The sequence below is a fragment of the Podarcis raffonei genome, chromosome 1, assembly GCF_027172205.1.
Source record: "Podarcis raffonei isolate rPodRaf1 chromosome 1, rPodRaf1.pri, whole genome shotgun sequence".
In the NCBI taxonomy this organism is placed as follows: domain Eukaryota; kingdom Metazoa; phylum Chordata; class Lepidosauria; order Squamata; family Lacertidae; genus Podarcis; species Podarcis raffonei.
The window spans coordinates 100,788,643-100,860,731 of NC_070602.1; the positions used below are offsets into that span (position 1 = coordinate 100,788,643).

At 42.5% G+C, this 72,089-nt stretch overlaps 1 long non-coding RNA gene across 1 annotated transcript; it reads left to right on the forward strand.

The window, feature by feature from the left end:
- The first annotated feature begins 38,251 nt into the window (after positions 1-38,251).
- Positions 38,252-43,506, forward strand: LOC128402897 (uncharacterized). The gene is made up of 2 exons (XR_008327801.1): positions 38,252-38,348; positions 43,284-43,506. It is a non-coding gene; the product is annotated as an uncharacterized LOC128402897 (long non-coding RNA).
- Positions 43,507-72,089: the final 28,583 nt, after the last annotated feature.

Below are 72,089 nucleotides of genomic sequence, written 5' to 3' on the forward strand. Positions count from 1 at the left end.
TATAAGTATGCACAGAATTAGGGCACTGTGTGGCTGATCCCCCTCCCCAAGTTACTAGCAAGTTAACTGAGAGGATATCAAGGTCACCTAGTCCAACTCCCAGCAGTGGAGGAATCTCAACAGACGGCCATACAACTTCTGTTTAAAAGTCTCCAATGAAGGAGAGCCCACCACCCTCTGAGGCAGCTGTGGTGTAGTGGTTAAGAGTGGTAGACTTGTAATCTGGGGAACTGGGTTCGCGTCTCCGCTCCTCCACATGCAGCTGCTGGGTGACCTTGGGCTAGTCACACTTCTCTGAAGTCTCTCAGCCCCACTCACCTCACAGAGTGTTTGTTGTGGGGGAGGAAGGGAAAGGAGAATGTTAGCTGCTTTGAGACTCCTTCTGTAGTGATAAAGCGGGATATCAAATCCAAACTCCTCCTCCTCCTCCTCCTCCTCCTCCTCCTCCTCTTCTCTTCTGCTGTTGAACAGCTCTTACTGTCAGAAAGTTCTTCCTAATGTTTAGCTGGAATCTCCTTCTAATTTGAATCCATTGGTTTGGGTCCTACTTAGTGGTCCAAATACTAGGTATTACTTTTTTTGTGGAGCGGAAGGATGCAGTAAATTCACAAAATATTCACTAGACTCATTTGTTCAAAGAATTATTTTATTTTATTTTATTGGCTTTGGCTTTGGCCTTGGTAAGGTCAATAGCCTGATGGCTAACCCAGCCCTGATCTCCACAGTTTAGAGTAGCTGAATTTGATAGAATACAACCACAAAGTTGTATGGGTCCTCCTTCCTCAGCTCTACATGTGGAAGTGCCTCATGCAATGTAAAGCCCTGGAAAACGGTGGTTGAGGGGAACCACACACTTTAGAGGTGCAGCTGAATGCACAGCCCTGCAGACCCTATTGCCACGTTTACCTTCTTCATGTGAGTAACCATAGCATGGTCTACTAATCACTACAACAGGCATGGCCAAACTTGGCCCTCCAGCTGTTTGGGGGACTACGATTCCCATTATCCCTGATCACTGGTCTTTTTAGCTAGGGATGATGGGAGCTGTAGTCCCAAAACAGCTGGAGGGCCAAGTTTGGCCATGCCTGCAAGACAACCATGCTTAGTCTTGTGGTGGAGGATGGGGGTGATTAAAAAATCAACCCTCCTGTCAGACTGGGAATATCCCCTCACTCATGCAGTTTAGGATATTCCACCATTCTTCAGCAGTTTCTTTTCTTTCAGCAAAGTAAGCGGTTCACGAATATATCAAACAAAGCTTTCATAATAAAGAAAATTGTAACACCATAACATACTATCTGAGCGAAACTAAAGCAACATCATGAGGCAAGAATGAGGCAAGGAAGACAACTGGTCTCTCTAACTGAACTGAACTGAACATAACTAAACACCTGAAGGGAGGGGCTGATTCCAGAGTCCAGCGCACCAGATGCCAGACATTCTACTATTCAAATTAGTGTTTTTCTAACATTTCTCACATTGGGTATGTGTTATGGGCCAGGAGTCATCTTCAGCTGTGGAACAGCAGCCTGAAGAGGGAGAAGGGGGAGTGACTCCACCTGCAGATGATCAGGCTTCAAGGACACAGAGGAGAAGGCACTGATGAGAACCAGTTGGCTTCAGCCTTCTTAAGCAGAGCTTCCAGCAGCAGTCAGATGCAGGTAACAATGCTCGTAAGATCCTGGCCCTACGTTGCTGCTTCTTGCTCATCTTGACCCCATGATCATCGGAACCCTGATGCCTGGACCATGTTTGCCTGACCCTAGGACCGGATGGACCTGACTTTGGATGCTGACTCTGAGACTCTTCTGGTTTGCTGGTTTGCTGGCTTCCCACGTCACTGAACTATGCATGTTGTTGCTCAGCAATGAGACTACAACAGTATGTAGATTCTGAGAGTTTGACAGCACAGTCCTATACATGTCTACTCAAAATTAAGTTCCACTATGTTAAATGAGGCCTAGTTCCATGGGTATTGCAGCTTCAGGGTGGTATTCAGCTACTGTGTCCCATCTGCAAGAATTTCTGCTTGCGCAATCAGACTTTCCTTTGTCCCCCCACTCCATGTGTGCCCGGTGCCATCCCCAAATTTGCACCAGATTGTTGGGGTTGTGCTGGAGACTCAATAGCAGATATAGGGACATGCGGGGAAAAGAGAGGTGGGAAGCATTCTGTTTGTGCAAGCAGAAATATTTGCCTCGACAGAACACTCACATAGTGCTGCATTGGATACAATGCTCAGAAATGTTCCCTGGTCCTATTCAGTTGAGAACATATAATTCAATGAGTCAATAAAGAAAAGGCTGTAGAATCTGACTGGGAAGGTCTGTCAGAGAGACAGTTGGAGGCATTGTAACATGAAAAACATCTAAGAACAAATATGTAGCTGTAAAGGCAGAATTAGAGATGGAACCAGTCACCCTAAAGATATAAATTGCCAGATTCATAAGCTCTGGAAACTTAGACGTAAATAGGCTCTTACTAAAGATAATCAATTTTTTCCCCAGCGTGCCTATTCCAGCATCTTTTACAAAGAGCAGCAAAAAGAAATCTTTTCAACATATTTTTTTATCACTGGTTCCTTGCCTAATTTGCAAAGTGTTGAAGATATTTGTGTGTGTGTGCTTTGAAAAGGTCATTGTACCATCTTGCCAACTCCTATTACATCATCTTCTAGTTTGGTCACACAGTTGAATTTGTGGTATCACATTAAATTTCACTACAGCAAACTGTGATATCATTAAGGGTTGAGATTTTTCCTATTTTCTGAAGCAGAAGGTAAAGCTGAGGTATTTGAGGGAGATTTCCTCTTCACACATCTGAAAGGCAGTTGTGAGGAAATATGGCAAATGATTGATCAGTTGGTTTACTCTTGTATACTGTAGGTATTTTGTTTCTTATAACTTTACTGTCAGTGTGAATTTCTCAGCCATGACAATTTCACTTGCTGAAATGTCAATGCTGTATCATCTATTTATTTATTCTTGTTCTTCAAGGTTAAGGATGTGGATATATATATCAATGCTTGGATATATTTATTAAAAGGTTAGAAAGTACACTGAACTGTTGACTAGTGTAGAATTTATTTTAGGAGAAAACATAAACACGAAGAAACCATAATCTTGGTGTAATGTAGGAATCTAATTAAGACTAATGAGGCAACATTAAATTTAATGTATGATGCATTTTATAAGCCTTACCATTAGAGCTACAGCAAGCTGTTCATCTGAGCAGCAAACTTTACTGAAAAAGCCCCTAAAGGCATTCTTAAACAACTTGGGCTCAGGACTGTCTTTGGCCCTTGTGCCATTTGCTGAATGGGAAAGAGGAATTGTGCAAAAACCTGTGATTCGTTTCAGTTGTCTCTAAGGCCCAATTTATTTATTACCAGAAATGCCTGGTTGCTACTTTCTCAGGGATGAGTCTATCCCATGTCACTCTGGGATGGAGTCCAGGCCAAAGTTAGAGGGACATGATTAAGAGGGATGGGCAGAGCATGTGGGAGGTTCCTATGTCAGTGGTACACATTTCTCTGAGGATCATAGCGTCAGAAGGGACCCAAGGGTCATCTAGCCCAACCCTCTCCAAAATGCAGGGATCTCAAATATCCATTACAGATGGCTGCCCAACCTCTGCTTTAAAAACTTCTAAGGAAGGAGAGTTCACAACTTCCTGAGGGAGACCGTTCCTCAGTCAAACAGCTCTTACTGTCAGAAAGTTTTTCTGCATGTTTAGTCAGAATCTCCTTTCTTGTAACTTGAAGCTATTGGTTTGGGTCCTACCTTCTAGAGTAGGAGAAGACAAGCTTGTTCCATCTTCTACGTAACAGCCCTTGTGATATTTGAAGATGTCAAATATCACATCTCCTCATCATATCTCCTCTTAGTCTCTTCTTTTCCAGGCTAAACATACCCAGCTCCTCCAGCTGTTCCTCATCAAGCTTGGTTTCCAGACCCATGGTTGTCCTCCTCTGCACACGTTCCAGCTTGTCAACACCCTTCTTAAATTGTGGCAGTGCTGATGCAAGAATTTCTGTGTGGACAGCCCTTTGCACCTAATTGATTCACATGTTCATATGTTACCAGAGTGATAACCATACTGCTTGGATAATGTTTGAATTAGCCGTCAATCTGTCAGTACAGGTGGGCAGAGTGAGGTGCAGTAGTGTTTGCTTAGGTGGCACAGATGGGGGGCCACCATTGCTATCTTAACCACAACACCATTAAGAGCCAGTGTGGTGTAGTGGTTAAGCGCGGTAGACTTGTAATCTGGTGAACCGGGTTCGCATCTCCGCTCCTCCACATGCAGCTGCTGCGTGACCTTGGGCTAGTCACACTTCTCTGAAGTCTCTCAGCCTCACTCACCTCACCGAGTGTTTGTTGTGGGGCAGGAAGGGAAAGGAGATTGTTAGCCACTTTGATACTTCTTCAGGTAGTGATAAAGCGGGATATCAAATCCAAACTCTTCTTCTTCTTCTTCTCTTTGCTTCCCAACAAAGCAGGTTGCTGTCACTTATCAAGAGGGAGAGAGGAGGCGTGGGGAGTATAAAGTGCTATGGTGCATAGCAGTGGGAGCATCAGATTTGGCTCTACAACCATGCACCACATCAAACTCCATGTCTTTCACCCCTCATCTCTTGGTAAGTCCCCGTGGCCTGTTGTGTTGGGAAGCCAGGAGGACAGCAATGCCCCATACAGGCTTATTAAACCATTGGGATGATTATAGCCCTCTTGGGACATGTTTCTCAGATGTAAATCCTACAGGATAAGTGGGGACAAATAACTCTGCCCTTTCTGTTGCTATCCCTGTGAGTTGAAGAAGGAAGCTCAAAGTCCAGTCCAGGCAGCATGGAATGGAGACAGCATATTTGTAGTGGTCATTTAGAAAAGGTTGTCTGCCTGCTGCTGGCCTCAACTCCGGAAAGAGAAGATCGAGGGACAGTTGTCCCAGAGGTCCAGTGGAAGGGTTGTCACTAACTTTCTCTCTCTGCCACTAACTGACATATGGCTGGGCTGCTCATGGATTCCCTTCGCATTGCACTAAAATAATTCCACAATCCCACAAAAATTCAAGGGCATGACCCATTCCTGTGGGTGCAGCTGTGTGAGTAGAAAGGGATTTGCATATTGGTCAATCAAGCTCTCTTTCCTCCTCCCCACCCCCGCTTCCACAGCTGCTCCTCAGATGCACACACATTACTTTGTGGACTTGCCATGACTTTTAATGGAGGGAAACATGCACCCTGCATATGTGTCCCAGCCAGTTACTTGATTCAATCCGCTCCCACATTTTCAACAACGTCAGTCCCAGAGGAATGGGTTGCCCTGACGTTGTGCGTCCAAAATGCAGATGCTGAACCATTTGGGAAGCAGCATTCCACCTCTGGGTAGTTTGTGATACTCATCTCTCTGACATTCACCAGTTTGGTAGAAAGGAAGATAGATTACGTGAGCACAGAAGTTTGTTGTCGCTTCTATTATGTTTTCTGTGGCTCCTTGTTTTCCAAGCATGTTGGATCTATTATTTCCACAGGAAGGAGCTAAAAGCAGTTTTTATTAATACTGCCTTGCCACTACTAATCACTTATCAAGCAGCATATGCCAGTGTCAGGCATATTCCCCCTTATCCCATTCCTGCTCTTAAATGCTAAGTAACATTTACTATCTGCATAATTTGTGAGACTTTGGGTAACTTTGCTAGTGGAATGAATTTCCCATGGGGACATAGGCTATGATCTCTAAGGTTGCTTCCAGGCAATCTGTTCATTGAGCATTCATTCCGATTTGCTTGTGAGGGGCATGCATGACATTGTGTCAAGCAACTGTTACCCCACACTTTCCTGTGTACTATCTGTATTATTATTATTATTATTATTATTATTATTATTATTATTATACACTGCCCATCTGTCTGGGTTTCCCCAGCCACTCGGGGTGTCTTCCAATAGAATATTAAAAATACAATAAAACATCAAACATTAAAAACTTCCCTAAACAGGGCTGCCTTCAGATGTCTTCTAAAGGTCAAGGTTGCTTATTTCCTTGATATCTGATGGGAGGGTGTTCCACAGGGCAGGCACCACTACCGAGAAGGCCCTCTGCCTGGTTCCCTGTAACCTCACTTCTCACAGTGAGGGAACCACCAGAAGGCCCTCGGCGCTGGTCCTCAGTGTCCGGACTCAATGATGGGGGTGGAGATGCTCCTTCAGGTATACTGGGCTATATCACTCTGCTTAACAGTAGCACTGGCCTTGTGATCCATTCACAAGACAAGGAGGATTGGACAGTACAGCTGTCTGTAGCCCAGTGCATCATGGTGCCTGCTCTATTTACTGTTACTCATACTCAGCACAAAATCATAAACCTCTAGGTCAGGGGTCAGCAAACTTACTGCGCCTTGGGCCGGTGTCTCCAGCGCCAATTGCGTGGCGGTCCGGAGCGTGGAGAGCGTGCCCATACACGTGCGCACATGCTATTTCTGGTGCACTTCCGGGTCGCAGGACCACCAGAAATAGCTTGTGCACATATGCATGGGCCTCCTCCAACCCGGATGTGCACCGGAAATAACGCTTGCGTATGCACACAAGCTATTTCCGGTGCTCCTCTGACCCAGAAGTGGGCAGCCGCACAGCGCAGTGCCGGTAAGAGTGGGCGACAGGGGCCTTATCCGGCCCGTGGGCTTTAGTTTGGGGACCCCTGCTCTAGGTCCTTGAATTACTAATTATTAAGAAGCTTATTCTTACTGTTAACATCCTTTCTCTTTCTTCTGCTCCCCATTATGGAGGAAATGAACTCGCATAGTCTGGCTGGGGGAGAGGGAAGCTCAAAGAGGTAAAGGTTCCATCAGAATACAACCTATGCTACCATCTTCATCTTTCATATCTCACTGTAAAAAAAGAAAACTGCCACAAAGGCACTTGGGAGCATTTTTCTAATGCCACTCCAAAGTTAAAAGATAATTTGACTTCAAGGGGTGGGGGGAATGCTGCCTTTTTCTTTCAAAAAAATTAATAGAATTAGTCATAAGGACTATTTTTAGCAAAAGTTCAACTTTATCCATGTATTTTAATGTGGGAAAAGTGTGTCCTTTTCCCTCTGTTAATGTTTGATACTTTCCAGCCCTCCTGCGAGTGTGTTTGAGTATCTTAGGGGGCTCTGGAGTGGAGGAGAACTTCCTCTTGGATCCTCTCTGTTTTCTTTCGTGAAAATGACATTCCTAAGCTGTTTCACTTTCTGACAGGAAATGGAAGCTTGCCAAAAATGATTAAAGTCCAAGAAAGCATAACAGTTCCAAAGCTGCAGCAGTTCTTTAGGAGTCCCGAGTTTGACATTATGTCAAACAAATGTGAAATATTGTTTATTAAATTTGAATAATACAGGGAAAGGGGGAAAATGGGCCTTGGCTTATCATGCAAAGGTTCATTATTAAGTCTGCAAAGGACTTCCTAGCTCTAATAAATTGAATTATATTCATAAATATACATGTAAACTAAGACCATGGTTTTGTATTGGTCTATATTGTAGTAGTCAGTTACTCACTTGCATTCTCATGTTCCCATGAAATGAGGCATATGCATGAAAGAGAATCCTTTCTGTGTGGCGTGGGGGTGCCAATCCTACTCCCCCCAAAAAACTTGCCATAATTGAAAAGACAGGGAATTAATGGTTTGGATATATGAGTTGCTATTCACACAAGGTTGCATTCTCAGGAGGCTATAAGTGGAGTCATAGTAAACTGTTATAACTTTGGATAATTCACAATAGTTTATGCAGCACAGTAAGTTTGTAGAGGACCTTACTGTTTTCATTCCATGCATCCTCAATGATCCTTGAGCCCTAGAGTATAGGGTGGTTTCTGAGAGAAGTGTGTGTGTGTGTGCGCACACACATGGGGAGAGAAAAACACATTGATTCAAGATGCCTGGCATCTGCAAGCCACATGATCCTGCACTGATTCCCATGCCAATCCCCAATGCTAGTCCAAAATGACAGACTAGGGGCTATCAGGATGTATGCTTGCATGACACTATCAAAATAAACAACTAGAACACAAAAGCCCTGCACTAGTTGATATTTATTGGAAATGTTCCTTTCCCACTACTTCGAGGTTCACCTGAGCTGCCATCTGGCCTCTGCATAATTTTTACTGAGGATCTAGTCCTAAGAGTGACTCCTCAGTATTGATGTGTAAAGGCCTTGCACATCGAACCCACTCTCTGTGACACTGCCCTGTCTCTCATTTGTAATACCGATGAGGCATCTGCTTATTGTACGAATTATATCTCCAGTATAAATGGACTGTTAATGATGAATCTTTTATCCGATGGTCATAGAACTGACGAGTTGGAAGGGACCCTGAGGATCATCTAGTCCAACCATATGGGGATTGAACCTGCAAACTAGGCATTATCAGCACCACACTCTAACCAACTGAGTGTCCAATCTGGGCCAACATTTCAGTCTGAGGCAGCTGCTTGTGTGCATGCTTGGTGCCCCCTACTCATGAATGCTCACGCATAGATAAGAAAGCAGATGTTTCTTATCATGTCTACAAATTGCTTTCCTGTGACACCCAACCTCTAACTGTTACCTAACACAAATAACTAGAAATACATATCTTGTATAAGTATTTGAATGTGTGGTGAGATCATGCTTACAGATGACATTTGGTGTGGTGAATGCACATCTGAGGCTGCCTTCAGTTCCTCATCTGTAAAAACAGCAGCAGCATATCACTCAATAATAAGTGCTTCTCTGAAGAGGAAGTTGCACTTTTTGAGGAAGCTAATATTTTATCTCTCCCTATGGCGTCATTTCCACTAAATGATGAAGGTAGATGGGAAAGGCCTAGACTGATTAAATCTTCCTCTTCAAACCTAAGTAGTTTCTGGACTGAATGGTAAGTCTGCAAGGCCTGTTGATGTAAACAAAGCCAAGATAATCAGATCTTGAGAGATAAGGCTGCAATTCTAACCATACTTACCTGGAAGTTGGAATTCCAGAAGTCTTATTTCTGAGTAGACCTGTCAGGATTGTGTTGTAATTATTTTTTAAAACTATAATCCAGATAAGATATTCTGAGAAATTTTAAAGCAGGGTTATCAAAATGCCAGTCATGTTTTGTGTTTTTCTCCAAATGAATGGATAATTTTTGTAGTAAAATGAACTAGTTGTTCAGTGTGGGAACACGTATATCCCAATGTGACAACAGTCTCCAAGGAAAAACACACAATAAAACTCTGGACAAAAATATGAAAAGTATTCATGCCCCCCCCCCCAGATTTCAGTCCAGGATTGTGGTGTTACCTATTCCAAGTAATATAGCACACACAAACACACTTAAAAAAAACAGTTTGCCAATGTCATTTGAGATTTGTGCGTGCATGTGTGTTTACAAAGTTTAATAGCAACCACTTGTACTGTCATTCAGGAAGGACAGCAATTCATGCTTACATTTTAGACAAGCTAAATTGATCGCACAAGTCAGTCAATGTCGCTCAGCGCTATTTGTCACTTCATAAGCAGCCACAATCTGTTACGCTACAAATGAAGGCGGATCAGTGAATAAATCACATCAAGCAGTGGGAGTAGATAGTATCCATTCATCCATAATTGGTGTCCTCTCATCACATTTACTCATTCTCCATAATTCCAATATGGATTGACACCGAAAGGAAAAAAACAAAAAACAAGGCTCCTTTGCTTCCGAGGATGTTAAAGTGTGTTTGTATCTCTCATATGAACTTCAACATCATACTTTGGTTCCACTTTAGGAGGTTCACACATTATACTAATGCAAACCTGAGTTTGTCGCCAATAATACATTTGTTGAGAACCTGCAGCCATTCCTGTTATGAGTAGAGCTCTATAATGCAAGCATTTGCAAACTTGAGATTGGGATATTTATACTGTACATTACACTTTATACATGCAGTATAAAACATTACCATAGTGTACATCTGAATGTAATGTATGAAGTAGGACCTTGTCTCTGATCTATTACTTCTATAGTTATACCCCAGTGTTCCCTTAGAAAACTCAAAATGGATCATGGGTGTTTCCCATTCAAGCATTGATCAGGCCCACATCCACTTAACTTCAATATGCCAGAGCATTGTACGCTCCCAGACTTCCTGTGGCCAGTGGAGTGGTCATTGCTCCTTCCCCCACCAAAGAACTGATGTGGATGAAATGGCCCTGTTGATCATTTTGTACAAGGGGATGGTGGAGTTTGAAGGGGGGTGGGGTGCATGAACAGAAAAATCACTGCACACCTTGCAGGGGCATTGCTGATTAGTTTTCCCAACATAGGGTAGACATGTGTTCTTCCATCTTCTGTTTGAAGGCTTGTCTGATCCGAGCCCAGTTTAAAGATGGATGGATGGAAGATGAAAAAGCAGCAGGGGGCTGGAAGTTGCCCATCAACTGTAAGCACCTAGTCACAGTCTTCCCCACTATGGTGAGGTGTATTTCTATGCCTAATTTGCGAACAGATCAATTAGCATATGTGAATTATATGTAAATCTCTGTCCTCCTTTGTCCTCTTTTTTTTGAGTCGGGGACATGTGTGACCACCTCTTCCTTGCCAAACCACAGGCTACAATACCAGTTCCCCAACAGTTTATCACATGGTAAAGGTGAAGGTAAAGGTAAAGGTACCCCTGACCGTTAGGTCCAGTCATGGACAACTCTGGGTTTGCGCGCTCATCTCGCTTTATAGGCCGAGGAAGCCAGCGTTTGTCCACAGACAGCTTCTGGGTCATGTGGCCAGCATGACTAAGCCACTTCTAGCGAACCAGAGCAACACACGGAAACGCTGTTTACCTTCCCGCAGGAGCGGTACCTTTTTATCTACTTGCACTTGACGTGCTTTTGAACTGCTAGGTGGGCAGGAGCTGGGACTGAACAACGGGAGCTCACCCTGTCTTGGGGATTCAAACTGCTGACCTTCCGATTGGCAAGCCCTAGGCTCTGTGGTTTAGACCACAGCGCCACCTGTGTCCCTAACACACAGCAGGAGGAGATAAAAAAAAGAGAGGAGTGCTTCCATTTGCAGGGGCTTCACTTCTAAATCCTTCCTGTTGGTGGAATATTCTATGCATGAAGTAACCCATTCTAATCCATACAATTAGGCACAGTGTTGATGAGGGGAGAAGATCTACATAGGGATAAATGCTTGGTAGCAGAAGATGCCAAATGTGTCAATGGGGAGAGTAATGTTTAGTAGAAAGCTCTCCTGAAGCAACTGATGAAAGATTGCCTTTGGTTTCAAGTGGTCAGGCATGCACTTTTTATGCTCTGCTGATAATTTTACCTGATGAGACAGGACAATTGTAAACAGAGTATATCCTGTGTGGTGTCATTCCCTCAATATTCATTGCACTCATCAATAAGTTTCAGAGGTTTCTGCTGATGCAGAAGCATCCCATTTTAACAAGGAATGCTCTAATCTTATAAAATGATTGCATGTCCATATACACTATAATGTATAAGCTCATTCTTTATAGAGAGATGGAAGATGATGCTATATATTTACATACATTTTGCAAGAGAATTGACAGTTTCCCAATAATGTAAAGGCTTTTCTACGTGGTAGATCATTAGGAAGGGGGCGAGAAACGAGTCACAATTTTCTCCACCTTTAAAGGTGTAAGACTTAATAGCTTACAGAAGACTTATAACGTTTGAGTTTAAAGGGGAAAGGATAACTTCTTTGCACTGCTTGTTGTTTGTGGAAATGACAGTTAAAATATATTCAGGATGCTTAAGGAATGCAGACTGCAGCAAAGTCAGACAAAGCTTAGACAAAAAGTGGGGAAACCTACTGTATAGATCTATATATTTCTCACCCAGTGATTTTCACTATGCCTGTTTAGGCAAATGCATCAATAATGCCATAGATGGCTGTTTGAGAATAGTCTCTCACTGTCCATTAAAATGAGTAACTGATTCTTTCTCCATTGACCAGCTTCTTTGTCCTTGACTCTGGTCACTTTCAGACTGTCACTATTTTCTGGTGGGATTCAATGGATATATAGGCAAATTCAGGTTGTGAAATTAAAGTTGATTTGGAGCTCCTAAGCAACAAACCCACTCCACCCCTTGCTGCCAAATTGGACTTTTTATGATAGGGAAAGTGATGAGAAAATGCACTGGAGATTGTCAGATGGCATTCTAACCTCCCCTTAAACAAATCAAAATGAATGCTCAGTATAGAGGTTGTCTGGAAGTGACCTGAGAATGTCTTTCTCTTGACTTCTGTCGATGTCTCTTTGGTCTCTCCTTTAAGTTTTGTTGTTCTCCTTTACCCAGCTATCCACTTCACTTTCCACTAGGTCATTTGTGTTTGTATTTCTCCCATTCTGGTTCTAGGGATCTAGCAAGATTTTGAGAATATCACTTTTTTAAAAAAAATGGATTGCATTGGATTATGGCGATAGCTGGAAAGCACATCTTTACAGATTGATAATACTATTATAAAACAGTTTGATGACATAGGTTGTGTGAAATAGCAGGAACAGTGCATTCCTAGACATGTCTACTCAGAAGTAAGCCCCACTGAGTTCAATGGAATTTACTTATAGTGTGTAGGATTGCAGTTTCAGTGTATATTCTCATGCAATAACCAGATTAAAACAACTTCCCTGTACCTACCGTAAATTATAAACCTAATTTTACCTATTCTCTTTTTACCAAAGTTCTGAACCATATCCACTGCTCTTAGAGAGGATGTGCCAAAGTACGCTAAAATATATGAGAACTTAAATTTCTCAGCACATAGACTGTTAGGCTAAATCCTGCGGTTCTAATTAATGTTTCTGGTATCGGAAAGAAAGCACAGCAACAGGCAATAAAAATATCTATAATATCTAAAGAGATGCACTATTTATTTATAATAGAAAGTATGAAACATTCCCTTCCTCTCCTTCTGCGAGGAGCACAGATCAACAAACAACATGGATCTGAACAAGTTTCCAAGCAGGCAACTTTAATAGGAGTGCATTCATTGTCAACATATGATACAGAAAAGGTCAACAGTTAATTAAATAATCCATCACCTTAGGATAGAGAGCAGTTTTCAACTCTGACAACCCATGACAGAAATATTAAAAGGTCAAAAAATGAGTTACTATAGGATTCTGTTTTGTTATTGTGTGTTATAAAGATGTGGCTTGACTTGAGAAACATGAGTCTGAAGATACGAGGTGCAGATGGTGGTGGGAGGAGGAGGTGCAGGAGGAGTAATGGGCAAACTTGCCCCTGCTTGTCTCAGTGTCCTATATACTGTATGCTTTTTTAGGGTGGGTGGGTGGGGGGGAGAAAGATTATTCCTGTCTTACTTTATTTACAGAAAGGATAAACGATTACAGAGGCCTTATAACAGTGGCGTAGCGTGGGGGGTGCCAGGGGTGCCGGCCACACCGGGCCCAACATCTGGGGGGGGGCGCGAGTCCAGAGGGAAGGTTCAAGTTCCTTCCTCCGCCGGGCTCCCCGCCGCCACCGCCAGCCTTGCCCCCTAGCGCGCGCGCCCCCCACCGCCGCTGCGGCTGCGCTCCACTCACTGCTCGCAGGAGGAGCAGCCGCTGCAGCAGCACCGACGCCACCACCGACGCCTGGCCGGGCACGGGCAGCCTCCGCACCCCGCTGCCGCCATCCCCTTGGCCCAGCCACAGGCGGCGGCTGCTTCTGCCGACTGGAAGGGAGGAGAGCTCCGAGGGGCCTCGACGCGCCCTGCCCTTCCCAAAACCCTCTGAGAGGAAGCGGGCGGGCGGGCGGGCGAGGGTCTCCCGGCAGAAGGGGGCGCCGCTGGCTCCGGCTCTCAGCACAAGTCTCAGCCGCGGGGGGGGGGCGAGGACGGAGTGCGGCTGGAAGCCCCCGGATCCGGCCAGGAGGAGGAGAGGCGCTCGCCAAGCCCGGATCTGGAGCGCCTCGGAGCGCGGGCTCCACCTACAGCCCAAGGAGAGGAGGGGCGGGGAGGCTCCCGAGGGGAGGGGGCTTTGGCTGCCTCGGCCTGCGGGGGCTCCGCAAATAATAAATTTAATAAATTCCTGCTGAGCCTTTGGGGGGGGTCCTTGGCTCCTTCGCTCGCCCCCAGCCCCAGTGGCGTAGCGTGGGGGGTGCAGGGGGGGCCGGCCGCACCGGCCGCAACATCTGGGGGGGCGCGCTCGCACTCGAGTGCTAAAATCCATGGGTTAGGGGGCGCAAATTACGTGCCTTGCCCCGGGTGCTGACAACCCACGCTACGCCACTGCCTTATAATAAGCTATGGAGGCTCTGCACTCACTGCAGCTGAACATCAATCTGTGTTTGTAGGCAAAACAGCTTTAGCTGGCAAAAATGATAAATCTATAACCACTAAGGGCTGCCCCTTAGAGCTGGAGGGCCACATGTTAGCCACTTGTGTGCTTATCCAATAGAGGATACACTGAATCTATCCCTTTCCGCCCAGCCAACACACTCCAGAATATCTGATTTGTGGTGTATTATTATTATTATTATTATTATTATTAATTGAAAAAGAATTTAGAGTCTTTGCAGATGTGGAGCAAAGGTCAAGCGGTACTAGCGGAAATGAACTTTATATACTAATAGTAGGACCTGAAAGGGCTATAAACACATAGCACCTATGTATGCTCACAATTACCTTTCCAGGTAGGGACACACGTGCAGATGCCTGCTTCCGTACATGCACAGGCATTACCTGGATCAGAGCAAATGTGCTTGAGGGTCGCGTGGCTGATCGTCATCTCTCTCTGGTTGTTTATCTATAATGGCTGATTCAGGCCTGATGCTGCAGTTGGGTGACAGATAAGCAGGTATGGATGAATCTTTACTTCCAACCAAATATGTGTGCAGAAATACTGTAAAATTAAGGAATGTTAAAATGATGTTGGATGGAAAATAAGTGGTATTGGTAAAAAACTTTATAAGAATATGCAAGTATGGATTGATAACGGTTAAAATATATATTTACAATAGGTGATAATATTGAGCTATGAAAAATGGTAGAGAGTAAGGATTTGCTGAAAGGACTTTTTAAATGGGAATACAAAAGGGGAGGTGTGAGGAGGTCAAAGAATTAAGGAAATGAGACTAAGGACTATTGAAAGATGGAGTTAATTTTGAATTTTTTCTGTTTTCTTTCTTATATTTTACTATTATGATTTTTTCTTTTTTATATATACTTTTTCTATGTGTGTTTTTTCTCACTTTCTTTTCTTTAGCTTGTTAATTTCTTTATTTTGTATTGTGTGATTATATGTCTGTGTTTAAATCTTTAATAATTTTTTTTTTAAAAAAAACACAAATCTGAACTTGGTGTCCTTTCCCCAACTCATATCTGTTTGAAGTGAAGGCTTTGGTGGATCATGGCATATCAGTGTATTATGATACCACATTTTCTTCCTGCTTATTCATACAGCCACTATTTTGTACAGTGGTACCTCAGGTTAAGAACTTAATTCGTTCTGGAGGTCCGTTCTTAACCTGAAACTGTTCTTAACCTGAAGCACCACTTTAGCTAATGGGGCCTCCTGCTGCTGCGCAATTTCTGTTCTCATCCTGAAGCAAAGTTCTTAACCCGAGGTACTATTTCTGGGTTACAGGATCCTGTAACCTGAATCGTCTGTAACCTGAAGCATCTGTAACCTGAAGTGTCTGTAACCTGAGGTACCACTGTATCATTAAGCTGAGAATATGTGATCGAATATATTTGTTCTCCTCTTCCTCCCACCTCTGATTCCCACCCCCTCTGTGCAGATCGCATTGGCTCTTTGTTATTTTCCTTGCCCAGTATAAGTCACCCAAACTGTAAATATCTTGATTCTCGCCTTTCCTTTTGCCATCGTAAAACATAACTGGGTCACCTTCACTGATGCTTTATCCCTTTCTTCACCCAATTCAATTATCCTTGTTCTTTCAAAACTCTTCACATACAAAACTGCCTCACCTTTCATCATGCACATACGCACACACTCCAAATATTTGTGCTTGTGTGTAAGTGATCTTCTTTCCTACTTTGTCCCAAAATTTCCTGTCCTCTAATTGTGTTGTAATGCATTTGCAATGTATTGCTCACATGGGTCTGTTGCTATAATTTTGCTGAAAATGACTCTGGATGGGTGTCCAAGATTTGTGACAACAGAAACTTACAAGTGTTTAATCTGGTGGATATTTCCAGGAAACTCACCACGAGGGTGTTTCGCGTAACGGTGGGGGTGGTAAAGCTGTAAGCTGGCTGAAGGCACCTTGAAGATACAGGACGTCTCTGGGAGGATCTGATGCAAGATAGCAGGCCTGCCGTCTTGCAAAACTGCTGCTTTCTTTGTGCAGGTTTCTCCCTGAAATATTGCTGGCTCATGTGCTGTAAAAATAAATAAATACATTTTTTCAAAAGCCACCCTCTGTATTCAGGAGGGGGCAGGGGCCCTTCCCAGTATACCTTCTGAGGGGGAAATCCCACTCCAGCTTACTCAACCCATGAAATTTCATGGGCAATTGCCGTATTTTTTGCCCTATAGGACGCACTTTTTCGCCTCCAAAAATGAAGGGGAAATGTGTGTGCGTCCTATGGGGCGAATGCAGGCTTTCGCTGAAGCCTGGAGAGCGAGAGGGGTCGGTGCGCACCGACCCCTCTCGCTCTCCAGGCTTCAGGAAGCTATCCGCAAGCCTTGCAAGCCCGGTGGGAGTTGCCGCCAGGCTTGCAAGGCTTGTGGATAGCAGCCTGTTCTGGGGGCTGGGGGGGGAAAATAATTTTTTTTATTCATTCCCCCCCCAAAAAAAACGAGGTGCGCCCTATGGGCCAGTGCGCCCTATAGGGCGAAAAATACGGTACCTAGCCTGTGTACAAGAGGACTAAAATAATACTTTGGGGTAATTTCATGAGGATAACTGATACTCCTAATTATATTAAATACATTATGTAAATAAGTTTAATAATATAATACTTATCAAGGGATAGCTATGAAGTACAACTTCAGTACAAGCTCACCATGAATGAAGAAGAGCAAGCTGTCAACATTTTTTTGCTCCCCTTAGTCTGACTAGCCTACAATAAATGGGCAGTGCATGTGTGTGTTTTATTGCCATTGCAGCTGCTTCTAAATTTTCGGTGTCCTTTCATTTTATCTGCCCTAACTGTGTGTACACAGTCTTCCCTTCACCGTCTGTATCAGTTTCTCTGCCGAAGTCTGGCAAGTGTTATATGATTATTTTATCTCTCACTGTAAAGTGTTTTGAGAGACTTTGTATGAGAAGCAATATAAAAATAAATTGAATTGAACTATGGCTTCACCTCCTCACTTTTTAGCACAAAAAAACCTTTTAGTGCAAAATCTGTAATACTGTTGGGGAGGAGGAAGAGAGAGACAAGATTAAGAATGCTGGAAAAAGATGGCACAAAGTTGACAGCACAGGAGCAGTTTGGATTTTTCTCAGTTGGCTGTTGGTTGGGCTGGTATACACAGAGATGTGGGGCTCATTTTCCCCAATGCAATGAGGTGCTCTTGAGGACCACAGCCAAACTGTGACATTAATAAGAACTCTTTTCATGGGAACCCACGGCTATTTCTGCAGTCATGGTGCACTCATAAGCCACCTTGGAGATGTTCCCTCAGGTAAAATGTGGGAAGTTAGGTGCATTTGTCTCAGTGATGTAGCATGTAGCACAGGGGCAGCTGCCCTGGGAGCAAAATTGTTTTGGGGCGCAAAATTTCAACACCCAGTTCTGCCTCAATACAGCTGTGCGCTTCTGTAACTGGACTCCATTGAAAATGGCTTCTCCATGCAAACCAGGAAATGACCTCTCCGAACAATGGAGCAACTCTTCTTCTCTTATCTCTGCAGCTGCGATCTCCTGGGTGACACAGACGCCATTATGCAGTTGAACGTGTATGTGTACTCCTTAGGCACTGATGTGGTCTGGATCCCAAAGTTTTGAGGGTGCAGAATGTTGTCAGGAGCATCCTCAGTCCCTTGGAAGAGGTGGTGGCAGTGAAGAGCAAAGGGCAGCTTTAGGGCTGATTCCAAGCTTGCAGGGTGGGATCACCCATCCAGTGGAAGAGACTTACATCAAGGGAGAGACTGTTTTCCCAGGGTTAATAAGTAATGTCATGACCCTGATGCCACTGCCAAATGTTGCCTTGCATCTTCCTTCTGAGTGGGGAGGGCAAAACAGGCATGCTCTCTTTTTTTGACCGCTCAGTCAACAACCTCTAAAATTAATGTTATCTGGTAAAGAGGGGATCCAAAATAAATTTGCCATGGGGCGGGGGAACGGGACGGAACTTAAGAATGTGAAACACTGATCTTGCCACATTTATTAGAAGAGGAAGCAGAGTCTTAATCTGTCATACAGAATTCCAGGGACGCTGAGCAAACTCAGATCTCTTTTCTAAAGTCTTAGTGAGACAACGAGCTCTTTGCAAACATACACCAAAATGTACAGATTGCAATTCAGCTTAAATGAATACTTGGGATTTCTTATCTTCTAGAGTTTAGGCTGTTAGGTTGCTTTAAGTTTATGGATGTCTGCATTTCTAATCCCATTCTTCCTCAAAGATACTACAAGACGTTAGGTAGTATATCCTAATACTAGGTGGTATAGTCAGTATTAGTTAGTATATCCAATGGAATATCTAATACATTACAGGAGATACATATCTATATGGGATAGTGTTAAATGCTATTTCACTCAGAGTAGACCCACTGAAGTTAATAAACTTGACTTAGGTTCTGAGTAGGACTTAATTGAATACAACCCATGGTTCCACCTTGTTTTGTCATCATATCAACCCTCTGTGAGAGGCAATGACTGACTCCAGATCACCCAGTAACCTTCATAGCAATCCTAAATGGAGTTGCAGAGACATAAGGTGATGGACTGACTGACCCTTCCAAAGTTCTGCCCACTTGTGCCAGTCAGAGCAGGACGTCATGTGGGTCTGTGTAGTGGTGATGGTGAAGGGGACAGAAAGAAACTAAAACCAGTGGACACTGGACACCTCAGGCCAGAGAGAGTGGAGACAAGTGAAGGTTGCTGCTTCTCCTCCTCCTGGTCTTGTTTACCTGTCCTCTACAGGTAAGTGATGAGAGCAACAGTGAGGAAAAGAAGGAGCAAGGTCATGGTGGTTTACAGTGTTTGTTGTTGTTGTTTCACTTGCTATTACAGTGGTACCTCCAGTTGCAGACGGGATCCGTTCCAGAGGTCCGGTCAGATCCTGAGGTTTCTGCAACCTGAGGACTGCTTCTGTGTATGTGCACGCGTCGAAACCCGGTAAAATACTTCCGGGTTTGTTGTGCATGCACCCCAAAGTTTATGTAACCAGAGGGTTATGTAACCAGAGGTACGACTGTATTACAGAAATGGAAGGGGAGGGGAAGCCCCAGTATCACAAAATGAAAGCAACTGTACAGAATCAAACCTTTTTAAAAAAATGTTATTAGACAACATTGTTTCACTATGAAAATTCAGTTTTTCCATATGTGGCAATTCTGAATTTACAAGCCTATTAGCGGAAGAGCAACCCCCCCCTAAAACAACATACCCCTATTTCTCATATTTCCCAGCCTCCAAAATCTTTCCACTTGGTTAAAATGCAAATATTCTTCAGTCCTTTTCTCGCTCGGCTTGTATCTCTCTTGACACCACCCTAGGTATAATTAGTATAAGCAGGGATGTGTGTTTGTGTGTGTGTGTGTGTGTGTGTGATGGTTGCTCAACAGTAATGACTGCTGTTATAGCAGCTCACAGAACGAGAGATATATGATATTGCATATTATGTCAAGGAATTACAAACATGCTTCATTTCTTCATTAGATAATGTTTATTTATAGCACAATATATGTTTACCTCCACTGTACCATTAAAGTTTTGACTGCTTTTTTAACTATAAAATTTGATATCATAGTGGCAGCTGCACTCCTCAAATGATTGCTGTAGTACAGCTGTTATCAAAGAATGAGATTTATAGCCACCCTACATGGTGTAAAGATATGTGCATATTTACTTTGTTTTTATTACTTGCGTCCTATATTTTAATGACACAAGGTGGGATGAAATAGCACAATAATAAATTTTTGAAGGTTGGGAAGAGAGTGAGAAAATGGATCAATTCGTTAGAAAGGGCGAGTTGTGTTTAATTGTGTTTTGTGAAAATTGTAATATACGTAAGGTTCTTCTCCCAAACAGGCACAGCTTCTCATCTGAAATAACTTGCAAGTAAGCCCAATCTATTTGTTTAGGAGAACTTTTTTCATGTCAAGGGCCACATTCCCTTCTGGACAATCTTCTGAGGGCCATAAGATGGGTGGGAAGCGGGTGGAGCAATGGATGCAAATGTTTCCTTTACAGAATAGGCAAGCTGCTACACACACACACACACACACACACACACACACACACACACACACAGTATCCCCCACTGCTTAAGCAACAGTGTGGCTATTCTGACACATGCCAGCTAAACTTGTGACAGGCTACTCAAAAGTGGGCATAAACTTTTCAGTGAATGCGCATAGGTCCTGTTCACTCCCATTCAGAGCAGACTAATTTAATCCAAGAGGTTTGGCCAAGGCCTTCATTTGCTTCCCTGCCCAGGAGAGGCTGCGCACGGCTAAGGCTCCCCCAAGAGCCATGCTCCCTTTAAAGAGCCGCGTGGAGCGTGTTGTGCAGCTCTTGGGGGCTTTTCCTGAGGAGGGAGAGGGCAGCCCTTCTCCCTCCTCGGGAAAACCCCCAAGAGCCGCACACATGCTCCACGCAGCTCTTTAAAGGGAGCCCTGACAGAGCCTCCCGCATAAGATGCACACACATTTCCCCTTACTTTTTAGGAGGGTAAAAGTGTGTCTTATAGAGCGAAAAATACGGTACATATTCAAGGTAAGAGATTCATAGAGTTGGAAGGGATTGTGAGGGTCCTCTAGTCCAACCTCTTGCAAAATCAGGAATCTTTTGCCCGACGTGGGGCTTGAACCCACAACCCTAAGATCATCCTAGGTTCAGTTCCTAGAATCTCCCATTCAAAACCTCAAGCAATAGGTGACCTGAAAGATTCTTTACCTGAAGCCTAGAAGAGCCAGTCAAAGTAGACCGGAGGTGATTATCATAGTGGCATTCAGATACTGTTGGACTACAACTCTCAGCAGCCCCAGCCAGCATGACCAATGGTCAGATATGATAGAAGCCGTGTCCAGCAACATCTTGGGAGCACCAAGTTGCCCACCATTGGAGTAGACAATACTGAAGCAGAGAAAGCAATAATCTGACTACATATAAAGCTGTTTTATATGTTTATTCTTAGGACTTGTATTTCTATTAGGATATATTTTTGGGGAGGGGCAAGGGAATTAAAATCAAGCACAAGATTTTTATTCAAAGTCTGGAAGACCATTGTTCTAACTGCGTAAGCCCATTGGTCTATGCTTGCAGTGTATGAAATCTGGATGTCTTAAGCTTCAGTGGACACAAACCAGACGCAGCACTCCTGCTATAAAATGTTTTTTTATATCACCTGTTGGGGTGATTTTGCCAGAGCATAAAGACAAAACAAGCAGTGGTAAAAAAGATAGAGAGTAAGTAGCAGGAAAAATGTTAAAATAACACCAGCAGTGAAGCACTAAAGCTGTAAAAGTGAAGGGAAATTTGAGTTAAAGAGTAGGAAAATATTTATACCACTGTTCCCTTGTGGCTAGTCTTTACTACACAGGCCCTCAGGCACTGTGCTGGAAGCATCCGATGGTACGTTCAAGTGCTGGCCATTTCTTTTTAGAAAATATCATAGTATGTGCAACTGAAATGCCTTGGCAGAGTAGAATGAATCCATTCCTTCCGTTTCTGGGGTGGACCCCGCAGGTTGGTGGCTAGGACTCTCTGAGCACATAACTCAATCAATAAATCATTTTATTTATTTGCCGCCTTTCCAAAGTTAGAAGAAGAGTTTGGATTTGATATCCCACTTTATCACTACCCGAAGGAGTCTCAAAGAGGCTAACATTCTCCTTTCCCTTCCTTCCCCGCAACAAACACTCTGTGAGGTGAGTGGGGCTGAGAGACTTCAGAGAAGTGTGACTAGCCCAAGGTCACCCAGCAGCTGCATGTGGAGGAGAGGGGAAGCGAACCCGGTTCCCCAGATTATGAATCTACCGCTCTTAACCACTACACCACACTGGCTCTCCAGTTAGAACCATGCTCAAGGCGACTTACAACACATTAAAAAATTACAGAACTAAAAACATAGCAAAGGGAGTAGTGAACAATAAACAAAACTTCCAATACTACCCCCAAACAGCACCTCAGCCCAAGAGTCTGTTCAGCAGCGTCATCTTTTGTAGCTGGAGTCAGTCAGGGCTCCCCAGCCCAAGTGGGGAAAGGCCTGCAAGGCAGGGAGCGGGTCTTCCAAGACTCTCAGCCAAGATGGTCTCATGCACCAAGACTGGGTTGAATTAAGTTTCCTCTATCTGCTCCAACATCCAAAGCAGTGAAGGGGAGGGAGAAGTGGTGGAATGTTGCATTTTGAAGGGCAGGAGCACATGTAATTACCGTAAATAGAAAAGAAAAGAGTGCAATGGCAAATTGATGGACATGTGTTTGTCTCATGACCCAATAAAGACATAGATACACATGAAGCAAGGTTAGAGAGAGAAAGTGGGATGGGCACTGTTGGAACTTAAAAATCAAAACAAAATTCTCAGTTTGCATTGAGAAAGTTTGGTTCCATGCTTGACTCAATCAACAGCTTAGCTCCTACCGTTCTGATAACGGAGCATCTCAAGGAGAAAATAGATGCATCCAGCAGTTGGAGGGAACTGCTTAAGAGAGAACCGGCGAACACTCTGTGTCACCATTTTTTGTTTCAAGATCAGGATTTGCTCCCCAACCCTGCAAAATGACTTCAAAACAGATGGGGTCTTGGCTCCTGAGGAGTTTCTCAAATGGAAAATGTAATTAATGCATACCGTTCCAAATTCAAGTATAATTTTTTTTCTGTACCCAGTTAAGGAACAGTAAGTGGGATCAATGGCACTATTAGGAAGGAATAATGCTAGAGTTTAAAAAACAGAAATGTATTCATCCATTATATGACATAAATTAAAGCAAGCTGTCAAAATGCAAGCACAACAATGCATCTTTACAAAATCATTTTCCACACTACAGTTAAATCACAGGACCATTAGAGTAGAATTACATAAGAGACCCAATTTTTTTTAAAAAAATTGCTGAATTGCTGGATGTGTTTGGGGGGGGGGAGTGCCTCAAGAATCTCAATCACTACCAAAGATTCACTATAAACATATAAATGCACAATAACTACAAATAAATCATGATAATTTATATCACTGCTGATTCTGGGGAAGAAGCATCAGGGGTTATACTTGAGTCACACTTCATATTACTCAAACTATAATTATTTTCATTAAAAATCTAAAATTGCTTACAGCAAATTTAATTCCAAACACACAACCCTACATGTTTAGCTATGCACACAACAGAGCCACAAGTGTGTTTGAAATAACTGAAGTCAAGTGCAAAATAACAACCAACCTTTGATTTATACTTTTTAATCATACATCACAAAATCAAAGCACTTTTGTGCGCTTCTAATATCCCTTTTAAGCACAACATCCAACCGGCTCATTGAGTTGCCGCTCTGTTGATTAAAAGTCAATGTCGGCTCGTGAAAATGCTGTCAGGTGCTTGTAAACACTGCCTCTTTAATGGCTCGAGCATGTCAAGAGGGCACACTTTGTTTTAGAAGGAGGAAGAAAGTGCTTCAGTCGTTCATGGGAAGGAGAGCACAGTCTGATAAAGAGACTGAAAGTGCTCTTGAGAGATTCTAATAATCCACAACCTCACCTTATCCTAATGCCTCCTCTCTTAGAATTTCAAATAATTTTGATGAACATTTAATTAAGGTTGAACTCTGTTTTGATGCATAAGGTACACACTGTAGTCATTAATTTATGCTGAACACTGCTACCTTTTTTTATCAGCATCATTGAAATCAATAACATTTCCCCCTCAATAAATGGAAGGGAGCTTTAGATCAGAAAACAGCTGATATTCAGAAGTTGCTTTACATTATAATCTGCTCTGAAAAGTTAACTTAGAGCATGGTGCTGATTACACCAAGGTTGCGGGTTCAATCCATGTATGTGATGGCTGCATATTCCTGCATTCTACATTTCTATGATTTACAGTAGAACCTCGGGTTGTGAACGTGATCTGTTCCGGTTGCGAAAACGCGTAACTTGAAGCATCTGTAACCCGAGGTACTGCTGTACATCCCTTTCATCCCTTTCTACATGTTCAAAGGAGCATGGTGTTTAAAGTGGTTATCCTCCAAAGTGATAACTTTGGAAGACAGAGAGAAATATATTCCAAAGTCGCTTTCTCCAAAGTGAAAATAAAAGAGAATCGGGTTTGGGGGTTCTTGCCTGAAGTACTTGAGGGGAGGCTAAGAATTAGGTGGTCCACTTCCTCTTATAGGCTAAGAATTCTGGTTGGTTGTTGAGGGGGATGGGGGAAGTTTAGGTCTGTGGCTTCGAGATAATAATAAAGGGATTTTATAGTGTTAATGGATGGGGGGGGCTTTTTAAAAACAAGATTGGTTGCAGGATGGCAAGGTTAGGGAGATTTGAGTAGACACTGTGTTTCACCCACTGCTGGGTGAAACTGGCTTTCAGCTTGCCCTGTCACCTCCTCCTAACAGGGGAATGATATGTAATTGTTGCATTTAGATTTACTTAGAACATAAAGATGGCTAGGCGATGGTGGGTAAGGAAAAGCAGGGATTTGATGAAAGTAAGAGAAATGGCATCACACCAGTGGGGATGGAGGAGAAATCCAATTTGGTTCACATTGAAAGGAGAACCTACCTATTTTGAACTTTGCAAAACAATTTATTGACCAAGACACACTCATTCTGTGAAATTCATGCTTCTCTGAATTTTGCAGATTGCCAACCGAGTACTGTATTTACTCGCGTCTAATGTGCGACCAAATGTAATGCGCACCTCTGCAACAACAGCAGCAAGAATACTGATTGCAAAGTATTGGAAGACACAAGATTTACCCACGCTGGAAGAGTGGCAGACGAAGGTGATGGACTATATGGAATTGGCAGAAATGACTGGCAGAATCCGAGACCAGGGAGAAGAGTTGGTGGAAGAAGATTGGAAGAAATTTAAAGACTGTTTGCAGAAATACTGTAAAATTAATGAATGTTAAAATGATGTTGGATTGAAAATAAGTGGTATTGGTAATAAGATTAACAAGAATATGCAAATACGGATCGATAATGGATGAAAATACATAGTTATAATAGGTTAAGACATAGAGTAAAGATAAATGAAAGAGGGTAAGGATTTGCTGAAATGATTTTCTAAACGGGAATACAAAAAGGGGAGGTGTGAGGAGGTCAAGGAAATAAGGAAACGAGCCTAAAGATATTGAAAAATGGATTTATTTTTAAATTTTTTCTTTTTAGCTATTAGTTTTTTCTTTGTATTTTGTATCTTTTTTCTTCCTCTTTCCTATGTGTGTTTTCTAGTTTCTTAAATTTTGTTTTAATTTTCTCTATTCTGTAAACCTATGTTTTTTGTAAAACCTTAATAAATATTTCTTTAAAAAAAAACAAATGTAATGTGCACCTCAGTTGTCAATGTACCATCAAAACTAACATGTGCCTTAATTTTCACAATGTAATTTGGCCAAAAAAGTTGAGCATTAGGTTTCAGTAAATATGGTAATATGCACAAAAAATAAAACACTAGGGTAAAGTATATATTCATGAAAATAGTACTGGTGCTGTCTGCTCCTGCATTAACTTTAGCAACACATGCTTTTGCCAGAAGGATTACATTCTGCCCCTCCCCCACATTTGGGAATGGGGCTGGTGTGCAAATGCATGAATCTAGAATAAGGATGGAAGGCACCATTCCCAACGGATGTCTCTTGAAGGTGGACTTGTCCCCTCCCATGAAAAAAAAGTCTATGGATCAGAAGGAACTTTATGGTCATTAAGTCATGCCACCTTATGATGGAGCCACATATGTGATTTGATTACAGCTGATCAGTGGTACAGAAAAAATTCTTTGGTTCTGTCACTGGCATCTCCAGGTAAGGCTCCAAATGTTCACCGTCCCATACCTTTGAAAGCAGAACACTCCAAAAATATTTTAACTAAGTATTACTGTTTTCCCCAGCCCAACGCCTTCTATATGTTTGGGGTGCATCTCCCAACAGCTCCAGCCTAATGGAAGTTGTAGTCCAACAACTTCTATAGGATAACATAATGGATAAGGCTGCTGTACTCAATAAAGATTTCTTCCCAGTGATGTATTGGGTTATGAAAGGCCATTCTTTCATTTGCTGCTGAAGATTCCATGCGCTGCACAGAGCAGTAATATTCCACGCGAAGACAGCTGGTGGAAAGGCTACATTGAAACCACTATGCACATTGTTATGAAGGGAACGATAGATATTGGCAGCGTTGTTTGATCCACTCTCCAAGGGAAAATGAATGCCACATGTTCAACCCATCACACATAGCTCCGGATGGATGTTTATATAAACAAAAACAGGAAAGGAAGACCATGTTATGATCCTGTCCCTTTATCTCTAGAGCAGGTACGTAAGATGCAATATTCCATCTTTTAAAAACATCAAGAACATCAATGTCATTCACTTGAAGAAACTTCTGTTTCAGATCATCTGGATGCAATAACACTATTGAACAGGTCTCCTGGAATACCAATCACAGGGAAATTCAACATAAGCATGATTCAGCTAACTATAAGAAGAGTACTGCTGGATCAGACCCAGGGTCTGTCTCAATGGTGACCAGCCAGGGACTTCCAGGAAGCCTATAGGCTTTAAGGCATTGGTTCTTCCTCATTAAGTATCTCCAATTTTCTGTCTCTCAATATGGATGTTCCATGACCTTCAATTGACTTATCCTCCATGCATTTGCTTGATTCATGGGTAGCCAGTGTGGTGCCCTGCAGATATTGTTAGATTACAGCTACTCCTATCCCTGGTCATTGGCTGTACTGGCTAGGACTGGGAGTTGTAGTCCAAAACATCTGGAGGGCAGGACCTTCAATTGGCCATCAATTTCACATTTGATTTCTTGACTCCTCTTGCACTGTGTTGAATTGCTAATTCATTTAATTCTAAAATATTGTCGCTTGTCATTTATAGCTCATCAGATGCCCTCAACAGATACAACAGTATGGCCGTGATGGCCAGCATGACCCCTGCAGGTGCACAAAGACCTTCCCTGGTGTCTGCAGGATCCTCAAGTATATTTTTTGTAGTAAATAGAATAGACAGTTGTGTGTGCTTGGTTCTGGTGCATGTACAGGGGTACCCACAACAGTTTCTTTCAGTTGCATTTGGACCCATGGGCCCAAAAAGGTTGGCAACATCAGGTCCACAGTGATGGCTGATACAATGAAGACATTTATCCTCTCCACTTCTCCCTGTTCTTCTTCAGGGCTTATTTCACACTCCCACTGTCGAAAGGTCTACCAACTCCCTGGCGAGCATTCTTTTATTGCTTATTTTTATGCATTTAGCATAAATTCTGCTACACACATTCTTTCTCTCTTGCCTTATCATCAGTTTTCATTTGTTTGCCAGAATTCGTGCTCTTTTAAAATTGTCCTTTTATGGGCAAAAGTTCAACTTTCTAAAGGAAGTCTTCTTGCCTGTCTCCCTCCCAAACCCACCTTATCCATTCTTCGTCGACTCTGCTAGATCTTTGTGCTGTCATCCTATTTATTGACTTCCATATTTATAGGCCATATTTCCAAGGGCCACAAAGAGAGGCCTGGACCACCACATGTGGCCCCCAGGCCTGAGTTTCCCCAGTTCTGGTAGTTTAGTGTTTTAAACTGGCCCCAGAAACAAACTGGTGACAAGCACTGCTGATACAAAATAGATGTTACATTCTTCAATTGCCTGGCCCCTGCAAACATCTTCGAAGGCCACCTTATGCAGCATGCAACACAGTAGACTAGTGAGGATATAACCAGGTTGTGTAAGTCAGTAGCAAGAGTCATTTTCTATAGATAGGGTCAAAGCTGTTAAATCAGTTTAAGCCAAGAGTAGCCCACAGAGTGCCTTAAGCTGTAAAAGGCACTCTTTAATTTGTAGTCTACATTTTAACTGGTCTTCTACTATGGCTGTTTTAATATAAGTCTGAAATGACTCACAGTCACCCCATTCTGGAGTGTTACCCCATTCTGGAGTGATGGCAGCAACATTTGTGGCAGCTGCTTGTTTTTGTGCCTGTATGCTTATTTTTCTAGTTTATCTTTCCTAAGATTCTCCTAGCAGCTGCAAGTCACCCACTTCAAGAGAGTCAGGAAACTGCTCACCCACAGGCTGAAAACAGCCTCAAAAGCCTTTCTTAGGGGTGCAACAGACCATTAATTAATTTATCAGTGCCTGTGGTAGCACTCTAACCTACTCAGACAGGTATTATGAGTGCCTCAGAATGGGGTTATTGTGGGAGGCAAAAGCTATGACTGCAGAAAAAGAGCTCCCCTCTTGCTGACCCTCCTGAATTCTACCCTTCAACTACTTTTGAAATAATCCCTTCAGTTTTGAGAAATCCTCTCTTTCTAAATTAAAAGTGACTTTTTATGCAATTTCCCACTAACACATGTGCTGAATTTGATACTGCTGTTCCCAAGCAATTCTGCAACACTCATATCTCTAACCAGATCCTGGGCACTGTTAAGTATTAAATCAAGGGTCGCCTCTTCTCTTGTCAGCTCATGACTAAGTGTTCTAAGGCGCCATCATTTATTGTATCTAGAAATTTTGTCTCTTTGTCATGATCTGAACGTACATTTTAACCAGTCAGTGTGAGGCTAATTGAAGTCACCCACTATCACAACATCCCCCGCCCCACTTTTGGCCACCATCCTGATTTCTTTCTCCATCTCTAGATCACCACCAGTGTTTTGGCAAGAGTATGTCCCTCAGTGATTCTGTGACTTAAAGCACTCCTCCTAAGGTTTCAGATTTATTATACTCAAAGCCTACTTTGACATACAGAGCAGCTCCACTAGCAGTCCTCTCCATTCTGTAGATTGCTTATGCAGGGACAATTATTTCCTACTGCTTATTGATATTGCTGTCACATTCGTGTTCTCAGCCTAAAATGGGTGAGTTAGAGTGCCTGACTAAGGATGCTTGCAGATAGGGGCTTGATAATGCAGATGGGATGTCCAGATGTTACAAATAGATCATTGACAAAAGAGGGTTAAACCCCTTCCCCCTGATTTCCCCCACAATGGGAAAAATCCAGACTAAATTGGTGGGTATGGGCTGGCATTTTGGTGTCAATGACGTGATGTAGATGCTTCCAAAATTCAGTATGCAAGAGAAGCGCTGATTCTACATTGAAAACCCATTACTGCCCTTATGCAGTTTAACTCACCAATCTTGGCCTTGAGGCTAATAGTGCCAGTATCCAATCACATTATATTTTTGCTCTCTTTCTATGCCAGCTTTGAGCATTCTGTTGTCTTTGCATTGTCATTGTCTGCACAAGGCTCATTGAAATCTTCTATCCTGGCCCCGTTTTGTGGGCACAAATCGTCCCCGAGGGAAGTGTTGTTATCATGCACCTCCAGCTAATGTCAGCATTCCCACCGTACATCATTTTAAGAGGTGTTTTTTAAATCTTAAAATGCCTGTCTTGTGCTGAACTCCCAGATTGCTTTTTTGAATGTGAGCAAATAATTTTTTAAAAAGGAAAAGTTTGAGGATTTTGGAAATGTGCCTATTAATGTGCTAGTTATGACTGGGAGGATGGAGGGATGGCTGTACTGCACGGCGTGGGAAGATAAACTTTGGATCACAGTCTCCACCAGAACACAGGAACAACTCTCCTAGATTTGATCCGTGACATTCACAAAGGATCTAGTACAGTTCACCAGTGAAATTTGCAACTTTGGTGAACCATTTTGTAGAAATCTCATCATTTAGGAATACCAAACTCAGTGAGAGGGCAGAGAAGAGAGATTCCTTACTGCTCAGAATGGAGGAGAAATTCCATTCTGTATGGATTTAAGGATGAATCTATAGAATCTGCACTTTCCAAAATAATATGAGAAGCAAAACACAGCCATCCTTCAAAATTCACACCCGAATTTTGCAATGCAGTTCCCAAACCAGTGTTGACAAAAATGTTTATTTTAGGGGGAAATCTGCATAAAGATATTAGTGAAAATAGCAAACAAAAATTAATTATGCTTGTGAAAATTGCTCGTACAAGTGTGTGCTTCAGTCAGTACTGAATGCAGTATTGTGTTTCATGAGGATTTTTTAAGAAAAAGAAATTGCAAATTGCTGTTAAATGTGGAGAATCAAGTATATTATTGGAAAAATATGGGACATAAAGAACCACAACTGGCAGATCTTTCATCCCTACTTACTGAAACCTGTGTCCTTGGTCTTACCCATGGGCCCAGCACTTCAACTGGGGCAACTTAGACCATAGCAGCACTCCATTCTTCATTTCATTTGTTTGTTCTCCATGCTGCTGGGCCAGTTACAATTAAAGCAAGAGCATAGGTGAGAGTCTGCAAGAGCAGAAGTTGAAGCAGACACAATGTCATGTCAAGATTTGAAGCAAGTGAAAATTCAGCAGTCCCAACTGTACTGATAACTTAATTCCAATGCATGTGACTGGGAATTTCTGATAAAACAACGCCTACTTGATAAAACGATATTGCAAGTCTCATGCCACTGAAATGAAACAAGGGCTGATCGTTATAACTGGTCTAATGCTATTCTTCTCATCTGCTTGCAGAGATCTGAAAGCTGTTGGAGAGATATCATTGGAAGCTCTGGGATTTTCCTCTGAAGTCATTCTGAATTAACTGCTAATGGGGAGCCTTCTTTGATAGCTCTTTTATAATTAAATGCAGCTGGATGAAAAATCAACCACAAAGGAACTCAAGTTTGTTTATCATTACTCCTGATTTTGTAAGCAGATGTTTTGTGAGTACCTTCGTAGCCTACTTAATTTGTCTCCATTTAATATGAAGCAGGTAAACTTTGATTAATAAACTGAACAATGAATTCCTTAGTTCAGTTTCAAATCTCTCTATGGCTACAATCTTAGGATGGTGACGTGGATGCAATTTATTTTTAAAAAACCGGATTTCATGGAACATGCTTCTGCATATGCGAATCTAGAACAGATTAAGAACTGTTGAACTGCACCACAATTTAAACCTTTATAAATGATCTGAGCCTGTGCGAGTATAATCAATAACTCCACTTGCCATCCCAGTCACTACTTCTGTGGGTTAATAGCCCCCTCCTATGGATCAGCTTTAACAGATGCAGGAGAAATAAACATATTTCTCCATGGCAGCTAAAGCAACGTCCCATTCTTGGTAAGCGGAGAGCAGAAAGGCAAAATTACACCACCGTGATTGTTTCTTAGGCCTGTAAATGGCTGAGAAGATGCTGAATAATAAGGGGGTGATTACATCCTACACCTCTTTGCCCCAGCCAGGGCTGGCCCTAGTGTTTGGCAGAGTGAGGCAACTGCCTCAGTCAGCAGATATTGAGGGGCAGAGTTGTGTGTCGTGCATCCTGCCCTGTGCCCCCGTGCTAGCCTGATGCCCTCATTTGCAGTGGAAGGCTCCCTAGTCAGCTGTAGTCTATGGAATTGGGGAGGTGTCATCTGGCATTTTGCCTTGAGGAAAGTTGAATGTCTTGCACCAGTCCTGCCTTCACCTTAGAATGACTACTTGCCTGGCAGAGGTCTACGTAATGAGAAAGATGAGTAGTGCTCACACTGCAGTGTTTTTCATGGTTAATATCAAGATCGTCCCCAGTCATACAGACAGAGTTGCAACCTTGTGCTTTCTCTGGGATCCTGGGTAATAATTAAATAAATACTTGCTACAGGTAGTGCAGTCACTATTCAGATACCATCTTTAGATGACCATCTTTCACTTTCCAAGCTCATAGGCTTGGCACTACAAATCTATTAGGTGTATTAAGGAGAGGAGAGGAGGCGTGTGCAGAACTTTTGGTCAGTCACAACTGTTTCTGAGTCATTTCCTACCTCTTACCCAACAGACGCGTCTCAAAATTATGATTCATTTCCTTCTAGAAAATGGAGGGGGAGATGTGAATGGAACATGAGGTGGTGAGTTGTGCACCCAATACATATTTGTGACATGTCAGAGCAATTAGCCACACCCACCTGGGCTCCTTCTGGAGGAAAGAGTTGGAGCGGTGGGAAATCACCACTGTTATCATTTCTGCAAATCAACTGAGATGGCTTCATCGCCTCAGAACATTCCCATGAAACCACCTTTAGCCATAGGTTTGGGAAGATGAACTTCAGGAAAATGTCTCAGGCTTCCATGGTGAAAGACATCAATAACTAATAAGTTTCATCATCTTATCTGTATGTGTGCCGTATGTGTGACAATTTTATATGCATTTTATATTGCAATACTTTGTCATCGTCAATGACTAAGGCTGCAACCCAGCTTCCTCCACAAACAGAGAGCTGGGTGCAGAAGGATTCCATTCAAGTCTAGTATAATCTTCCCCAACTCTGCCATGTTACTTCCATACCGAGTGTTACTGCTATGCTAGGAGTACTGCAGAAGAGCAAAGCCACTACAGTGGTACCTCAGGTTAAGTACTTAATTTGTTCCAGAGGTCCACTCTTAACCTGAAACTGTTCTTAACCTGAAGCACCACTTTAGCTAATGGGGCCTCCTGCTGCAGCCGTGCCGCCGGAGCATGATTTCTGTTCTCATCCTGAAGCAAAGTTCTTAACTCGAGGTAGTATTTCTGGGTTAGCGGAGTCTGGGTTATACATCCATAAGCATTGAATGCACTAAAAATGACATTCTTGATGTCAGTCTGGAGCCAATTCCCATTAACCTCAGGGCCAGTGGTCAAGCCAGAGCAATCCTTGGCAGGAACCTGCTTGGGAAAAGTTGTTCCAGAGTGTATTGGGAGCCTTGATTGTGGGCTACAAATTGCTCTTCTTATTCATTCATTTTCAGGCAGCCCATTTGTTGTTCCTTGCTCTCTCCCTCCTGTAGCTGCTTTTTAAAATAATTGCTTTGATACATTTTTCTAAATGGGTTTAATGAGTCAGAAATTGAATTAACACCAAAAAAATCTTGCTTTTTCATACAAGTGTCTTGAAATTACACTTTTATAATTTCAGATCCATGTCTGACGATTTGCTACGAAAGATACATTCATTCTTATTAGTTTCCCCGTGCTTTGCATGATTTTTGAGGCTGATCGTGGCATTGTGACTGATATAGGAGATTGCAGAAAATTAATAAAAGATAAGAAAAAAGAAAACCTTTAACGATAGTTCAGTATAGCACAATACTCTATGGCTTATCTTCCTTTCAATGGTGATTTGTGGAGAAATAAAGCAAGGCTAATTATATTAACCGAGACTTTATATTTTGGAAACTGTAACGCTTAAGATTGTTGTGGCCCACAAAGGAAAACGAGTTGACATTGAAATTTCTCCTAGAGTGAAGTTCGAAACATATCTGTGGGTTCTGTTTCAAATAAGGCAGCAGAGGAGTTTTGAGGAATGGTGAAAGACTTTTCAGAAGCTCAGCTGGAAATGGTGAGCAGGAGCACTTGCTGAAGTTCTGCTATCTACAGAGGCCTTAAAGGGACAGCTTTTAAAGTGTGTGTACTCAGGGTGACCAGGAGTCCTGCTTGAAAATAGGCAGAGGGTACAAATTTGCATGTGACACAAAGTAAATCTGATGCTAATTTGTGTCTTCTTGGATGGTCCAATCTGCATACAGTATTACAGATATAGGAAATCCTCTTGGAACCTCTGGACTCAATATTTCATGCTGCATTTTCTTTCTGAGATTGCCCATGAATGATAAATATATTTTTTTAAAACCCCAATATTGGCCTTTCATTGAAAGGAATTTTGTGTTACATTTCACCATGACAATCACAATGGGTCTGGGTAGGAGGTGGCTGTTAATGTAAAAAATTAAAAAAATACATCCAGAATTAACACAGGGCTTTTTAGTTATAACAACCAGCTTGATCAATACCCTTTTGAGGAAAGAGAGGGAAAAACAAACTGCAAAAAATGACAACATCCAAGGCAGCACATTGCCTTCCAACCCGAGTAATTGGGTTTTGTAAAAAAATAATTCATCCACCCCCCCTCTTAACAATAACAAATAAAAGTAAAAGAACAACAAAGAGGAAATTGCCCCCAACTGGCCTCCACCTCCTTGTGAGGAATGCTGTGATATTGGAGGAAACGGTCCTGCTGAGCTCTGATATGACACTCAAGTAGGTTCCCGAGAGCCAATCAGGTACTGCCTGCAGAGATGTTTTTTGTTTGCAACATTTTCACACATATTTATTCAAATAAAGCCTTTGTTTTACCAGCATGGCAAAACACTATGGCGCTTTATACTGTGATTTGGAAATGACAGCACCTAGGGGAGTGCCGGAAAAGAACTGACGGCAACTGAGGCTGAACCCTAAAGCTCTGCTATTTGTGCTATTCATTTTGAAGTCACGCCTTAAATTTAAAGGTTTACATGGGGGCAGGAGGGAAACCGCTCCAAATCAATGTTTGTCACTGCTCCATTTTTGTCTTCAGTGCAACTATTTCGGTCTAATTATTTCTGAGCAACTCCCTGTTATTTCTGAATTTGGATGTTTAAAATCCCACTTCTCAATATATTTGCAGAACCTCCAGTAGATTAAGTGGTGGTACAGAATGCCTACAGTAAAACAAGGTGTTTTTAAACATGTATACTCAGAAGTAATCATCAGTAGTTATTAGAAATGGATTAGCCAACTTTGTGGAATACTGATCTGTTTTCAGACACTTACCATGACAATCTGTGATTAGGACAATGCACTTCTAATTACTAAATACTTGGGGGAGGGGACAATTAGGCCATGGTTATTACATTATGACCTACACAGGCCCTTTTGATGACCAATGAGACAGAATTCTCCAGGTAGGGCTGGCAACAACCCAAATCTGAAACCCTGGAGAACTGTTGGCAGGCAGTGTAGACAATAGCTAGATGCACTAAGCTAGATGCACTAAGGGTCTGACTCTGTATAACCTAGCTTCTTTCTTCTTCTTCTTTTTAAATACTGTTTTTATTTATTTTCATGGTACAGATGATACCTTTTGAGACAACAATTGTTACAACAGTAAACAACAAGCAACTTTTCCTGATAAAATTACAGACTTTTATCATGCCATGTGTTAAAGTTTCGTTGGATTACTCTAAGAGATCATGCCACATTTCCCCATTACATTCCTAATGCCTTTGGGGAAAAATAGATAAATAAATAAGCAGAATTCTGGACCAGATGCACCTTTGGCCTCTGTTGCAGAAAGGCAATTACATGCCTAAGTTTGCAGCCTAAAGTTAAGTCCAATTGATTTCGGTGTGAAAAGTAGGGGATTATTGTTAAGATATGTACTGATAAATAAAAATAAAACATATCTCATATGCAATTTTAACAAGTTCTGAGAGTACAATCCTACATATGACTAGAAAGAAGTAAGTTCTATTTAATTCAGTGGCCCTTACTCCCAGCTAAATGGGTACAGTATTGTTGCATGCACTTCATTCAAAGTCATGTGTCTGCCTCTCAATCAGCATAGAACTCCAAGTGTAATTTATGGTGTCATGGGTAAGAAGGCAATGAGACTGCAATTCTATGCACACTTACTTCTGAGTGAACATATAAAAGAACTGACTCTGTCGTGAAGGTCACATCCGTCAAAATCCTTTGACCTTTTGCCACTGAAATCTACAAGAGCTGGATTATACCTTTCATCTGCTTTCTTGTGGACAAGTGTTAACAACTGGAGTTCTGCTTTTATCACACAGTTCAAGCTTTTGTGCTTACTTTGTATGGTGTTTTGCACACCTACAACTTGCCTTGTTGGACAGGTTCTGCCATCCATGCTGATACTGCCATTGCTCTGGTGTGCAATTACCAGGTGTTTGGTGCAATGGTCAGCGAAGCTGCTATAAGGCTTTGTGAATCTGTGCAGGCGAGCCTTGTGGGCCTTGCATAAGAGACTCTTCTAGACCTCCAACAAGGGGGAAAACGGGCTTTGTGACAAAACTGAGTAATGAAATTCAAACCTTCACTTGGAGTCTCCTTGGCCCCCATCTATAGTTGCTCCTTATAGATATCTTTATGATGAGTGCCTCATATAGCACAAAGAACCAGCACGAAGAACCAATACTTTTGTCTGTTTCCAGCAGATTTTGGAGAGGCTCACATAAAGACGCAAGAAGACCGCAAAGAGAAAAAAATATCCTGGGACTCCAGCTCATCACACGATGAAGATGTGTGTTGCTGTGCAAAGATCAAGAGGAGGAAACTGGAATATTTTGGGCACTTTTGAAGGGGAGATGGAGACCATCTGGGGAAGAGGATGCTGCAAGGAAGAGTGCCAGGACAGAGATAAAAGTGAAGGCAAAGGAAATAGTGGCTTGGAAACATCAAAGAGATGGACTAAATACACAGTTGAGATGAAAAAGTAATCTTGAACTAGAGCAGGCAAATTCATGATAATGTCAGGATCCAGCGTCAGGGTTTAGATCAAGGTGGTCAAGCTGGACCTAGGTCAAGAGTCTGGGCACAAAGTCTCATTTCAGAAAACCAGAAATTCAAAAGCACCACCAGGAAGCCAAATCAAGTCAGAAAGCAGGTTACTAGAGCCAAGAGCTCATAGCTGGAGCTTCAAAACGGCACCATATTAAATAGCACCAGGCAGCTGAGCAAAGGCCAAGTCACTGCCTTGTAGCAGGCACTGAAATCAGTCAGCGTCAGACCAAGCAACTGCAGGACTGCAAAGGCCTTTACTACAGTTTTAAGAAACTTTGGGGAATGGGGCTCAAAGGGCCACAACAAGTTGATCTAAGTTACTAAAATGAGTCTAAAACAAATGACAAATTCTGTAAAAAGTTGACTTCAGAAACTTGGGTCAAATAATAAATATGAACCTTTAAATTCAACTCAGATCCAAAAGCTTTTGAACTTCAAGACTGTGACATATGGATATTGTAAAATTCAAAACGTTAGAGGATTACATTTTGACGTTTTGAACGCACAGAAGCACTGACAGCCAACAGTCTGATGGTCTTGAAACTTTGAAACACAGTGATTCAGAACTTCAAAACTATTGGCCAAGAGTGCCAGTCAACAATTGACATGGGAAATCATATACTTAGAGCTGTACTAGCCATTAGGCTAAGTACTACTGTATACTCAAAAGGAGTAAAATCAGGATGCTTCTGCTATAGAGCATCGGTCTCTGTGAATGCCTGTGAGGCAAAAGGGAATCTATTGTGCAACCTGGGCTCATCTCAGAGAAGAGCAATGTCCATAATAACCACTTCCAGGTATCATATTCACATCTTGGAGACTGGGAAATTGAGCCATGGGAAGGAGCCCTATCAGTTTGTGACCAATGTGGTTCCTCTGAAATTTCAGGATTGCCATGCAACATGGAATCAGCTCTCTCACACCCTATTCTGCTAATGTATGAATCATCTCTGTGTTTAGGACTTGAAGGTGTGTTTAGGCAGTGAGAGGTGTGAAAGGGGCAAGTGTGGTAGCAGTAAGTAAGGCCCTTGTAACTGTCTTCTGAGGCTTCCTATCACTGTAGCCCTAATTAGCCTCTGCATGAACATACCCTGAAGTCATAAGCACATACCATGGAGATGATTTGTCCAACAAAACTGCAAACAGCAGATTACCTCAATTCCCAGCTCCGTGTGTTGTTGGATTGTTGCTTTTAAATAAGACATCAGCTTATGACATAATGAGTTTGATGCAAAAAAACAACAACCCCCCCAAAAAAACTTTACACCACAAAACATTTGCCCCAAAGCAAAATAGGCTGCACCAATGTTCACCATACTTTAAACATGGAATATTTTAATTGGATCTCGTCTTCTCACTCACATCATTCTGTCCAATCAGGGACTGCAAAGTCAATGTGGTAACATCACCACACTATGTAACCAGGAAGATTTGCCTCCATGAGTCTGTTGCCTTCAGTTTAGAATGATGGCAATGCTTCCAGCCTTCACTCTGAATTGTTTTTATTATGACACCATGTAGCCAATCAGATTTCATTATGAGATTGTGTCACAAAACCAATTCAGAGTGAGCATTACCCCCATTCTGCTTTAGGGGTGGGGCTACAGTGCAGCTCCCTTAAGGTGAACACTTCATCCCTGAATGCAGCCCTCTAAAATAATCGACAGGAGATTCAGTTTACAAAGGCAAGCATGGACTTGGTAAACCCTTCACTAATTTTAGCTCAGTTTTTTTTTAAAAAAATCTCTATAGCTGTAATGCTTATTACATGAAAGACTATTTTTTATACTATTTTTAAAGCTTTTTTGAGAAAGCACTTCTGTGCTGTTTCCTCAGCATGCTGTGCTATGGATTCTTAATGGTGATATGCACCACTCAATGGATTCTTCCTTGTAATTCATGTTTGCTATTTTGTGTGTACCCGATAACTCTGTAGCTGAAGTTGTCTTGGGAGAGCCCCTGAGTGGAGAGCTATTTCTGGTAGGGAGCAGGAAACAAGCTCCCTACAGCTGGTCCTTCATTGGCTGAAGGTGTATTTTTTGCCACAGTCTTCTTATTGGGAGGCAGAAGTTGTAGCCTCTTAATGGTCTTTGGTTCCCTGGCAGACCACAGAGATCAGAGCTAAACACAGAGGAGGAGGGGCAGGGAAATTTAGCAACCTTAATGACATGGGCAATATGGGGTCAATTAGCCCTGATTCTGGGTTGGCAAATGCCAGGAGTGGTATTTTTTCAAGCTTGAAGGCCAAATTCCCTTCTGGACAACTGTGTGAGTACAGTGGTGGGCATAGGCAGAAGGTTTTTCTTAAAGACTTTGTACAGTAGGTTAGTGTATAAACACAACTCTCTATCCTCGCCCCAGACCAGTAAGAGGCATTATCAGGACAACTTCAAGCCAGGTAAATGCTCTGGGGGTGTGAAACAGGCACACTGAGGTGTGGCCTGGAAAGAGCTCTGAGAGCCAGATAGGGAAGCATTTGGATCTGGGCTTGAGGTTCCCCACCCCTGGCATAAGAAATGGGAAATATCACAGGTTTGCTTTTCCATATTCCATTCCTTGGCCTCACTCCCACCTATGGGGAAAAGCCTGGAATATTTGCCCACGACATCCCTGTTGACTTTATTTACCTAAGCGAAGATTCCCTGGAACTCTTTGTGTGTCCGATTGCTCCTTAATGGGGAATGATAGCTTGAAAAGCTGGAATCAAGAAGAGCAGGGCAGGGAAGGGAAGGGGAATGTCTTAATGCTGATGATACAACGTCAAATAAAACAGAAAAGAACAGAGGCAGTAAGGACTGCAGATGGTTAACATTTTTATTTGCCTTCCCTCACTCCCCCTGGAAGTATTGTTTTTATCCTGCTGTTAAATCTTCCCAGACTTTAGTTCCTGTTTGATCTGAAGAAGAAAAAGTTGCCACCATCACCGCTTTGGTGAGAGTGGGAGCTGCAAAGACATGGGTAGGATTAAGTAGCAAAGTGTCCTGTTCCTGTGTAGGGTCATTAATCCATGAAGAGAGAGAGAGAATTTGCAAGACATTTGGAAGGTTTTGTGTTTGCCAGCACTTTTATTTGAAATATGTCTCTTTTATTTTGTAAATGATGTTCCCACCCAGAGGCCTGACACTGTCAAGTTTGAGAGATTTGGCTTGGCATGAATCGTGTGGCCAGATCATACGGTTTCAGTTGCTCTGAAAGAACCCAAAAATGCCATTTAGGAATATTAATCGTCTAAGCTGCTCCCAAAGGATTGTGTTGCATAAATAGACACAGGCTGTGATCTGGGCTACAAAGCTTCGGCAGAGAGACCGTTCCTTCCACCCCCTTCCTACTTCACAGCACCATTAGTTTGTGCTATAGGGTGCTTCAGAGGTACTGCTCCTGCTTTTCTCTCACTAGAAACAGAAGAACCATAGAACTCTAGAGTTGGAAGGGACCTTGAAGATCATCTCTAGTCCAAAGCCCTGCAATGCAGGAATTTGCAGCTGCCCTGTACATGGATAGAACTTTCAACCTTGGCATCATCAACACAACACTCTAACCAAATGCATACTTAAATTAGTATGAAAGAATCTCTGTCCCCCCCCCATATTAACCTTTAGTTTACCAGACTCTGGAGTTCTGATCCTGAACCATTGCAGTACGGTGGCTTCACCCCTTTACTGCTTTGATGCTTCTGCAACATCACAACAGCATCAAACATTGTATCATGTTGCTCTAACTCCTTATGCATAGTAAGGTTAATATGAGTAGAGCCCCTGCTCAAGGTTTCGTCAGTGCCTCCTCCAGGTTATCTGTGGCCAGATTGTGTTTCTATTAGCCAAAGCACAGGTTAGTCTCCCTTCTTCAAATAAATGGCTTATTGTGTGATACATGGTGTTGCATCCCATAACAATGCCTGGAAATGTCTGGGTGGGATAGATGCTCAGGTGTCCATAGCTTGCACTATGCAGGGATTCCTCCCCACTCCCAGGACAGAGATGCTTGTGAAACTGCATGGTAGTGGAGGAAGTGGTTACATCCTCTGTTGCTTATGGTTTGTCTCGCTTGCTTAAGCCACCTGGAGCTAATTCCTTGAACTAATTCTTTCACGAGCTCCCATGCTTTCCCCTTGTGCTGCACCGTGACAATCTGAACTGAATATCGAGGCAGGGCTATTGGGTGGACGGTCCTGTCGCAAAGCAAACACATGAAGCAGGTGAGCTTTTTGATGGACACAGACCCAATAGTTGTGAAGAGGAGGGAATTTTGTAGGTTTCTTTGATAGCTTATTTATTACACATAAATAAGGAGGTATTGCTGGTTTGGTTCCAGATCCCTACAATAAAGCGAATATCGGAATAAAGCAAGTCACACTTTTTTCTTCTTCTTCTAGTGCATAGAAAAGTTATGTTTACAATATATTGTGGTCAATTAAGTGTACAATAGCACAGTGTTGTTGTTGTTTTTTAAAAAAACAATGTGCATGCCTTAATTAAAAAAGACAAACACTTTATTGCTTAAAAAATGCTAACCATCTTTGGAGCCTTCAGCAAGTTTGCAAGGAAAACAGGGAGGGGAGGTGTTGCATGCTTGAGCATCACACCAGGCATGGCCTCCCTAAGCTTCCCAGGCTTTGGGAAAGAGACGTTAGGCCTCTAATAGGATGCTGCAGCTCCCCTGCCTCCTTCCCAAACAGAGCCGTCTTTCCCATACGGTTTAGTGGTTCATTGTGCCAGGGCACCAGCCTCTCAGGGGCGCCCCAGCCAGTGGGGGAGCTGCACAACTTTGCCGGTGGCCTCCCCTTTCCCTGCACGCCCGCCAGCTGCATCCCGCAAACCATATGGCTGGTGGGCGTGCAGCTTGCCTCCCAAGCCTCCGTGGGAGGAGAATGATTCCCACAGAGGCTTAGGATGGAAGCTGTGGCCCGCCAACTGTATGGCTGGCGGGTATGCAGCTTCCTTCCCAAGCCTCTGTGGTAATTTGGGGGTGCTGAGTGGATATTTGCACCCTGGCACCACATCTGCTAAAGATGGCCTGGTTCCCAAAGTCAGATAGGCTTAGGGAAGGTGGCAGGAGGGCACTGGGACCCCATCAGAGCACTGTGCCTCCCTCCCTAAGCAGGTAGAAGCTTCCTGGGTTTTGGGATGGAGGAGCCAGGCTTTAATACTGGGAACATTTAGAGGACTAGCTTAGTGCTTTTAGTCCACTGACAGCATATAAGGCAATGGCCCATCTGGTCCAGCATTCTGTTCTCAGTGGCTGACCATATCCCTGTGGGATGCCTAAAAGCAGGCCCTGATTGCAGCAGCACTCTCCCCAACAAATTCTTGGGTCAAGCATCTTGGATTTTTTGCCTTTGAGAAAAAAAGAGGGGCATTTGTTTATGTATTGTATGTGCATGTGCCCATTAGATCACATAGCCATAAGCTTAAGGTATATTACAGGTTGAACAATCTTCACATCCTAAGTTAGTTAAAAGGCACATTTGGACATAGAGATCATTTGGTGCTCAAATCAAGGTACCCTCAGGACAGCCTTTTGCGAGACAAAGTAAAAATGGATTGAGGTATATTGTTCTGTACAGGGTTTATTTTTAAAAATGGGAAATTTGGAAAAATGCCTCGTTTCAATTTATATTCCCTTTGTGATCCATCAAGGAGGATTCATCCCTTATTCAAATGACTAGTCAATATGTTAGTCGGATCAAATGCCATTAATAAGATACTAAAAATGCTTCTGAGGAACAAGGGGATTTCTTTAACAAGTCATAAAGTGCTTTTTAATCCATTTCTGACTTGTTAAATTCCCACAGATTGTTCTATCATGATGCAGTTTCAATGACAGTCGGTGTGAGGGGAGGAAAAAAGAGAAGGGGTTGAGTTTAAAACAAGGACAGCCTGCAGATAACATCTTTTCTCTCCCAGACTCCCAAACCCTTCGGTCACACCATTTCAGGTGGAGTGATTTTATTGACCTGGCCCCAGTGCAAGCAAAATACGTTCCCTTTAAAGTTCCGCAGGGCCGCATATGGGATGTGTTGTGCAACAGTGTGTCCAGTTAACAACAGTGCTGATCTTCCCAACCCAGGATAGCGGAAGTCCCAGGGATATTCACAGGAATTGCTTGCACTCTGTCCTCCAAATCTGGCTTGTAACAGTGTCAAGGACTGGAACTCAGCTCTCCCAGAGAATACAGAAGAGGCAGTCAGCAGCAATCCCTATTGGCATCTGAGACTGAAAGGGCCAGGAGCTCTTTTGACAGGGGGAGAAATCAGGAGCACCGCTTGAAGAACAGAGAGTGGGCACTCCTCTCCATTCCTGTCAATTATGATTATGATGGCTGTGATAGCAAAGTGCAACCTCCATAGTTAGGTGCAGTATACCTCTAAATGGTAGCTGCTAGGCACAAACCAAAGGAAATGGCTGTGGCCTTCATGCCCTGCATCCAGGGCTTGCTGGATGCTCCTGGCTGACCACTTTTGGCCACAAGATGCCAGACTAGATGAACCTTTATGTGCTCTTCTTACTTTCTTTGTTTTAGACCACAAGAGATTATTCCTCAGGGACACTTACATCTCTCCAGTTATTATAAGACTAACCCCTGCCCCACAAAACATACACACAACTTTGTTTTGCTTTTCTTTTTGTGAACAACAGGCTTTGAACCTCTCTGGGAATCTTCTCCAATACTGAAATATTTTCCTCCATCCCACCCACTGCCTCAAAACCTGATTTTATTTCGCTGGAAGAAAATGAGAAGTAGAATGCAGATGGGATGGTGAAGATTCATACCCTCTTGGTCTTCAAAGTTTGTGCCTGTAGATTGCTTAGCTAAACTTCCAGCCTTTACAAGAATGTTTAAACTAGAAGTTTCTCAGTATTGTTTCTCTGAATTCCTTCAACTGTATTTTTTTAAAAGTGCGGTGGGTCACTGACTTGAGATTGAGGATCAACTGGAAGTGTAGTCATACTCCCTGTGCGTGAAAGTTTGGCCTGGGCATTGTGTAGAATTCCTTTTGACATTTTTTATCGGAGTCCTATAAAGTTGTCTTTGGAACTGGGACAACAGCGGCACAGGTAAACTTCCTCCATTTAAAAAAAGAAAAGAAAAGAAAGGGGGATCTGGGATTTAGTTCATGGGAACCAAGCCTAAGCAGATGTGAAAAGTTCAAATAAAGGAAGGCCAGATTAAATGCACTTTTGTGGTTCAAAAATCAAAACAGATGTTATTATTCAACCACAAAAAAATCTATGAACATTTTAAGTACCGTTAGGTGACTGACCATCTGAGATCCTTAGTTCCTACAATAATGAAGTCCTTTTAAAAAGATATAGCAGCTGAAGGAAATGTAGTTTGAATCACAACAAATATTTTTGCACTACTATAGTATCATTAATTCCAGGGCTCCGGATACTGGCCTGTAACATATAACCAGGGATAACCAGGGAAAAGCTGATACAGAGGAACTCAGGAAGCAGATTAATTATGTATCTTAAGATATGCAAAGCAATGTAGGAAATGACACACCCTCTTTATCGTCACCCCAAAAGTTTGTGATAAGAAAAAGGTTTAAACAGATAAACAAAAGAGTACGAACTCCCCCTTTTGCCAGCGGTAAAATGAATGCACATTAAGGGATGTATGTAATAGAGATGGAACCCTACAGGATTGGAAATCTATTTGATCTATTTTAAAGAGCTCTGTTAACTCCTTATTTGCCTTGATTAGGGCTGGAAATTTTACTGCTGAAGGGTAAAGCTCTTGCCTGTAGTGAAATTTGAGGTACGAAATGGTCTGAGTGTTTGGGGAAAATATGTTACCTATGAGCACCATCAGTTTAAAAAGGTGGCAGCCCTGTCCAAACCCCACACGGGTCTCACAAGGCTTAATCTCAACTAGGCTTCGCCTTGCAGCTTATTGTCATTTCCAGGATTCTGCCTTAGGAGCTGAAGAGTAATAATACAACTACTCTGGAGCATGTACAAAGTGCTTTCCTCTCACAGATGTACAGCAACAGCCAGCATATGCAAATGGATCGGGCAGCAGTGCTTGCCATGTAAGATAGCATTTATTTCAGGAAGGCAATAAAATACCCTTCTTCTTCTTTTTAAAGAAATTCATTAGAGACCAGTGCTGTAAACTTTATGGTGTGCCACTATAAAGCAGAGCAGAGCAGAGATTAAGTATGCCAAAATAAAGTTAGGATAATCCCATTCAGACAGTTCAAGGAGATAAGATTAACCCAAGCAGACATTTGGGGAATTCACTTTTTCTCCCATTCAGGGAAATGACTGGATCCTGACGAGTCATTCCAACAGGTGTTCTTGTGCTCTGATACTAGTAAATGAATATCTATTACCACATGAGAAATAAATGTTCATTCCTGTCATGGGCTGAGCTCAAATCCCATGAAAAACCAGATCAGCAGATCATCACCCAATAAATCAGACGTTTGGGTTTACGACAAACGACTCTTATACATGCCTTTCCCCCTCTGAACAACAAATGATTGGCAGTAGGTAGGGTTGCCCTATTTCAAAAAGTAAAAATCAGGATACCTCAAAAGTTGTTGAGCTTTTGGTATAAAAAATGCCCCCAAAGCAGCAATTTTTTTGATTGACTTGCCAAAGATCCAGGACAAAGCATCAGAAATCCCCCCTGGATTCCACCTACTGTATGGCAGCTCCATTGTCTTAACAGATGGGACAGAACCTGCAGATGTACTTCCAGATCCCTGAACTAGCACCTTCTTCATAGGGTATCTGGATAACAGGAATTCCTCCCGACAAACCTGCCAGTGTCATGCTTCCTTGAAGGAAGCCCTCCCTGGTGATCATTTATTTTTTTAAATTGTTTACACTTGTCACGTTAATATATGTCCCTGGTGAAGCTACAGAGAACTCTGGATGTTCTCCCAAACTGTTCACATTTAGCTAGTAGTTATGCATACTGTTGATGGATAAGGAATTATCTAAGTGACAAGGGATCTTGTTTCCAATCTTGTTGTCATTCTGTTAGGAATACCACAAACTTATCTCCTGGTTCATTAAATAGCAAGCACAACTATGGAGGACTCAGAGCTTGGGAAGTTCATTTTTTTAAAAAAAGAACTCATTCAAGATCAAGTTCATCATATCCTGAAACAATCCCGTTCACATTTGTCATTTTACAAAATGAACTAGTTTGGTTCATGTTCACTTCACAGTTCAATAAATTAATCCAAGTGATCAGGGCTGCCGGGGGGGTGGGGGTGGAGCTGGAGCAGCAATCAGCATTCAGAGAGAAAGAGAAGGCAGATACCCCACCCTTCACAATGGAGGTAGAGGGGACCTGCAACGGTTCAGGGTTTTTTGTCTGGAGTGGAAAGCAAAACAGGCTCTCTGCTCCTTTCCCCCCTTTTTTTTGCTGCTGCAGCTGCAGCAAACCAACCAAGCAGAAATTACAATGTGTCTCCCAGCAACTTTCAGCACTGTTAATGAACTACAGTTCCCAGAATTCATCTGTTGGTATCCTTCAGAAATTCTAACCACAGCACACTTCTTTTGACTCTCTATTTTTTGACCAACCCATTCCATTATTTCAGATTTTCACAATTTGTAGCACATGTACCTTCCACCCCACCCATTTTTCTTTTCCTTAATTTGCCCATTTTATGTATTTTCAACACAATGTTTCTTTCTTGCCTTAAGATCACTATTATGGCTATGCTCTTTCCACTGGCTGCCTTTTGTGTCTCTTCCATTCATTTCTGAAAGTAACTTTTGAAGGCTCTCCATAGTTTGTTCCCTTCTTATCTCCCCTTTTTGATTTCCCATCTAATCTGGACTCCTTCCTCATCTGATTCTCTCTCTTTCCTTTTAGTTAAGTCTAAGAAGATCTGCCATTGTGTCAAACATCTCTATCCTTCTTTCGCTGGCCTCTTCCTCTGCTGCGAATGATTTTCATGAGCACTTCTTTGACTCACTCTGTCTCTTTCATCTTTTGAATTAACATCTTAAAAAAGACAGTCCCCCCCCCCAAATCACTATATTTTCATGCGCTTTTGAAAAATTTTAATATATCTCATGACTAACTCTGCCCAGGTTGGTGAGCATGATCAGAGCATGGCAGTGCCTGCATTTCCTAAAGTTAGCAGTCGTGACCTGAAGTTGGTGCTGTGCACTCACAAGTCACACAAGATTGAGAAATGGGGTTGTTTTATGACCATATGTGGTCAGGTGAATGCCTGAACGTGGCTATAGTCTCAGCAAGATTGTATTAAAATAGCATCATCACTTGTTGGGGAAAGGACAATTTGAAGTTCTCTATTCCCTTTCCAATGATATCCTGCTTGCTGGCAATAATCTGACTGGGGCTGCACATGTGGAACCCTGGTTTTTTGTTGGCACCCGACTTGAGTGCGCCTTCGAGAGTGAAGGCAAACTGCTGGAGAATCACAATGCCTGCTGTGGCTGCAGAGACTGGTAAATTGTAGCCGTTGCCTTCTGCGTTTATGGAAGGGATTTTCAGCTTGGAAAAATAAGCACGGAAGAAGAAGAGTTTGGATTTGATATCCCGCTTTATCACTACCCTAAGGAGTCTCAAAGCGGCTAACATTCTCCTTTCCCTTCCTCCCCCACAACAAACACTCTGTGAGGTGAGTGGGGCTGAGAGACTTCAGAGAAGTGTGACTGGCCCAAGGTCACCCAGCAGCTGCAGGTGGAGGAGCAGAGACACGAACCCGGTTCCCCAGATTACGAGACTACCGCTTTTAACCACTACACCACACTGGAACATTCTATTGCACATTTTTTCATGGCCATAAAAAAGACAATGGATATTGCCTTGACTATGCAGTTTGGACTACTTCTACTGAAACTAGTGGTGTTCCGGCAAACAACATTCACACATCATGGGGCAACTGCACTTGTGTGTGGTGGCCAGGCCCCCTTTTGCTGACCTGCATACCAGTTGTGCTCCTGGCAGCCACATATTGGGCACACATCAGATGTCACCATATGCATGCACTGATGCACATGTGTAGAGGTTGTCCACCCAAGAGTGGGATCCTACAAGCCCGTCACACATTCTTTAGCATGTATGAGCAGTTGCTTATAGTGATTGGAGTTTATGAGCTAAGGAATGAGGTGAAGGCTGCAATCTGTATCCCACACACATTCACCTGAGTGAAGTCAATGGGTTATACTTCTGAGTAGAGATGCCTAGGATTGCATGGTAAAGCACCATAAGATTCTGGGGCCAACTTAAGTAGTTGGTCTATGTAATAAATATGTGTTATGAAGCAACTATGTGTTATGAACTATGCATTCATAACTATGTGTTATGAAGATTTCTGCAAACGTAACATGAAGGCTGGCAACATTAACCCTGCTGTGTGGGAATCCCTTGCAGACAACCACCACGGCCAGAGACAGCCAGCCAGGTCGTGCATCCACAGCAGGGATCAGCAGAGAAATGACCACTGGGAGGAGTGCAGAGAGATGAAACACCATAGTGCATCTGGATGCATTCATCTGCCCCGCCTGCAACCAAAAGGGTCTCTCCCGTATCAATCTCTACAGCCACAGCAGGAGCTGTAACTCTCCAACAGTTTGACTATACCTCCAATGGTGCACTCTTCCATTGTCTCTTGAGACAGACCAATACCAACAATAACAATAAGGTTGGGTGAGTTCAGCCTCCCCATCTGCATGTCATCAAATACTTCCCTGGTTTATAGATCAGTCTCTAAAGTAGGAGTAGGGAAACTGTGGCTCTCCAGAGGCTTTGAGACCGCAACTCCCATCTGTTGCACTCATGTCCTGCTTGTGGACTTCCCATAGGTGTCTTGTTGGCCATTGTGAGAACAGGATGCTAGACTAGATGGGCTCTTATGTTACTATCCCTGGGGTAGATGGGAGCTGGAAGCCAACAGTTTCTGCAGGTCAAAGGTTCTCACTCCTCCACTACATAAATGTTCCTCTTAAGGAAGGCAGGAAGGAACGAAGGAAGACCTTAAATATGTGATTGCTGCATAAGGATTCTTTGGTTCCTTCCACACCCCCACAGCTGAGTCAGTCTAATGAGGCACCATTGAGAATACCTAGGTCCGCTGATGGCGTCACTCAGGACGAAGAGAACATTTGAGGGCTGTAGGCCAGCTGTTAGCTAGTCAGGAAAGCTATGCAGGAGTAATACCATTTTTAAAAAAGAATCAGACCAGAATTGTGGAAGAAACTCAGATTTCCCTCTTTCCACTCAAGAGGGGAAAAAACGGCTTGCCAAAAATATCAGCATTAAATATTTGTGACAGCAACAACAAAAATGGCCAAGGGTGCCAACTAGGAAAGAGTACTCAGCTGCTAGGGAAAAAAGGGTTCTGTGTCCAGCTCAGAGATGGGAATGCTATTTGCTTTGAGAGCAGCAGGAACAACAACAAAATGAATATCCCCTGTGCCTCTTGCATCAGCCCGGGATGAAAATGCTTGATTGCATGAAACGTCGTCTGCTCCTAGTTAGAGGAATGCTGCAGACCAGCCCCAATGCAGTTGGCAAGCCAAATGCATTCACACACACACACACACACACACACACACACACGGCATGGCAAAAATGCACACAGCTGACCTGCTCAAGGGAGGCACAGCCGCCACCCTCTGCCACTTCAGATGACCCTCGTGGCAGGGCCCCAAGCTGCTAATCTTGACAGTTGAAAAACAACCCACTGGTGCTTCAAAAACAAAATGAAAACACTCATCGCCCACTCCCAGCCAATACTGAAAGGAAACCTGTTGTGGTTAAATGACTTGGTCAGTTCTTCGGGGATTTTCCAAAGTTTCCTATAAAAAGGAATCTGTGGGAAATGAACAATTGCATAATAGCTAACACATGCCAATTCATATAAGGGTATTATCTTTTATGGCATGTGGGTCTCAATTGTCCTTACTCTGGCAAATTGCTGTCTTGCAACACTTCTTCCTATTCAACTATTTACACAGTTTATTCCAACCCAAGCTTTCTTGTTGTTAAAGGCATTTGCCATCTGCATTAGGAAAACACAACAAAAGCAAGGCTCTGCTTATTGTTATTGTTGTTGTTTGGCATAATATAGTCTCATTTTTTTCACCTACCACGAAATATATTGAAATAAGAGATCTGTTGAAAATGGAAGGGCAGTTAAAGACTGAGAGGACTTAGGAGTTTTATATCTTATGAAAGCTGAAGACAAACACTGCTGCTGTGATCTTTCCATTCATCCCACTGGAGCTGCAAAGAGCTGTGAACCCTGCCAAAGAAATGGGGAAGATGTCCTAGCAAATAGATCCCACTGATTCCATGGCTTTAACAATTGTGGACTATTAAGTGTGTTGGCAAGGAGATGGCAAATGCACAATCCAGTTATAGAGCCTGTTCACATGTTTCTGTTCTAATGGTGAAAGGGAAAGCTGTTAAATGGATCACCCACCTGGAAAATAGTGAACTGACAATGGGCACCATATCATTAATGTGTGGGTGGATTGTGGGGGGAATGGTGTCGGACTTACATATAAGCTAAACAAGCTATAGCTTAGGGTCCCACTCTCTTGCACCCCCAATTCACTATTAATATACTTCTTAATTGTATTTCAGTTCAACAATTACTTTGATAAAATACATATTTTGTTATGTGCAAATGGCTTTACATACCTATTAGGTCCACAGATTACCATATAGCATATATTCAATACAAAAAACAGCGACAATTTGTTGTTGACAAAGGACAGCTGGACATATGAAGAGCCCCATTACCTTCAGTAGCTTAGGGCCTCATCAAACCTAAATCCGGCCCTGGGGGGGGGGGGAGCGGGAAGCAGGGTGAAAGAAAGAGGAAGGGCAGCAACACAGTGGTGCAGTATCTGCTTTGCACACAAAAGGTCTCCAGTTACAGCTGGGAAGGACCCCTGCCTGAAATCCAGGTAAGGTAAGACCATATTGAACTAGATGAACCAACAGTCTGACTCCACATAAGGCAGCTTCCCATTCCTAATGTGTTGGTGTAAATAAGCCAAAAGTGGGGCATCAGGTCATGCAAGGAGGTTGAGGAAATCTTTGCAGAGCACCTTCCCGCTGTGGGCACCTTAACTCAGCCAGAATATTACAGGAGGATGTTCTTTTTGTCAGTTGAGCTCGTTCCCTACCTAGAAAAGCAGAAGGAGAAGAGGCTGAAAGCATCACAAACAGCCACAGAAGCAAAAAAGAGAAAGGCGCAAACGTGCAGAATGGTGCCTGGAGAAAAAATTGTTAGTTCAAATGCACGGCCCAAAACATTTTGACAAAAAGTTCCCTCAGGGGAGATAGTTATAATTTTCTCATTCCTTGACAAACATCTGGGTGAACTACAACTCCAAGAAAGCACCTTTTTGAAATAAAGGAATTTGTAACTTATGCCCCTGAGGAGCAGATTTTGTCAAAATGCATCGTACAGTATCTATGAGCATATTCCTGTTCAGGCACTCCTTAGAGATTCGGCGTTTTCTTCTTTGACTTTTTTGCCTTGGAAAAAGGGGGCATATCATGACACTGGAAAGCATTTGATGAATGGATATGAGTTAGTGGCGGCTGGTGCCCATTGAGACTGGTAAGACAGAAAGCAGAGAGCTCAAAACTGGGTGCAGCCACAGCCAGTGACAAGCACAGCCAACCAACTCTACTTTGGTCTCCATTCTCCTCCCTGTTGAGCTCTACAAGTGCAACACTGAGACTTAGAAGGAGGAAGCTGGCAGCCAGTGCTAGTTAACTAGACTGGATATTACTAAAAAGGTAGGCAGGTGGTAGTGCAGAACTCCATTTGTTCTATTAATACAGAGTGAGCAATCAGAGTGAGCAAGAAGGCAGGTGACCCTACTTAGTCACCTTGAGCTTTGTGCAACTTTTGATACTATTAAATCATGGTATCCTTCTGGAACAGCTCTGGGAGGTGAGGGCTGGTGGTTCTGCTCCTACCTTTGGGGACATTCCCAGGGTGTAGTTATAAGGGATATTGCCCAGCAGTATGGGAGTTGCCCTGTGTGGTGTCCCTCTGAGCTACTTAATATTTCATTTGAAGCTGCTGGGAACTGCCATCCGTAGATTTGGAGTGAGGTGTCATCAATATGCAGATGATTCGCAGCTCTGGCTTTCCTTTCCACCTGAATCAGGTTCTAGCCCAGCTCTTAGAGGTGGCGATGGGCTGGATATTGCCTAATAAAGCTGAACTTTGGAGGCATTATGTGTTCTGAATTCTTGGGTCTGAGAGGGCTTATTCTGGACAGGGTTGTGTGCCCCTAGAAGGAGCTCCTGGATTGAACATTGAATGAAATGTTTTGATGTGTTTTAGGAGAGAGATCGTTCAGTAAGGTCCAACAGCTTGCTCCTATAATGATTAGATTACATGGGTAGGCAAACTAAGGCCCGGGGGCCGGATCTGGCCCAATCACCTTCTAAATTTGGCCTGCAGAAGCTCCAGGAATCAGTGTGTTTTTACATGAGTAGAATGTGTCCTTTTATATAAAATGCATCTCTGGGTTATTTGTGGGGCATAGGAATTCATTCATTTCCCCAAAAAAATATAGTCCGCCCCGCCCACAAGGTCTGAGGGACAGTGGACCAGCCCCCTGCTGAACAAGTTTGCTGACCCCTGGATTAGAAAGTTCAAACCAAATCAGTGTATCTGAATGTAATTATTGCAGTCATATTTTATGCCCTGCAAAAACTATTGTAATGTTATCAACAAAGCTGAAATAATTCTAATGTGCGCATGTGCACACCCACCCACCCACCCCTCTTTTAAAGGTAAATAGCGTTGTGCTTTCAGCATGCATATCTGATACCTAGGCACATTTAGTAGTTGATAACTTAAGAAAGCTCTCCTGGTTTTGATAGTCATCTCTGAAAGTGGATGCAACCCCTTCTTCCAAAAGATGGGCAGCCATTTTGGAAGGCAGGGAGCTGAACTGGTACATCCAGTTCACTGGGACACTTCCATTAGCAATATGTATTCTTCAGGTGAGATTGGAAACATGGCAGTGGCTGGAGCTCTTGCTAGAGCTCTGGAACAAAAACTGGGCCGAGGTGGATATTTTTTTGGCTCTGCAGATCTGGTTGGATTCCAATTCCCATCAGCCCCAGCCAGCAGGACCAATAGTAAGGGATGATTAGAGTTACAATCCAGCAACACTCAGAGGGCGACAGGTTCCCAATCCCAGCTGTAGGTGACAACATTAAAAGGCGGTGTGGGTGGGTGTTATTTCTTTTTTATGGACCTCCCACTACTGCTCCTAAGGTATGTAGCTTCCCCACCTGGACAAGATGAGGCACTTCAGCTCTCTTCTAAAAATAAATTGAAATTGCTCATTTGAAGATGATCACATGAAGATGATTGCTAGCTTGATAAATTGCCCAAACCAAGAGCTAGTGCATGTCATATCTCACACACACACACACACACACACACACACACACACACACACACACACACTATATGTATTCCCATTCCTTCTCTACATTCTATAATTCAGCATGAATTTACCATATGCATGCCATCATAATAATTATATCCTTTCATGATGCATCTATCCTTGTCGGAATAAACTTCCCAGCTGTGACCTAATTGTACTCGCAATCCTGAAACTACTTTCTAGAGAGTAGCCCCATTGACATTAATAGTTTTCTTCCAGAGTAAGTGGCCCATGGTGGCTGCCTGACTCACTGTCTTCTGTTTTCAAAACTGTGCTTAGTTGAAAGCAAGGAGTTCAGAATAATGTTTATTACCCATATTTTAGTCACTTGTCAATTTTCTAAAACACAAGCTGAAATATTTTAGAAATCACTTAGTAAATATAGCCCCAATTCCTTTGCTGTATTTCATGGGCTGCTATTTCCCTTTCAAAAACAGAGATTAGACGGTTCAGATTTAGAGAAGAAAATTGGAGCGCTAATCTGCAGGTATTTCTCTTCTCGATAGGACCACTAATGTCTAATCTGCACAAAGCAGGCCAAATTGTTGCAGTTTTCATTAAAGCTGAAAAGAATGATTTGCCAGGGATTTGAACTGGAGTGAGGCAACCACTCCAACCTGCCAGCGATTGTACCAACGTGTCTCGCATCTGTGCCAAAGAGCAAGCCAAAAAGCAACAATCACACCCCAGAAAAACTCATTGAAATGTTGAAATGATAACAGCAGAATGGATTGAAATCTCTAGGCAAAAAAAGTGTTGCTCCGTTGGAATATCATGGCCATGAACCAGCTGAAGGTGGGGACTGGGAAATTTAAAGGAGCATACAACCTTGGCAATAAGTTTGTAAATATTGTTACATGCCACCACAACTGCTGAGAGACCACAAGGGTTCAAAGCACCTACTCAGGTCTGGCTGCACTGGAGTGAGGGTCAGTGGAGACTGTGATATCTTCAGGATATGTGGTTATATTTACACATTTATACAGTGCTTTTCTTCTAGGAAAGTGCAGGTACTCACCATGAAGTTGTTGCAGTAAGGGCCACACTTTTAACCAGTGGTTTTCTTCTAGCAGCTGGGCTCCTAATACACACACACACACACACACACACACACACAACCTGTGTAGGTTGTGGACTTCTATTATATTTTTCTTTCTCTTTTTTTGCAGTTTTCACCTGGTTGGCTGCCATCTGCCTTCATGTAACCACAGCAATTCCTTCCAACAGAATCTTACTCACCTTTAGTGATTCCTTTGTTGTCGTATCTCTGAGAGCTAATGAAAAAAGAAAGAAAGAGATGGCCACATGGAAAGCATTGAAAAGGTAGATGCATACAGAGGTTGTCTGCATGGCTCATAACACATTTAAAAGGGTCTTACCCACCCCTGTATCATTTGCCTGCCAGAGCAGGAACCTTTGCCACCCACCGCATGGAGCACTGACAGGGGCAAGTGTTTGTTTGTCTGTTTGTTGTTGTTGTTGTTTTGGCACCTTCTGTGTGGCTCTCATCTCATTTAGAAGACTTCTTCTTGCACACAGCTTCCATGGGAGCTCAGCAGGCCACTTGTGAAAGGGCTACAGGGTGATGGGATAGCAAAAGAAGGAAACTTCTGCACATGGAAAAGCGCAAGGATGAATGTGATGTGTGAGTGGATTTTGCTGAAGAACACTGTCTGCCCTGAACATGAGTGGTAGCTGTCAAATAAACTGAAGCAATGATTTAATCGTATTTTTGTTCTAATGAAATAAATATAGGAATTATTTTTTTAAAAAATCAGTGAGATCCACACCCTGAATCTATTAGACAGTTCTCACTGCAGGTGATATAGGACTTATGTGAGACAGGAATAGTCTAATGCCAACACCACAGCATACTGATAGCATATTAAAATACTAGTACATACTAGTATTGGGATGCGGGTGGCGTTGTGGGTAAAAGCCTCAGCGCCTAGGGCTTGCCAATCGAAAGGTCGGCGGTTCGAATCCCCGTGGCGGGGTGCGCTCCTGCTGCTCGGTCCCAGCGCCTGCCAACCTAGCAGTTCGAAAGCACCCCCGGGTGCAAGTAGATAAATAGGGACCGTTTACTGGCGGGAAGGTAAACGGCGTTTCCGTGTGCTGCGCTGGCTCGCCAGATGCAGCTTTGTCACGCTGGCCACGTGACCCGGAAGTGTCTGCGGACAGCGCTGGCTCCCGGCCTATAGAGTGAGATGAGCGCACAACCCTAGAGTCTGGCAAGACTGGCCCGTACGGGCAGGGGTACCTTTACCTTTACCTTTACATACTAGTATCCGCTGACTACAAAAGGGTCTGTTCCACCAGCATAGTATACAACTTCCTATATCTTTTCCAACTTTCTGTTTCCCATTTTCTAGCTCATTTGACAGGACATGCTCATTGAACATGAGGTTTGACCTTGCATCCTTCTGTAATGTTGCTAAGTCGCCTTGCAATATCCAAACTAGCCCCAAAGTTGGGCATTGCAATTCCTGGAGTTTGAATGAATTTACATGTTCAGATGTTATTCCAGGGAGAGGAGCGTGACCCCGTGAAACCACCTCGCTCTTCATTACCTTGTGTAATTGCACTTGGCCTTCGTCTTCTGAAGAGCTCTAACTCTCCAAACAGACGAGGACCCCTCTTGAGGGGATGCTGCAGGGCACCGGAGCATCTCAGGTGCTGGCTGTTGGCTTAATAAAAGGATAGGATTTCCATTAACTTCAGGCAGGCTTAATGTATTGTTCTTGTAGTGAGACAGTCAGAATGAGTCAGGAGCCAACGAATACACTTTATAGACACAAATAATCGTAAATTTAGAATGTCACCTTTAGGCAAAGGCATTTTTATTATTGTTAGTGGAGCTGCTGAGTAGGTTTGATGTTTTATACTCCTGGGGACTAAATGTTCCAGAGTACCGAGGCCCTATCTTTATCAGGCTCACAAGAAGGGATCACAGCCAAACTTGCTTCCTATACTTCTCTATGATTGATAGCAGATGGCATGCTTTAAAATAAACCTATCCATTAGCAGTCCTCAGTGTTTTTACTCAAGGCATTTACAACTGTCTGAACCGGGGGGGGGGGGCGGCACACACACACACACACACACACACTTGCTCCACAAGTTCATTCCAGCCCACGACAGCTGTACAGGTGCAAATCTTTCATTAACTCTTAAACAGCAGTGAAATAAAAGTTACATTTTAATTTATGTGGGTGGAGGGGAATGTGCTACTCCAGGAATCAGGAGGGAGACGAGGGAACTCTGCTGTTCAATGAAATAGGATGGGCTCTTCTTTTCCTTTTTTTCCTTTTTTCCTTTTCCTTTTTTGCTTCACTTTTATCAACATTAAGCAATAATGTACTTTCCCTGCTAACCCCTACAGGTCATGTGGGAATTTTTCTATCCAGGTTTGTTTCTATGGAGGTAGTTTAAATGGCAAATTGACAACCTCAGAGGGATATTTAGAGGGAGACAGATGGGCAGACAAAGAGGAAAGGATTCTGCTCTCAGTGACAGAAGCAGGATTGCTCCCTATGCATCAGAACGCTGAAATCTGCCCATAAAAAGCAATTTCATTTTGGTTTAATAGACATGCGCGAGTCTGTGGTAGATTAGCCCTGTTCAAGACGAAAAAACATCAACTCCATTTCTGTATATGCTAATGCTGTGACAGGAAAAGCTTTAAAGTGTTGGTAACCAGTTTCCCCTTTTTAAATCTTGGTGAGAAACTTCACTAAAATATTAGTGCCTAAGAAAACTGTATCAGGCAGCGCATAAGAGTCATTAAACAAAAGATATCTGCCACTGACTAAATAAATTGCACCACTTTTAGAGGCAAAGCCACGTAGCTGACAGGGAGTCCTGAGAGACAAGGGCTCTTTCATTTAAAGGGATGTTCGAAAGACTAAGAGGTTAGGGGCTTTTGAGCTGGTAAATAAAATAACACAGCAAGGAAAGTTATATGAGCCATGCCATCTCATTAGTGGCTATCATGCCCACTGAAAAGATGAAAGAAAGGGACAAGTGGTGTTCTGAGGTAAAAAAGTTTTTTGGTTTTTTTAAATGGGACATTTTCAAATAAATCCAAATCAACAGAAGGCAGGGAGAGGAAAGAGATGTAAAATGTGCTCTCAGCGTTTTGTAACCGTGCAGGGTGGTTGGAGCTGCAAAAGGGATTTAGGAATATTAGATGCACATGTGGGGGGCACTGCTTATGACAGCTTAGCGGCTCGAAGTTTTAATTGCTGGGCACCTTGGGTGGCTCATCTGTGGTGCAAATATTTTCAAATACGACAAATACTTTTTAAAGCAATTTTTTTTAAAAAATATATATCACAAAATATGACAAAATGCTAGACGCCGCGGGGAAGAGAAGCTGGTGGCAGCAGCTGTCTGTCTAGAAGCAAGTGTGTGTGTGTGTGTGTAGAGCTATAGGGAGTGGGCAACTTTGAAGACATGCTAGTGATATGTCAAGAAAACATACAAAGAACAAAGACTGAGGGCAAATTTTAAATAAACAAATAAAACAACAAGATACAGCTCCTAGCTGGTCATGTAAATTCCAGCTGCTCTTAGTCAAAGACAAAGTGTTGACCCAACTCGTGTGGTACTAAATATGTCATTTAAGTAGGACAAATGCTAGCCGTTCATTCCTCGTCTGACCATTTTACAAGGGAGAAGAGGTATATAATTGGTCACTCACAGGAGCAGCTGAGATTTTTCTCAGAACGCTTTCGGAGAATTCAGAACCCTTTCGCCCACGCAGAGGACGAGCTTCTGCTGTGTGGAGTTCAAAGGAATAACATTCTTTTCAGCTGAAGCTCGGCTATTTGTAGATTGGGGTGATCTTCACATGTGCTCCAAACCAGTATGGGAGCACTTTGGCTTGGTGTGATGCTAAGGTTGCTGGTGTGCTTTTGGATCTTCTCAACCAAGCAGCTCTCTTCCTCTAGGTGGGTACCAAAAGCACACCCTGGAGACCTACCACTGACCAGATCACACAACATTTGCCTAGATGAATCCATGGTCCGGCAGCTTCTTATGGGAAAGGCACATATGGTTACATTAATCATATGTGCCCCCCTGTGATTTGGGATTGCAGCACATGGAAGTGATTCCCACATCATAAATGTAAGCAAGAAATGCATTTATGAGTTCAAAGTATTTGTAAGTCTGAAAGTTTTTGATGTCCAACTACATATTTAGGATTTAAGTTTGATATTCATTTATTTTGTTTTCAATATTTATATACCATAAAATGACAAATGTTTTCTGGGCGATTTACATATCTTAGCCACTTGTGTATACCTCTCTTTTTTCTTCTTACAGCCAAACATAGTTTCTTCAGAACTCAAGCTATCCTGCCTCACACTTCTGTCAAGCTGGCAAGCTGTCTTCTAAGCATGGTGCCTCTTCTTTATAAACCAAAATGTAAGCCATTCAACTAGCTTAGGTTTCAGATTTGTGTGTGTGGTCAGTGATTTTAAAATCTGAGGCCAGAGTGAATTAAACACAATTAAATTGGCCAATCGTTAACATGCTAGGTGAATCAGTGCAGAAACAGGTTGCGGAAAGAAGAATCTACTGCTTCCTTCACATGGATAATGTCTTCCTACCATAATTATATGTTTCTTCTTGGATTGTCTTTAAGGGAGATAATCCTGTGTCTCCTCTGCCCCCAAAAGGCTGGCATGATGAAGTCTTTGGGGGTAGCTGTCTCAGGATCTGAAGTAGCAACACTGATCCTTTGATCAAATTCTTCGAGACTTAAGACAACCAATTTATTTAGATAGATTCAGAAAGAGTTGGATGCCACAATTAGAGCAAGTCCAATGGAGGTGTCCAGGGAACTGCTTGTTCCATCTGTACTGGAGCTGTTTTGATTATTGCAGCCTGAGGTTGTGGACAAGCTGCTTGAGGAATCACAGACAACAACCCGCCCTCTATCTTGGCTTCTTAGAGCAAGCCATAGGGGGTGGGTCCAGGGAGAGATCAGTGCTTCACTGGAGAAGGGGGAAGTATCACCTCCTTGAAGGAGGTAGTGATGTGTCTTCTCCTTAGGAATAGCTCATTGGACCTAGAAATGATAAAAAGAATATTGCCCTGTGGTAGGGCAAAGTGATTGAGAATATGTCCAGCTTCAGGCATCCTTGGAGGAAGCTGACAACTTGGATCTATTCCAGTCCAACTTCAAGTCTTGTCATGGCAGTGACCACTGGCACAGCATGTCCAGAAACTCCTTCTGTATCCTCCCACTTTCACCTTTGCCCACTCAGTCCTTTCTCTCTGCCTAAGCAATCCTTGGCTCCCCCTTGCCTATTAACACCAGTGCTTCCAAACGGTAACGTTTTCTTTTGTCAGACCATTTGCATGTTCACTTGTATAACAGAATGTGAACTTCCAGAATGTCCAGAAAATATTTTCTCATAGGTTTGGTCTGTTTCCTCAGTAAACAGGTCATTTCCTGAGATACCTATCACAGACAAACCCGTGTGAGGTTTGAGAATGTTCTGTGAAATGGGAGGAAGCCAGCCGTGAGATGGAATTTGGGTTTCTAAACAGTGTTTCCAACGTATTCTGCTGCTTTATCTTTGAGTCAACACCCTGTCCTCCCCCCCCCCCCGTTCTTCAAGGACCTCAAGGTATTTTTACTTAACTGAACTAAATATTATATCAGCCTACATCACAATGCACATCATTTTGGATAAGGAAATAGGTTATGGTAGATGACAGCCTCAAAATCATGTTATTGTTTCAGCCAAGGGGTTACATCAACATATTCCATCAGTGTACAGTATAATACAGTGTTGTCCAAATATAAAGAACTATGGAGTTCTTCTCTTAGGGATGATTCATTGGCCTCATGTTTTATTATGTAGCTGTTCCTGACTCATGGCATCCTAGTCACAGGGGAAGGGCTGTGGCTCAGTGGCAGAGCAACTGCTTTGCATGCAGAAGGTCCTGGGTTCAATACCTGGCATGTCCAGGTAGGACTGTGAGTATGATTGAAACCCTGGAGAGCCATGGTTGCAGAAAGTACTGAGCAAGATGGACCAATTGTCTGACTCGGTAGAAGGCAGATTCCTATATTCCTGTATGCAGTAGGCAACATACGTCTCATTAGAGTGTTTGCACCTCACCATTAGCTAAACTTAATGTGAGTTAGCAGCAGCATTGTGCAACCACAATGCGGTTGACCATAGATCCGAAGATGCAACATGCTCATGTGTGAAGCAGCTGACACCTTGAGAATATATCACGAAGCTCTTACAAGAACTTTGTGAAAAGTGGCAAAAAATAAATAGAAAAGTTTTGTTTGTTACATTCAAATGCATATTCCTATAGTTACACAGTGCTAATTTATCCTCATGTCAGTAGCCCTGGAGTCACTTCAGTTGTAAAATGAGGAGGTCAGAGTTATTTATGAAGGCATAACCACGTCCACTCTATCCATCTGACAATCTATTGCTTTTTTGGGTTATTCATTATGCATATTAAGGCCCATTGAACCAAGTAGGTCTGATTTCTGATTAGAGTTGCCAGGATTGTGCTGTTAGTGTCCAAATCATCCTCACTCTTTGACCTGCTTCCTTGCATGTACCATTGGTTCCTATGGAGTACAATCGTACCTCAGAAGTCGAACAGAATCTGTTCCGCAAATCTGTTTGACTTCCGAAGCATAGCTTCTGATTGGCTGCAGGAGGCTCCTGCAGCCAATCAGAAGCCATGGAAGCCCCGGCAGATGTTTGGCTTCCAAAAGAGTGTTTGAAAACCGGAACACTGACTTTTGTTTTCGATTGTTCGGGAGCCGAAATGTATCAGTTCTGGGATGTTCGAGAACCAAGGTACGACTGTATATGATCAAAGGTATTTTGTCAAAACTTGATAGTCCCCCGCCCCCCGGTATACGTCTCAAAAATATATATTCACAAGCTCTTTCTGGAATAGTGTGGGATCATTTCGGTGTGGCTGGATCCACCTAGGGCAAGTTAGGTGCACTTAAGCCTAATGATCTGAGTGGCCTTTGTTGTGGCACTACCTACATCTGTGTATATGAATAAAATGATCTTGTTTAGAGCTGCATATAGATGTTGCAGGTACTTAAAATTACAGTAGATGCTTCTTTTCCATTCCAAATGCTCAGAATTTGGTGTAACAAAGGCAGCGTTGGCTAGGTTACATTTGGGTGGCCTTGTAACAGCTCACAGCCTGGGCTACAGTTTAGACGAGGAAGTGAATAAACACTCTAGCCAACTGGAACATGAGGGGAAATGAAAGGGCCAGTTACGTTTCTTCTGAAGTCAGTGAAAAGGCACATGCTGAGTAATGGAGAGCTGGATGAGTGCCGCTGGTAGGTAGAATGAGTTGCACAATCTGGAATTCATCTGGAAGCTCGAGGTAATGCTTTAAAACTGTGCAATCCTTCTTCTTGGGCTATGAAGTAAGTAGCTCAGCTTTTCATGTCATCTGCTAAAACTTCCTGTGGCACAACAATGACTCCTGGGGCTGTTTGTCCACCAGTTCGGTGCTGATTCAGTGCTGGGAATGTTACCTTTTGAATCACCAACCACACCCTGGGTAATATTATTTTTTGAGGAGGGCTCTCAGCCATGCAATGAACAGGCATGACTTAGTCTGCTTTGGAAGGAAGATTGCAGATTTCCATGCTGCAGAGAAGCTCTGTGATTGCATTTCCTCTAGGGGTAAAAAAATATAATAAAAAATCCAAGCAACACCCAAAATCTGGAGGAGCCTGCACCTCTTTCCTTGACTTTTCAAAATGAGGACATATCTTGTGGCTGGGCGGTGCTGTCATTCGGACTGGCAGGTACAACAGAAACAGAAACAATCCATTAAGGGTGAAGGGGAAAAAAAATAAACCTATTTGGAGAAGATTTTAAAAGTTTCCTGATGGATCAGCATCCTTGAGCTTAAACATTCCCATATGCACACTGACATTTTAAAATATAAGTCTTGGGGAAAGATAAGGAGGAAATTGTGCAAAATGCAACCTTAAATATTTTGAAGGACAACTTCCTGAACTATGTGGCAGTTGGCGAGACATCCAGGGGGAAAGGAGCGTTTGGTAAAGCCCAGCAAGTGTAATATACTTCTTTGAGTTTGTGTGTGTGTGTTTCTTAGCATATATTTACTAATGCTCCCATACCTATCTGTGCTGGATTTCAATGTGGTTTTTCTTATATTAGTTGACATGTGTTTTGGATCAGTCATCCAGAATGTGGAAGTTTAGCCATCAAGAAAACACTGTCAAAAGGATTTGTTCTGCAAAGGCAAAACTGAAATTAAAAAATGGAGTTGTATTCACATGAGGATAATGTCTTGCTTAGAGGCTCCTGCAAACAGGAGCCTGAATCCGGCAGACTATGGAATACTGAGCAACAAAGGCAGAGTTGGGCAGCAATCAGGCAACACCACTGTGACGATTGTTGTGTGACCACCACAGCAGAACAATACAGTGCTTGTATTTTGCATAATAGGCGCACCACTGATAGAAGCTGGACAATAAGACAGAAAGAAGCCACTGACAACAGCCCAGACTCCAGCATTTTTAACACACACATCCCTCTATTGTTGGTGGGATACACGAGAATGCCGAGAAGGAAGCCGAACAATTTCCTGTTTCGACTGCCCTGGCATTTGTCAAGGTGACAAAAAGTTTAATGCTCTCTGACAATTGGGGTCAATATTGCCTGGCTCCAGTAGTTACTCCTCTGGTAATTTAGGCAAACCAAATACAAATGGAACACATTATTCATCTGAAAATAGCACACAGAAACCCATGTGGTCAATTAATACAACTTTATCTACAGTAGCATCAGGGGAGAGACAACATCAAACCACTCACAGATGAGATCATTTATTCTGCCTCATCTTATGGTATCTGCTGCTCTCAATTTTTTTTTTGGGGGGGGGTTATTGTTTTAAAAACAACAACTTATGTGCTGGGAATTCCTTTGCTGAAACAAAGTAAAAGTCTTCCTCACAATGACAATTGATAAGGAGCTTTCATGTGCTGGAAAAAGTAGTGCTCTCAAGGATTCTTGTTGTGTTGTTGTTTAGTCGTTTAGTTGTGTCCGGCTATTCGTGACCCCATGGACCAGAGCACACCAGGCACTCCTGTCTTCCACTGCCTCCCGCAGTTTGGTCAAACTCATGTTGGTAGCTTCGAGGACACTGTCCAACCATCTCGTCCTCTGTCATCCCCTTCTCCTTGTGCCCACCATCTTTCCCAACATCAGGGTCTTTTCCAGGCATCTTCTCTTCTCATGAGGTGGCCAAAGTACTGGAGCCTCAGCTTGAGGATCTGTCCTTCCAGTGAGCACTCAGGGCTGATTTCCTTAAGAATGGATACATTTGATCTTCTTGCAGTCCATGGGACTCTCAAGAGTCTCCTCCAGCACCATAATTCAAAAGCATCAATTCTTTGGCGATCAGCCTTCTTTATGGTCCAGCTCTCACTTCCATACATTACTACTGGGAAAACCATAGCTTCAACTAGACGGACCTTTGTTGGCAAGGTGATGTCTCTGCTTTTTAAGATGCTGTCTAGGTTTGTCATTGCTTTTCTCCCAAGGATTAGAAGGCTACACAATCTAGTGCCATTGAGCTGTGCTTGGTTTAATGGGCCGTGAATTGTACAGGTTCCTGATTTTAGGATATGCTAGCAGAATAACTGTTTCCCACCTTCTCCTTTTTCAACAGTAATGCAAGAAGCCACACTTCTTAACTCTGTAAAACTATGTCATAATTGGGATTATTTAGTGGGGAACCCATCAGTATTCAGCAGGCTGTATCTAACAAAGTCATTGTACAACAGGTGTGTCAACTCTAAGGGGTCAAGGGGTCTTTGGCTCCCTTGATATTTGATGGAAGGGGGGGGGCAGGCACCACAGTGTGTTGTATGCTGTGATATTTTTGTTTTCCTATGTTATTATGAAATTGTTTTTGTAGCTTTTGTTTGAAATGCATCCCTGGGTCCAGGGCCAGATTTAGGTTTGATGAGGCCCTAAGCTACTGAAGGTAATGGGGCCCTTTATATGTCCAGCTGTCCTTTGTCAACAACAAATTGTCACTGTTTTTGTGTTGAATATATGCTATATGGTAATTTATGGACCTAAAAGGTATGTAAAGCCATTTGCACATAACAAAATATGTATTTTATCAAAGTAATTGTTGAACTGAAATACAATTAAGAAGAAGTATATTAATAGTGATTTGGGGGGGGCAGAAAGTGGGGCCCTAAGCTATAGCTTGTTTAGCTTATACATAAATCCAGCACTGCCTGGGTCTTTGTTGTAAGACACTTTGAACATGATTTTTTGTGTGGGAAAGCAGCATACAAATTGAATGAATGAATGAATGAATGAAAAAGTGAGTGTCAACAACAAATCCAAGGTACAACAGGAAGGGAAAAATGTAACCTCTGCCACATATGAATATTCATTAAAAGATTTGACTTGGGCCATAGCTATACAGTGGCTTTTTAGAGTGGGGTGGTCAGGAATATCTTGGCTGAACCATGCCCAAAGCAAAAGATTATAAGCTGACCGGAAATATCTTCCTTGGCACTATTCTAACTATCTTAACCAGGCATAGGCAAACTCGGCTAACAGGACAGGGATGATGGGAGTTGTAGTCCCAAAATATCTGGAGGGCCGAGTTTGCCTATGCCTGAACTTAACAAAAGATTAGCTACCTTCACAGCACGATACCATTCCTTGACTCACAAGGAATAGGAGTAGGAATGGGGTAGGAACTTGTACTTCCCCAAATGATACATGCACAAATACCCTTCAAAATTTGCACTTCTTCAAATTTTGGGACTGAGTTTTACCAACCCAAACATGTGCACAAAATGCATATATGGGGGGAGGGAGGTAATGTGCATAAACATGCATACGTATGGGAAGATAGAATAAAGATTGCACTAAATTATGTAAAATTATATACAAAGATGGATGCATTTGGAGAAATGAGACTTAAGTGCTGATGAATTGTTATGAGAACACATTTTAAAAAATGATTCACAAACTCGTGTGCCTATGTAGTGAACTGAACTAGAAGAAAAAAGAGAAACTGAGCAAAACCAAAATGGCACATTTATCCATCCCTACCTTGTAGTAGAGATGAGGGAGAAGCTACATTCAGTTTGCATTTAAAGGAGAACCTGCTTAATTTGTACTTTATGAAACAATATGTGTTTCTTATATGCACAGGAATGCATATACTAGGGGGGAGTGTGCAGAGGAATGCATGTGCTAGTGAAACGACCATCCACAAATGCACTATATTAGAGGAAATTGCTTTGCCAAAATGTGTTTATTAGGCAAAATGGCATATAAAAATGTGTATATCAGGGGGGAAATTGCACTAAAATGCTGACAAATTTTCATAAGGATTGTTTGCTTTTTAAATAATAACAATGAGCTCTTGTGGAAATGTGGAGAAACAAACTTAAGGTTGGAAAAAATGGGAAACCAAGAAAAACTGAAATTGAAGAACTTGCCCATCTCTACTTAGGAGTGAGATCTTGCAAGGAGTGAATTTTTGCATAATAATTTCCTTCAACATTCAATATGCCCCCAAACTGAGAGACTGTTTCTGTAAATTCATATTAAAATAACAGATAATAACACTTTTTGCCATGCTTTAATCCCTCTAACATTGGAAAAAGACAACACTGAAAGGATGGATTTCTCCATAAAGTGAGGTAACACTAAGATATTAAATACCCCTTTCCCAAATCAATGTTAGATTGAGTAAAGGAGGTATCCTGACTATAAATGGGAAACAAGAAAGATACCAGTATTCACACACATTTCTCAAGGAGAAAACGTTGAAAAATCATGGAAGTGGATGAAACTAGCAAGGATTTAGAACTAATTGATCCTGTACAGGACCGTTTGTTTGTTTGTGTGTTTGCAAAATGTTCAGAGCAGCTTGTGATGAATTGAAATTTACAGTGAAGAATTTATAACAAGCAGGAGGGAAAATAGCTCCATTGTTTATATTGCTTTTGTAATCTAGATCATTTGTGCTTTCATTTGGAATAGATTTCATTTGGGATAAGCTACATGGCCAACAGACCTTATGAGTCTTCCTCCTTCCACAAGCAGCCCCCTCTGCCCCTGGACAAGTTCATCAAATATGGGAGAATTTAAAAAGAGGGTCCAATGCAGTAGCGGGACCTGATTTGGGGGTAAAGGCAAGGATCTCCATAGCACAGGAGCATAATCTTCCATGTGCCCAAACAGGCTCTTTGGTTTGCAGTTGCTGGTTGAGTGCAACTCCAGCATTATTCCTGATCCGGCACTGCTGAAAGTGACAGATAATGGACGGTTTTCAACTAAATAGTTGCACATGCGGAATGAGTTCTGCTTGTGCATCAGGACTTCCTCCCCCTGTGACACTCCCAAATCTGCCTCAAGGGGATTGGGGGAACCCCAGAACTGATTAAGGGGGTACACAGTGGGAGGAGAGGAGGCAAACATTCTATTGCTCAAGGAGAAATCCTTGCACTGATAGAATGTTCCCCTTAGCACTACTAGGAATACAAGCCAATATGCATTCCTGCAGAGGGAGGTGGTCGGTTTTCTGAGGGCAGCCACCCTAATGAAGGCAGCAGAGCTGTGAAAGTCACAGATTTTCAGTGCAGGATTGGTTTACCAGAATTTGGAGAGTTGTGCTGGCTGATTCACCATGGGAGGCTGATATGGTGGAGTTACAAAGCATGGTGATTTCATGGAAACATGGCTCCCTTTTTATAGGTCTAACTTATATGAGAATAATTGTGGAAACTTCATATTGTTTTGCTATTGTGTCATTCATATATATATATATATATATATATATATATATATATACACACACACACATACACACACATGAATCTTGCAATATCAAGAAGTTGAAATATGTGATCCAATGGATCTCTCTCTTTTCTAATTTCTAATTTTTCTTTCTGCTCTAATAGGAGAGGTTTGTTTTTCTTTGTGCACAACTTGGATAACTGCCCACGTTAAAATATAAACAGCAAGGGTTTATTTTGCGGATGTTCTCCAGCTTAGCAGAGAAGTCTTGAAAGCAAACAAAATACTGTGAGAAACTAGAGGACGATCTGGCCTGGCCCACTCATTACCGTTGGAATGTGGAAACTATGAAGACATCTATTTTATTACTAGGGGTGGAAAGCATATTCACTGAGTGGGCTGAAGCACAACTTTATATATATGACAGGCAGTAGTTTCAAAAACTGCAAAATGTGGGTGTAACTATGGGATTCAGTACAACTGGCCTTTTAGCCCTCACTTGAGATTGGTACAGCCAGCCCAAGAGGGAAATGAGGTTTGGAAAGGAGAGTGTGCATTTAATTATACGTCGAGAACATATTGGAGTTGGCACTCCAAGAAAGGCTCTGAAGTATATTTTTTGTCACGATTAGTTGCCCCCCTCGTTGCTGTGTTTGATTACTTTTGGGAGATGAAATGTTAGAACCTTAACATACACTGATGTACAAATTGTGATCTGTCAGGTAGGGTGCCCATATTCTTAAAATAATAATAATAATAAAAGAACCAAATCTCACACAGTGCTGAGAGAATAAACCAGTCTCATGTCGGAAAGCTGAAAACATCTCCTCTTGTTTGCTCAGGGATTTTATTCTTCACACAGAGTCTTTTTAAAAATTCAAATCCAAGTTATTCTGTCTCTGCTGAAAGCCACACAAAGCTAGCTTGACACCTCTCCTTGATTTCAAGGGTATCCCAGCCAAATTTTTATATATTTTTATCTTTGGTCCTTTATTCCCAATCTGATTATGCAAACATGAGTATCAGGGAACAAGGGGAAGATTCTAATTTTAAATCCCAAAGTGTTAGATATATTTAGAATATTTCTTCAGTTATTATATTTATTCTGAGATCTTATTTTGTGCATGTGAAGGTTTCGGTTGCTCCACTTAACGAAATGAAATGCAGCCAAGTGGGGAAGGTGAATAGTTCTCTGTTGAGCCTATATGTTTCTTTGAATGATTTTTCTACTCCTACCTGAGCATTCTGAGCAATATTGCACAGTAGGACTCCCAAAGGATTATGGCCTGAAGCAGGTGTGGCCATCAGGGAGTGAGCTTAAATGTGACCCATGATGTAAGGCCATCTGCCCCCCTATTGGCCTTGCCAAATGCTAATTAAAGAATGGTAAAGTTTTTGTGTATGGTTGTCCTTGTAAGGAAGAACATTGGCATGTAGCACCATACACTGAAAGCACATTTAGTGCACAACTAAAGAACATGGCTTCCCTGCAAAGAATCCTGGCAATTGTTGTTTGTCCAAGGGTGATAGGAATGGTAGCACTGAGACCTAAACTCTCTAGAGTCTAAGGAACCCCTCCATAGAAAAGTTAGATTGGCTCCCTCCTTGTTGTTCTTCTGACGGCAGGTGAAGACTTTCTTGTTCCAACAGACTTTGGGAAACTGACTGCTTTTAATGAAAGAGCTGGGGCTGTGCTTTTTTTATCGTAATCATCCATATGGTTTTAACAGATTGTGTATGTTTAAATGCTTTTTAATGGGTTTCCTCCCATGTTTTCAGATGTTCTTATTTTTAATCTGTAAGCCGCCTTGAGTCCTTGTCAGGGAAAAATGTGAGGTATAAATTGATAAACAACAACAAACTGTACTTCCCAGGATCAATTTGAGGGAAGCCATTTTATTAAAACGTGCTTTAAGTGTATGCTGTGGAAATTCATGGGGGAAATGTCCCCCGTAACTTCCTCCCCTCCCCAACAGCCTCACCCACCCAGATCCTATGGGGCGGGCTGGGTGCCTCCTGAACAATGTGGTATGGGGTGTAGGGAATGGAAAATTGTCCAGACTTTAGGTACTCGGGGTTGTTCAGGCATTTGGTACGCAGGCCAATAGCAACACAATAGCTCTGCCTGACCTATGCTACCCTGTGCATCAGCATCACAACCCCAGGGGACATGTGGTCAACCTCAACCTGATTGCAATCGATTTTTTTGCAGGTAGGGTTTCCAACATGGGGATGGGATGGGATGGGATGGACAATCTGCTGCAGCGCCCCCTAGCTGGCTCCGCCTCTGGACTTGGTAGCTTGAGCCAGTGTCAGTAAATTGCAGAGACCTGCAGAGTACTCCTGGGAACATCTCAAGAGACCACCAAGGATCTGAATCAGGTCCTGGTCTCATTTGTACTTGCAGGTAGCATTGCCTTCTGCGCTGGGAAGCAGCCACTCTGTCACTGGGGAGCAGGGGCATTGAAGGAACGTCAAAAGTCAAATGGAACAGAATTGGATGGTTCTGTGTGGTTGTAACTAGCAGGCTTATTCTATTATGTGCAAAATAGGCTAAAGTTCATGACAGCAGCCTACATGGTTGATTTAAACTGAAATAGTCACCCTTTGTCATATTATTAAGATGTTATGCAGCCACTAATACTCACCTTAGAATTATTGCTATCTGTCAAGTCAGGCATTTTGTCTATATGATACTATTATAAATTTTCAAACAAAATTGGTATAACCAATGATTTTTAGCAGCAATATATGATAAGGCCATTAAAAAACAATCTTTTCCTTATTTAAAAGGCCATCATGAAAACTTGAGGGACTAGCATCTTTGTAACTAGGCACACACATTCATCTCCCACACTTGTCAAACCGTGAGTTCATTTGCCCTGTTATTACAGCAGTGATTGCAATCTTAGCAAATCTCAGAGTCCACCAAAGGGAAAGAGTTAAGCTGCTTCTCCTCCTCTCCTCTCCTAGTTGGCAGAAAGTTTGCAGTTTAAAATTACACACTGACTCTGGTGTAGAGACACAAGAAATTATAGAGCAGACACTGTCCAGGACAACGTATAATTTAAAATGTACTAAAGAATGTATACCGCATGGCAAAATAAGTGAAGTGCTTCTTCAAATATAAGTGTTTTGGATAGAAAAGCTGTAATTATCCACTCCTAGGGAAATGTTTGCATTCATTCTAAATCAATATTTACTATTCATCTCTTGTGTTCAACAAAACAAGGATTTAACTTTTTTTTTAATTTTAATGAGGTACTAAGACTACAATAATTCTACAATGTAATTGTCTCGATGCAAAATATTGCTAAATTGTGTTGCTATTCTGGGAAGGAGCCATTTATACAAAGGAAAAACGGGGGAGTGGGGGGCATCCCTATTTGTGAAATGTTACTGCAGTAACATACAATTCAAATTCAGCCAAGCAGGAAGATTCACCAAATTCAAGAGCTGTTAAGCTGTCTCTCTGTTAAGGCCCTTAACTGGGATCAGTCGGGTGTGAGTCTTCCGCCTCCCGCCCTACTCAAAATATGGACCTCTTCGTAATGATGCCTTTTCAGTTGAAGTTTCGACAACAAGGCGAGGAGAGGGGATTATCCCCCCCCCCCGGTTTTATGAGGTTTATTTTATTTATTTATTTTAGCAACAACTCCCCTTCCCCTCCCCACACCGTTTTTTCCTTAGCTTCAGATAAAACAGCCATAAGCAATTAATGTTAATAGAGGCAGATTCTGCTTTTAACCACCATAGAGAAAATCCAAAGCAATTCCAATGAGACTTATGGAACTGCTAAGATTTGATAATAAGATATACCATTTTTTACAGTCAGTGCTTTCATTTTGCAAAGAAGTTGGCTGTCGCCCAATAGCTGCTCAGCCTTTCCCTCCCAACATCCACAAGAAACATATTATGTGGAATGGATCAGAGCTTTGCTTTCAAGTCAGATGATTCCCAGACTTAATGAGGCCATTGCCGGGTTCTCAAAGAGTGACGGACAACTTCGCTTCCAGATCTTCCCCAATCCCCAAAGCACGGCCCCTGCCAGCCCCACCCCATTCTCCCTCCTCCATTTCCCATTGGTTGGTTGGTGTTGTTGGATACAAATTATTATTGTTTCTTATATGGTTTGGATTTCTCACCAGTCCTCCACCACAAGGTCCCAGGGTGGGTTACAGCAATATAAAATTAGAATATTAAAATCATTTAAAACAATTTACAGCCAGAAGAATAGGGTGAGTGGTAGGTAGATTGTAGTGAAAGCATCAAATAACACCTCAGACCATTCTGTTCTAGACCAAGTAGGGTTCTGTTAATTACTAAACCTATATGTTTATTACAGTGACTAACAAAATAAAAATTCTAATTTATTGTAGCAAAACATTTTGGTTTTTGCCTTCACTGGTTTCTCTGGAAAAATGATGCTGTTTCCAAGGTGCAATCTCACAGCACAGCTTTGAGAGTGGAAGGCTCAGAAGGGCTTCCTTATCTGATGTTAAGGGCCAAGGTAAGGAGGCAGACACTCTACAATGATTATGCCAGATGTGCCTCTGTGGGGAGGGAATGCCACAATTTAATGTGAAGCAGAAAAGAATTCTGAGGCTTTAAAAGCACACCTTTAATCTGAGGTGGCCATTAAAGAGCCCTTGGTGTTTCTTTGCTGATATTGGTTCAAGAGAACTTCAATGGCACCCCAAAGTAATCTTATTCATTTATTTACTTCATTTCAATCCCGCCTTTTCCTCCAAGGAGCTCAAGGGTGTGTGTACATGGTTCTCTCACTCCTCACTGAATCCCCACAACAACTCTGTGAGGTAGAGGCTGGGCTGCAAGACAGTGACTGGCCCAAGGACACCCAGTGAGCTTTATAACTGAGTGAGGATTTGAACCCTGGTCATAATCCAACACTCTAACCACTCTAACACTGGTTTCTTCAAGGAAGAAGAAGGAGAAGAAGGAGAAGGAAGAGGAGGAGAAGACGAAGAAGACGAAGAAGAAGAAGACTTTAGCAACAGTGAAAGGCAGCTTCAGACTGATCTGTGTCTAAAAACGGGTCTACCTAATTTTGGTCTATTTAAAAAAGCTTGTCTCCAGGCCACTTGCATGCCAAGCTCCAATGAGATGGAAATGAAAATGGTTGTGATACAAAACCTTCAAAAAAAGGTTTTAAAGTGGA